Source organism: Dreissena polymorpha, chromosome 1 (assembly GCF_020536995.1).
Source record: "Dreissena polymorpha isolate Duluth1 chromosome 1, UMN_Dpol_1.0, whole genome shotgun sequence".
Lineage (NCBI taxonomy): Eukaryota > Metazoa > Mollusca > Bivalvia > Myida > Dreissenidae > Dreissena > Dreissena polymorpha.
In genome coordinates this window covers 198837508-198909596 of record NC_068355.1, presented here as the reverse complement: position 1 = coordinate 198909596, position 72089 = coordinate 198837508, and the positions used below count along the sequence as shown (strand labels likewise).

General features: G+C 36.7%; 1 protein-coding gene and 1 long non-coding RNA gene across 10 annotated transcripts; both read left to right on the top strand.

Annotated features, from left to right (window-relative positions):
* The first annotated feature begins 19512 nt into the window (after positions 1–19512).
* LOC127864548 (calmodulin-regulated spectrin-associated protein 1-like) lies at positions 19513–49588 on the top strand. Of its 9 annotated transcripts, XM_052404271.1 has the most exons (21): positions 19513–19944; positions 22624–22719; positions 24244–24349; positions 24710–24819; positions 25329–25541; positions 26033–26171; positions 26532–26774; positions 28523–28599; positions 29293–29369; positions 29524–29801; positions 30278–30404; positions 32231–34559; positions 34778–35728; positions 37756–37883; positions 38496–38671; positions 39430–39516; positions 42504–42569; positions 43584–43751; positions 45174–45292; positions 46463–46626; positions 47611–49588. In XM_052404271.1, exons 1-21 carry the CDS (start codon positions 19858–19860, stop codon positions 47735–47737), a joined length of 5868 nt encoding a protein of 1955 aa, XP_052260231.1. In that variant the 5' UTR covers positions 19513–19857; the 3' UTR covers positions 47738–49588. The 9 variants fall into 9 exon arrangements, with proteins under 9 accessions (XP_052260231.1, XP_052260230.1, XP_052260232.1 ...); XM_052404270.1 differs by lacking the exons at positions 28523–28599; positions 29293–29369 and adding an exon at positions 28831–28984; XM_052404272.1 differs by lacking the exons at positions 28523–28599; positions 29293–29369 and having other exon boundaries at positions 29601–29801.
* A 5882-nt stretch (positions 49589–55470) lies between these two features.
* On the top strand, positions 55471–58227 carry LOC127864570 (uncharacterized). The gene is made up of 2 exons (XR_008042090.1): positions 55471–57316; positions 57873–58227. It is a non-coding gene; the product is annotated as an uncharacterized LOC127864570 (long non-coding RNA).
* Positions 58228–72089: the final 13862 nt, after the last annotated feature.

The window sequence follows — 72089 nt, the reverse complement described above, 5'->3', positions numbered from 1 at the left end:
TACTTGTGTTTTTTTTGTACATGTGATATAAATATCGTACGTGTCACGATATATTTTCCAAAGATTTGTAACGCATTAACTGGATCGGCGCGATCCGTTTCATACCTATTGACGAGACAGTAAAAATGTTAGAAATAATAATTCCGCCCATGAGTTTTCGAGTACAGACAATGTTTTGTATTGCACCGATTGTATTGTACTCCAATAAAGCACGTATTAGTTATATTTGTATTTGTACGACTCTTGCTTAAACAAGTTACCGACTTTGTACATTTGCTTTTTTGATGAACATGTACACTTTCCTAAATTATATGGAAAGGCGGTGACCACTTCGACCAACGCCAAAATGGCCAGAACAAACACGTGCCTCATTTAAGATTTCGGAACACAAACAGTAATGAAATTTACGCAAAAGATAAATATGTGTTTATTTAGACTCAGGTCACATAAAAATGTTGCAAAAGCCAATGTTTACTTAAATACGCAGCGTAAAATAAATGGCTGAGGGCTAAGAATCGGGTGGGTTAGGCAATGATATGAACAAGTTATTGAATAACGACACAATAAGTGTTTTCACAATTACAATCTTTCCAATTGGTGTCAAAATTATGCTGTTTCGTTTTTTCAGAATATTTTTCGTTTTAATTTTTTTTTCATCATAGCTTATTTTAACCATTTTGAACAGGTCGTTATTGAAATATATTCCTAGCATTTTAAAGCTTCGTTGCATCCAATTTAATTTCCATTTTGTTTTTATGGTATAACAACTATATTTGTGCTTGCCGATCCATAAACATTTGCATTGTGTGTTTTTTTCTAGATTGCAGAAACATTTAAATGGCTTTTCACCTTGTTAGGTCCACTGAAATTTGGATCTTATCATACTTCCTTTTAAAGTTGCTCTATGAATATTATTTATTTCAAATTTGTAATTTTCTAGTTCGTCAATGTCGTTTTCTTCAAACTATTTAATTCTTATCATTAATTTGCTTTCTCTAAGTTTTGCTTCGTGTTTTATATAAGACCCATATGAAATGAATTTGCCCCTTAATTCCATATGCAGAGTTTCTAAACAAAGTTGATCACTTATTGTTCACTGTTAAGATTTCCTTTTTTTTTTTTTACTTATCATGCCTATACTATTAAGTATGTCCGTTTACAGATTGGATGATTTACTTGGTCAATTTGTCTCTAGTAATAAAAGTAAGAGATACATTTGCTAAATACAATGTACCGTCCTTTTGCTAATCTATACCGTTTTGTAACCTATTTATCTTGGTCTTCACTTCATTATCCAGTTTTACTGAACTTTGTTTGATAACTAAAAATACTGATTTAAATAGACAAAATCTGTGCTATAACAATTAATTAATTTTAATTAGTAATACTTAAGCTTATACACACTATCAAACAGCATTTTAACATTTAAACAAATTTCGTTTTCGTTTAAGTTTAGATGTAAAAAAAATGCCAATGATCACTATCTAGATTAAGCATTGGTCATTACCAATTTCCTGTTGAACATTATTTTAAGTAAGACAACTCAGGATAATAACCCGCTCACAGCTAACGGTTAATAGGGAATATGCATTTTTTTATGTGAGGTTGAATGCTAACGGTTGATAATGTGAAAGTGACAGTTATTTACGGCAGTTTGATAACATAGAAAATCCAGTCAGCTCCTACCCGGATCTAGACAAACCCATTTCCGCAGAAGAAATAATAAAAGCTACAAGGCGTTTAAATAATAATAAGACAGGCTCAAACGATAATATAATTTATGAATACTTTAAAGAAACAGTGCAAATTATAGTCAAACCATTAGAAATACTTTTTAACTATATCTTAGATACGAAACAATTTCCAAAGAGCTGGTCAACGGGAGTTATTATTCCAGTATATAAACGGGGCGATAGTTCCGATCCAAACAATTTTAGAGGCATCACGTTGATAAGCTGTTTTGCGAAACTGTTTACAGGTGTGATAAACGAACGCTTAAAATCGTGGGCAGAAACATATGACATTCTTACAGATGCTTAGTTCGGATTCAAACCCAACTGCAGTACTGCTGATGCGATTTTCATTCTTAATCATTTAATAGAAAAGCAACTGCATAGTAAAAAGAAACTTTTCTGCTGTTACGTCGATTACCGGAAGGCATATGACCTTATAAATCGCGGACAGCTATGGCATAAAATGATTTTATCGGGAATCGACGGCAAGCTTATATCACTAATCCGCTCTATGTATAGCGAGGTCAAACTTCAAGTTAAACACATGGGCTCACTTTCGGACCTTTTCAGTAGCAAAGTCGGCTTATTACAAGGAGAAATAACATCGCCGATCATGTTTTCATTATTTATTAATGATATAGAATTTAATTTACAAAACGGACTAAACGCCGGCATAACGTTAGATCAATTGTCTATTTACCTCCTTCTATTTGCGGATGACGCTGTCATTTTTTCAGAAACTATAGAAGGACTCCAGGAATCATTGAATAATTTAGAATCATATTGCGATAAATGGAATCTTACTGTTAATATTGACAAAACAAAAATAATGGTTTTCCGAAAAGGGGGCGCGCTTAGTCAATCCTTAATTATAATTGCGAAGTATGGGGATTTATTACGGCAACTAATATTGAACGTATTCACAGAAAGTTCTGTAAAAGACTGTTAAATGTAAAACTGTCAACAAATTCGATGTCACTGTATGCTGAAGTTGGCCGATTCCCTTTATACATTGGTAGATACCTAAGAATTATAAAATATTTTTTAAAACTGCATCAAAAGAAACAAGGAAATTGTATTCTTACTACTGTCATCAATATGCAAAGATTAGAAATTGAAACACAAAATAACACTGTTAATTGGTCCTCCAAAGTTCGCAAGATATTGAACCAAACAGGATTTACAGATGTATGGTTGTTTCCTGGGTCAGTTATTATTGAAAGCTTTATTCCTTTGTTAAAGACTAGACTCAGAGACCAGTATGTATCTGAGTGGAGAGTTAATGTTGATTCATCAACTTCATTAATACTGTATAAAGAACTTAAACCTGTATTTGAAAGGTCTTTGTATCTAGATGTGATTGACAATAAAAAACATAGAAATATCATTGCTAAAATACGCCTATCATCGCATAATTTGTTAATTGAAACAGGAAGACATTATAGCATTAGCAGAAACGAGAGAAAGTGCGCTTTATGCAATCTAAACGATTTAGAAGATGAATATCACTTTATACTTAAATGTCCGTTTTATTTAGAGGAAAGAACCAAATATATATCATCATACTTCTCAGTTAGACCAAGTATGCACAAATTTTTGACACTTCTGAATAGTAATAATAAAGGAACGCTTAGGAAGTTAGCTATTTACTGTTTAATGTGCTTTAAAAAAAGAGATAATTTTATTTTTACCTGACTCAACGTCTATTTTCTCATTTGAGTATATTTTATAATGAACTGAATGCATATATTGTGTTGCCTGTTACCACTGTTTTCGGTACACATGTTGTTTATATGTCAAAATAAGAGCAGTGTTTATATTAACACAAAACACTCTCACACATACTTGTTTTCACCTATCGGATAACTAGTTAACATTTTGGTAAACTTGTATTGTATAATACAAATCTGTTATTAGTTATTTGTGCTTTGATTATTTATATATTGATTTCGAACAATATTCACGCATGCATGTATTATTCTGAATCATCACGATGAGCTGTTATATGCTTAAGTGAAATAAAATATTTGTTCTGTTGTTGTTCTGATAATATAATGGGTTATTTGTATTGATCCGTTGAGTGAATGCATTGTACGTCTGCTTATGAAAACACTTTGACAGCTGTTATGTTTTGCTTTTGTTTTTGAAATAGTCATATTTAAGTTGTGCAAACAATTTCCGTATATTTATTCTCTTCTTAATAGTGCGACTTTTTAGGAAACACAATATATTTGTATTGAAGTGTTTTTTTTATTACTATTTATTATTATGTACGGGAATTTGCTTCTATAAATGAAATAAAATTATGAACACATGCGTATGGTACAAGTGTCAGTACAAACCATTATAGCATATAAATAACGAAAACATTATAAATTAAATAATAAATACATTATAAATTATAAATAAATTAAATATTTGTATTAAAGTGTTTTTTATTACTATTTATTATTATGTGCGGGAATTTGTTTCTATAAATAAAATAAAATTATGAACACATGCGTAGAGTCCAAGTGTCAGTGCAAACCATTATAGCATATAAACAACGCAAACATTATAAATTAAATAATAAATACATTATAAATTATAAATAATTTAAACATTAAATGAATTATATGTGTATTACATAAAGTTCGAACAATCGTTATATGAACAAATATATTCAATTGGTATCTAATGGGCACTAATAAATACCTTAATTATATCTTAAGCGAATGCACTACTCAGGCTTTATGAATACATGAGTACTGTATATATGCACACATAGTTGTTGTTACGCTTTGTACGTGTTCTTACTTAATTGTTGTGATCGTATACATGAGTACTGAATTTATGTACACATTGTTGCTGTTACACCGTGTACGTGTTCTTACTTTAATTACTGTGATTGTATACATGAGTACTGCTTATATGCACACATTGTTGTTGTTACGCCTTATACGTATTATTAATTTAATTACTGTGTTTGTAAGTACACATTAATTTTTTGCGTTTGAAGATTATGTTTTATGTAGGTCTACAGTAGTCGCGTCAAATTTAATAGTATACTATGTAATGCAATACTATTAGATATATAAGTTTTCCATGAGCTGACAATATGCTATTGGGCGTTTTCATGCTATAATAAATACAGTCATACACAATTAAGAGCACACACACGCGCGCAGACACATACACGCACTGCGATTTTTGTTACATGCATACACGCATCCACTGAAAATATTTTTGTTACATACATAGACACTTCATTAAAAAAAGGCCATTATGGCTGTCTAAACTTTCGATTTTCGTGTTTTAGATTGCCATAGAGTGGCGTCTCTTAATACATACTAAATAGTTTAAAATTATATTCTAGTTTTGCTTGGTAAACCGTAGCGGCAATCTAGCGTGCACTAGGTTGCCACAATGTACGGGAACTTTTATGAATGAAATAAAATTATGAACACATGCATACACACACGAACATAATAAATACACTATGATAAATTCAATTATTAAAACTCCAAATATGACCAAAAGGAAATAAAGTAAGTATATTGTTTCTTTCAGTTGTTTGCATTAAATATTATCTTGCAATAGTGATTTATGATTATATTTACTGACTTGTATATGCTATTTTTATTTTATTCAGATCATTTTAGATGTCGAAAGGATACCCTAAAATGTTCACTTTAGTGAATGTAGTCGTTTATTATTTTTCTCTCACTTTTGTGATTATTTTTTTTATTTCTTCATTTCTATGGAATATTCATCTTTTTGTTTCCATAATTCTTGTTTTCTTTTTTTGTTGTTGTTTTTATGTAGGGATATCTTATCTCTTATAATAGAAAGCAACTGGACTTTAAAAAACATAAAAATCAACTGGACAAGCACACACACACATTATCATTACAACACCCTTCACCATTTTAAATGATTAAATTATGTACTTTGAATGTAAAAGGGCTAAACAATAAAGATAAACGCATAAAAATCTTCAAATGGTTAGACGAAAAAAAATATAGTATATGCCTATTACAAGAAAGTCACTTGACACATACCTTAGCACAAACCTTAAAAGATGAATGGGACGGAGACATCTTTCTCAGTGGACAACATACTAATAAATAAGGCATTGCCTTTCTAATAAAAAATAATATAGGGATCACAGTCGATAACTTTAACGAAATAATAATTGGCAGACAAGCAAGTATAGATATAAAAATACACGAAACACAATTAACATTAATCGACGTTTACGGCCCTAACATAGATGATTCCACTTTTTACGAAACATTACAATCCTTTATAAATAATAACCAAGATAAAAACATTATAGTCGGTGGTGATTTCAATACTGTTCTTAACCCATTATTAGATAAAAAGAAGGGAAACCTTTATACTCATCCTAAAAATAGAAACATTTTAAATAACATAATTGAAAACTACAATATGATAGACATCTGGCGTACAATATATCCAAACGAAAGCAAATTCACATGGCACTCAAACACAAAACCAACAATATTTTGTAGATTAGACTATTTTTTAATATCCGAGTCTCTTTGCAACATTATTGACACATGTAACATAAAACCAGGATTTATGACTGACCACTCTCTAGTTGAACTTAAACTACACAATATGCAACCTAAAAGAGGCCCAGGATACTTTAAAATTAACAACAGCATCTTATTAGATACACAATATCAAACACAAATAAAACAGGAAATATTAAATACAGTTCAAAATAACAAAGATGCAAACCCAAACACCTTATGGGAAGTAATTAAAGGAAATATACGTAACACAACAATTAGATACACATCATTTAAACAAAAAGAAACACACAAACTTGAAACTGAAACCATCAAAACCATTGAAACACTTGAAAAACAATTGCATCAAACAAACACAATTGATACCACCGACATTGAAAATGAAATAACATTAAAAAAACAAATATTAGATGGAATCTATCATACACAACTCAATGGAATAATACTAAGAGCGCGTGCACAGCATGTTGAACACAATGAAAAAAATACAAAATACTTCGCAAACATCGAAAAACGTAGAAGTGAACAAAAAACTGTACACAAATTAATAGTCAATGGCGAAGATATAACAAACAAAACTCAAATACTAGAAGAACAACGTTTATTTTTCGAAACCCTCTACAAACGAAAACATGTTGAAAATAACACCTTTTTTAAAAATACACATCACACTTTAAATCAAGAAGAACAACTATTGTGTGACGGATTACTAAATGAATATGAATGTGGATTAGCACTAAAAGAAATGCAAAATAACAAAAGTCCAGGATCTGATGGCATCACCATTGAGTTTTATAAAATATTTTGGAATGATATCAAAACGCATTTAATTAATTCACTAAACCATTCATATAATAATAAAAACCTAACAACGCTTCAAAAACAAGGTATTATATCACTCATTCCAAAACCTGGAAAAAACTTAGAATCCTTATCAAACTGGCGCCCAATTAGCTTACTAAATAATGACTATAAAATTGCAACTAAAAGTATAGCAAACAGAATTAAAAAAATATTACCATTAATCATTTCAAAATCTCAATCTGGTTTCATAAAAGGACGTTACATTGGTGAAAACGTTCGTCTTATCCAAGAATGCATAAACTATTTCAACAATTCAAACAATCCTGGTCTAATATTCTTTGCAGACTTTGAAAAGGCATTCGATTCACTTGATCATTCATTTATGTTCTCTTGCTTAGAAAATATGAAATTTGGTGAAAGTCTCATTCAATGGGTCAAACTATTCTATACCGATATTAACAGTATAATCATTAACAATGGTTTCTTTTCAAACAGTTTTAACATCGAACGAGGGGTTCGACAAGGATGTCCACTATCATCATCGCTATTTATTATTTGCATCGAGTATCTATCACATCACATCCAATCAAATAAACACATAAAAGGCATATCACTAGAACCTGATGAAGATATCAAACAGTCCCTATTTGCTGACGATGCAACTTACTTCTTAAACGGCAATTACGATTCTTTCCATAACCTAATAGAGTCACTTACCATTTACGGAATGACATCGGGTCTTAAACTAAACAAAAGTAAATGTACTGTGCTACGAGTAGGTAAATTAAAACAAAGTAATGTCCTATATAAAAAAGAAATGAAATTTAATTGGACATCCGATGAAGCCACAACGTTAGGAATTACTTTCACAAATAATGAAAACGATACAGTTCTTAAAAACATACTACCTAAATTACAGAACTTTAAAAACTGCTTAAAATCATGGCATCACCGTAAACTTACACTGATCGGAAAAAACACAGTATTGAAAAAGTTTGCACTTCCTAAATTAATTTATGTATTCACAGTTCTCCCAAATCCACCAAATGATATTATTAACGATATAAAATCAGCAATATTTAATTTCATATGGGACGGTAAGCCTGATAAAATAAAACGAACTCAATTAATTCAATCTGTAGAAAATGGAGGTATCCAATTAACGAACATTGACTCATTCTTGAATGCAATCAAATGCAGCTGGGTTAAAAGATACCTAGATAATACCAATACGAGTAAATGGAAATTATTCTACCAGAAAATCCTAAAAAAATATGGTGACTCCTTACTCTTTGAATGTAACATCAGCAATACTATCTTACATGAAATTGCAAAGGAAAACATATTTATAGCTGATGTTCTATCAGCATGGAGTGATGTCACTCATAACATAGAAACCAAAACCAACAGTAAAACAATTTTATGGAACAATAAAGACATAACTTCAAACAATAAGTCGTTTTTCTATAAAGATTGGTTTGAACGAAGCATTAAATATGTCGACCAATTATATGACTACATAATTAAAGATTTCTACTTGTTTGATGATATATGCTACATATACGGAATACCTTCAAATAATTTTATGAAGTACTACACACTAACCAAAAGTATACCCATACATATTAAATCTGGAATCAATACAAAAAATACACCATGCACTCAAACAACATTCGTAGAAAACATACTTGGAAGAAAAAACAAAACAAATAAAATATTTTACACACTACAAATTAAAAACCCTACAGAACACTCCAAAATCCAAAATAAATGGCAAGTCCTTTTTCGGAGAACATGAACTTAATTGGAAACACATATTTACCATGCCATATAAAGCAACTATTGAAAGCACACTAAGAAATTTTCAATATAAATACATCCATAGAATTATAGCTACAAATAAATACCTCTTTAAATGCAAATTATCTAACACAAATCTGTGTGACTTCTGCGGTGAAAACATTGAAACTATAGAACATCTTTTTTGGGAGTGCAAACACATCCAGCCTATTTGGAATCAATTAATATCTTTTCTTGAACAACAGCAACTAAACGTCAAACTATCTTTCTTAAATGTAAGTTTCGGAATTAACTCATTGAAATCAATAGACTATAATAATATAGTGAATTTTATTCTTATATTGATGAAATATTTTATCTTTAACATGAAGTACAAAAAACAAGTACCAAATTTTAATTGTTTTGTCCAAAGTCTTAAACTAAAAATCCAGATTGAGAAAGAAATAGCCCTCAGTAACGACACATTACAAATCTTTGAACAAAAATGGAATCAGATTAAATTCTCATAATGTTTTGTCCAGTTATATACATTTCACTCTTATGTTAGTTTATCTTTCTAAAATAGTTTTGTTTATTTCTTTATTTCAATTTTTCAATCATACAAGATCATTATGAATATACAACAAAACACACAAGTCCAATATGCTTTCTTCCGACTTTATACAACTCATCATTTTCATAACTATTCCTCTACTGTTTTTTTTCTTTTCTCTCTAATTTTTTTATATATATATATTAGCATATCTTGTATAACATGTCTGAACTTTATTGCTTTGTACAATCACTATGTTGTATGATCATATACATGTATACATTGTATGTATAATATTGAATAAAAATAATAAAAAAAAAAAAAAAAAAAAAAAAAGATTTCCTTTATATTTTGATAATTGTAAAAGGGCAGAGCATATTGAAGTTTAATATCCTTTTTTGTTGTTGATTTCCTGTACATAAACAATGTCTGACATGAGCGAGTTTTAATGTATCCAAAGACCAGGTTTATGAGAAAAAGTGCTAAAAGTTAAATATAAAGTAATGATTGAGTGATAAGATTGAAGACTGGGTACACTTACAGTTGATTAAAAGTGTTGCAAGAAATCTGACGTGATGCCAAATAGATCCAGCCTAGCCTGTTGTATTGGATTTCTTCTACGCCAAGTCAATCTTTTTTACTGGTTTTGTTGTCGAAAGGGATCTACACGATTGTAGCCTTTAATTAGTTATGACTTTATTTCGAGCCTTAAGGTTATTAATCTTTTTATAATTAAAGTACTCGAATACAGGATCTAGAACTAAGTTAAAAAGCACCACACATATTACAACCGTCTATTTCAAGTATATCAATAACATCAAAGAAATCAGTAAAAAAAGGAAGGTGAGGCAATATGTAGCCCCTATACAAAGTAAGCATTTTCAAGCGATATCCATTCACAGAAATGTCCAGTGCCGGAAACTTACCATGCGAATCAGCAACATGGCTGTGTATATAGTCGGTGCCGTTAGATATGAAAATACCTGATCCCATAGAATTAGATGAACAATAGCATTAAAATGATTCAGATCCCCATTCTGAATAAATGGTACTGAAAATATCAGGAGTGGAATGTGTGTCCTGCAGACAATATATATTCATATTTAATTCTTTAAAGCAATTAAAACATTGAGCCTCTTAAATTTCCGATTTAATCCTCTGCAGTTTAAAGAGACAGATTAATAGTCATATGGTTATAGAAAGTTTAATAGTGCAAAATTCATTTCCCTTTAAATTATAAATTAAAAAAATGTGATGCTACTGGAAAGATATCTACAAATACACACAAATTTACACACTACATCATATCTTCATACAAACAAACAAAAAAGCATGTAAACAGAACAACTATAAAATACAACATTTGAACAAAACACAAGCTAATGTGCTTATGCAAGATAAACTGTCCTAGATATATTAGACATTAATTATTGGTATCCCCGGTTCTCAAAATGTATGTTTTATAATAATAATAATAATGGTTTCACTTGAGTATGTATAATCTAAGTTTTAGTAAGATAATTTTCCCTAAATATTAGACATTACTTTTCGGGTTTTCAGGTTAAAATATATGCTTGAGGTTTATGTATAATCATAATAAAGGTGACACTGCAATATGTATATTCTATGTTTTAACAATAGAGCGCACTTTAGGATTAATACATTAATTGCATATACATATTTATACTATTTCCATTACAGAGAATTTGAAAAGCGATACAATGACATTTTGTGATAAGCCGGGTCCTGATTAACAAGTATTGATAAACAACATATCAATGTTAGCTTTGTATACATAAAAACTTTAAAATATGAAAACAATACAAATACATTTGCTGATATACCGGATTATGTTGAACATGTGCTGGTGAAAAAAGCATAATATCAATGAAAGTGTTGTATACAACAAACACTTTAGACAATAAAGCAATACAATTACATTTCTGGTATGTCGGATACTGTTTTACAAATACTGATACAACACAATTATGTTTCTAAACTGTGTATATATCATAAACTGTAAGCATGGATTAATTGTGTCTTGTTCTGAGAAAACTGGGCATAACGAATGTGCGTAAAGTGTCGTCGCAGATTAGCCTGTGCAGTCCGCATAGGCTAATCAGGGACGACACTTTCCGCTTTTATGGTATTTTTCGTTTATAGGAAGTCCCTTCTTACCGAAAATCTTGTTTAAGCGGAAAGTGTCGTCCCTGATTAGCCTGTGCGGACTGCACAGGCTAATCTGGGACGACACTTTACGCACATGCATTATGCCCAGTTTTCTCAGAACGCGACTCAATTTGTTTAAAAAGTGCTTAGTTTTAACAAAGAGTAACTATCACTTCGCTTTTTTGATGAATTAATTATTTCACTCTATTTTGGCTAACATTATTAAAAATAGCTTTAAGTCAGTTATACAGCCTTTGAGTAAACATCAAGAATACATATTAGCTCAGATAAATTGAATGCTAAGGTACGCAAAAGACTAACGACAGAGAAAAACATGTATTAAATCAGTACTGAGCTATACAAGAAGAAAAAACATGTATACACGTACCGCAATTTGTTAAGACATACGATAAATAAGTGTGATTTTTAACTAATTGGAAAGGCTTTACTATAGAGGTAGGCATGTATTTTTGACCTGGAATAAGGACACTTATACGTCGCACAGATCTCGAGACTATTTTCTGAGATTACAAATAGGTATTCATATAGAAACCAGTTAGTAATCTTTCAACCATCCATCTAATTTTAATAATTATCGATAGTAAAGCATTTTCAGAATGGATGCTATATAATTCAAATACTTAATGAGAACATTTTTTCTGACGAAATAAACATAGAGGACGTCAAAAAATATCATAACAACACTCTAACAGTAAACCGAGAAAACAAATATAAATATAAATAACTTAGATACGGATGAAATGGTCGACCGATTCACAGTGTTTTTAAATAATAACGGAAATAAATATTTTAAGAAGGCTAAACAACGGCATAAATACTCACAGTTTTCAAACACAAGTAATAAATGGTTTGATATTGTATGTAAACAAAAACGAAATATATATGTTGAGAAGTTAAACAGGTACAACTTGTACAAAGATGGTCATACTGGATATGATATGCTTACAGCGAAAAAAGATTATAAGTATCAGTGCAGACAATCTAAGCGAAATTTTAACAGGAATCAATATTTTAAAATGAATGAAATGCGATTTAAAAAGCCAAAAGGATTTTGGAAACTTTTTAAAAAGAAATCATTTAATAATGCGGGTGATAATATTGACATAGATGCCTTTTTTGAACATTTAAAAAAATTATCTTCTTTAAATAGAAGTGATGATGATGAAGATATTATCGAATACGTAACACGTCACAATACAGATAACATGACGTCAGGGACATTTGAAGAGTTGGATATTTTATTTACAAAGGAAGAAATACGAAAGGCAATACAATTATTAAGAATAAATAAATCTCATTCAATTGATATAATTATATACGAATATTTTAAGGCGGGAAAGGATGTGCTTGATACACCACTGGAAATATTATTTAATTATATTCTTGAAAAAGGGTCATTTCCCAAATCTTGGTCAAAGGGAGTAATTATACCTATTTCCAAAAAAGGAGATTCATTCGATCTTAACAACTATCGAGGCATAACGTTAGTGAGCTGTTTCGCCAAACTGTTCACAGTCGTAATAAATGAACGGCTTAAAAAGTGGGCTAGTGTAAATGATACGCTCACAGACGCTCAGTTTGGATTCAAAACCAATTATAGCACTGTAGATGCTATTTTCCTACTAAAGGCTTTTATAGATAAACAACTCGGAACTAAAAAGAAACTATACTGTTGCTATATCGACCTTATGAAATGTTATGATTCAATATATCGAAATGGACTATGGTACAAGCTTATTATGAGCGGAATAAACAGTAGATTGTTTAAAATTATTCGGTCTATGTATGATGAAGTGAAATTATGTGTAAGACATATGGGGACGTTGTCGGATTTCTTTATCTGCGAAGTTGGATTATTGCAGGGGGAGACAATCTCACCTATAATATTTTCTCTTTTCGCTAACGACATCGAACTCTTTTTGAGTAATAACAATGAAAACATGATCACGTTGGACCAGCTATCTATTTATTTGTTATTGTTTGCGGATGATGCTGTAATTTTTTCAGAAACACCAAAAGGATTGCAAAAATCTTTAGATAATCTATACGAATATTGTGAACGATGGAAGTTGAAAGTCAATGTAGAAAAAACAAAAGTGGTCATATATAAAAAGGGAGGAAATAATTCTCAGAACAAGCCAATTTTTTATAACAATGAGCAAATAGAAATGGTTCAATCATTTAGCTATCTCGGCATTGTACTTTCAAGTGGTGGATCATTTTTACAAACTACTCAAGCTTTATCCGATAAAGGCTTAAAGGATATTGGGTCGCTTTTTGCAATCACCAAAGACATGCATGTTCCTGTTAAAATAATGTTAAATTTGTTCGATTCTTATGTTACTTCAATACTGTGTTATGAATGTGAGGTTTGGGGGTTTGTAAATGCTGATGATATTGAAAGAGTTCACAGAAGATTTTTGCAACGAATACTGGGTGTCAAAATGAGTACCGCTAATTCAGCTGTGTACGGGGAACTAGGGCGATACCCATTATATATAAATAGCTATGTGCGAATTATAAAATATTTCATAAAATTGTATACTGTTAAACAAACTAATTGTATATTATATAGTACATTATGTTATATGAGAAATGGTGCTGAAAATATAATACGATGTAACAATTGGATTACCAAAGTACGAGACTTACTTCAAAACACTGGTTTTGTAGATGTTTGGATGTACCCAGAATCAATAAATGCAAATGTATTTATTCCAATATTTAAAAATAGACTAATTGATATGTACATAGGTTTGTGGCTAAATGATTTAAACGTTAAAAGTTCATTAACTTTATACAAAGAATTGAAACATCGATTTGAACTATCTGATTACCTTAACATAATCCAAAACTTTAATTTAAGAAAATACATATCAAAATTAAGACTTTCGTCCCACATGTTAAAAATTGAATCTGGGAGACATACAAATATTCATAAAAACGAACGCAAATGTAATATATGTAACTCAAATGATATTGAAGACGAATACCACTTTGTAATTGTATGTCCTCTTTATACAGATATAAGAAAAATGTATATTGAATAATTCTATTATAACCGACCTAGTATGCATTAATTTATTCTTTTGTTAACAAATAATAAAACCAAAGTCCTAAATAAACTCGCGATATATTGTAAAAATGCTTTTAAAATGAGAACTGATACATTGAATGCAAACGTTGAGTAATTCGATGGCCTAAGTGCAATTTTAACACCTTTTTGACGATGCTGGAACAGCAGCGTCCAAGGTTTGATTCTTCACAATGGCGCCCTATGTAAAAGACCGAGCCAGTCCGATTGAGATAACTCGATTTTTCAGTTACTTCCCTTGGCATTCGCCACTGCGTAGGAGATTTCTCGTTGATTTTCATTGATAACATTCTCCTAGCAGAGTTGTCGTTCGTGTTGATAAAGGTAAATATTAATAGAACAGCATATCCTGGGGAAACAGATTCAATAAGTGTATCAGATGGTTAATTTCAAATTAGTAATTTTGCATCCATTTTATTTTTATGGACCAAAGAAACAACTATATATTTTCTCTATTTTGTTTTATATTTGTTCTCGATTTAGTAAATAAATTGCGAATAAAAACATGTAAAATTAACTTTTTACGTGATCACAAAACTAAAGAATGCGAACGATTTCGAACCTGCAAATTGTAAACGCTGCACTGCTATGATATATATAGATAAAACAGCATTTATTTGCGTAATTGTCCGTCCCGCTAGCGCAGTGGTAAGGACGTTCGCTTTTTTCACCTTTACGACACCGGTTCGATTCCCGCTCCCGGCGCAATGTTATATTTTGTATGTTTTGTGGTCACCATTCCGGACAGGTGTTTTTTTCCGGAAAATCTCACCCCCCCCCCCCCGCAGCATTTGACCATATAAAAAATTAAAAAGTATTTCAGTACAAAACAAATAGCTGGAAATTGCAGCTATCATTCAAAATTCGTCCCAACTGTCATCAATCTAATCTTATTAGGTAGGAGTGCTGGACACACTCCGGGTCCCAACATTATGCAGCCTCAGCGCGGAGGTAACTCATTACCTTGGAAAAACACAAATACACACACTGGGTGCAGCCTAGGCGCGTATAGACTTAAACAAGGCAACAAACTCAAGTGCGGGCACAATCATTTAAAATTTACATATTGAATACGATATTCCAACAGAAATTACACAACCACCTAAGTGTACATACCATGTTTGATATTTCGTTCGATTGTTAGATTTCAGCACATATACATGTATAAAGTCATTTCGCTATTAGTTAACTTATCCATATGTTCGTGGGCGAACTCGGATAGTCAAGTGCTCATACGATTGAGCTCACATAGTCCGGCTATGTGCTCATACCTACTTTCGATAATCATCATGAATGTATTGCCGTACTTAATGAACAAGAATGTGACCCGCCTCCCAGTTTCGCTCAATGGGTCAAGTTACCCACGGGTACTACTTCCCCGTACCCCTAAACTTTTTTTCGTACCAAAAATGTTTCGTACGCAAATTTTTTTCGTACCAAATTTTTTTTCGTACCCAAAATTTTCGTACCCAAATTTTTTATCGTACCCAAATGTTCGTATCAACATACACAATTGACATGACGCCTTATCAGTGATCGCTCCGCCCACTTAATCACGTGGCTCAGCGGGAAGAAAACCTAGACAAGCTAACACCAAAATGGCTTCTTTGCCTATAGACTGCATATAGATTTACGCGATATTCCGGATGATTTTATGGACTTGTTTAAAACCATATTACACTTGTAAAGGGGTTGATGCCATTTAGTTATTCTGCGAATGCAAAAAAAATATACGATTAACGAGAACATCAGCTATTTATAACGGGTAAATCGGTACATTAATTACGCTCTCAAACGCTTGCGCGCTTACCGAAATCGAACCCGTTATTACGTGTAATGGTGGTATTTGCAATGAATTAACACTTCACCGGTATTTACCCGCGTTATTAACAAAATGATTACCGAAATATTCCCCCCTTCCCGTGTATTTGACACGAAATAGCACTTTATAACAGGGAATTCGGTGAAGTTTTACGCGCTTTCTGACGCCGGGTGAGTACCTCAATCCCACATGTTATTGCGTATAAAAGTGATATTAATCATATTAAACATTGCTTATGGGACATTTATCAACCACTATAATTTAAAGCGCAAAAACAACACAGTAAGTTTGGACTTTGTCTGATATAAAATTAGCGTTGTACGAAATGGAATACGGTCAGGCTATTATAAATTAATAAGGCTACCAATATCAGACGCTCGCGCAGGTACCGACTTCCCCGAAGTTACCGCATTTATTGGTTAACTAATATCAGTAATAATAACTCTTTTACAATAGCATTTATCGATACGTCTTTATTAAAATAATAACAAAATGGTTTTCACTTGTTTCTGACACACACAGAAACGCGATTTTTAACGGGGATTTCATAAAGTTACACGAATTGGGTACCAAAATTCTCAATTATTTTACATGCACACGTGACATAATACATACTTAATAATGCTTAGTTATTGCTTATATGACATTTCAAGTTTGTTAAATAAATTAATGTTCTATAAAGGAGATCTCGGTAATTCTTGAAGCTTCCACTCGCTCTTGTCAATCTTTTTTAGGCTTTGGAAACGAAATAAATTCAATTTCACCAACTAATCTGTCAGGATATCGATTGTCCGAGTTACATAATCCCCATTGACACCGTTTAACCATTTTTAATCGTTTTTTTAAAGAGGAAAACAAAAGAAACTCGTTGGAATAAAAGTGAACCTAAACATGTAGCTTGTCTAGAAAATGGCGGACAGGTCGGTGCTAACGAGTGCGCCCGATTAATCGATCGCTGATTGGTGGATCAATTCTAGTGGGCGCTAGATGAGGCGTCATATCAATTGTGGTGATATAGATAAACTTAAATTGATGTTTTATATCCATCCTCTTCAAAAGCATCGTCACACCAGTACTGCCAGTACTTCGATTATGTACTAGTTTGGTCACTTTCGCATTACTATGCATGTGCTTGTTGCTTATATATTGTCAGTTTTGTATATGTAACGATGAACTGTTGATGTTCAAGTTATATGAATAAACTTTCTGTTCTGTTCTGTTCTGTTCTATAAATATTTTCATTGAATCTTACAAGGCAATTAATTATCATGCGCGGTATACAACACCTTTCACACTCTCCGTGTATTGACAAACATTAAACTAAAACTGATTTATTAGAAAATCAATTAACTTTTATTGAATAATTAATTAAAAAGAATTAATTGCTTGGAAAACGAATGAATAAACGTCCGTTGTATATAACAAATTTTACACCCTAAAACCATATTACCCGTGAAATACACAGACCACAGGTGTGAAAGAGACGTTCATTTCATTTCTGCGAATTATATTTATAAACTGATTATTCTATTCCACCTAAAATCGATTTCTATATATTTTTTCTTCTGGTTCGAGTTTACTACAATACGTACGAGTTTACAAAAAAAACCAACAACATTTGATCTTGCCAAAATAGGTACGTGTTAACCAAGGTATACGAGTTGACTAAGTTACGAGTTGACAGGCATCCCTCTAACCTGCATCCTCTGAAAAGACAGTAAAAGAATGGTTAAACAAAGGAGCATATCAAAATAAGGTCAACACGTCATGATTATATTACATTAATGTGCATATTGCTGAAAAGCGCTGATAAATATTCTATTATCTCGTACATCAGCCACCCCACAATCCGTCCTCTTTAAAATAGGTGAATTTATTCAGTTGGTCGGCAGGTTTTTCGTACAACATTATTATAATTCTACAGTAAGTGACGTGGCTAAGAAAACACCACATAACATGCTTTAAAACAAAAAATATTGAAGTGCACATATAAACCTAAATTAAAGACGGATAGGTATTTCGTGTCAAGCTATTTTACATTGAAAAGAGCTGTATGTCATTTGGAAGTCAGGTCCCCAAATGTGCTTAAAAGGAAGTCAGTTCCAAAAAGGGGCTGAAATTCTGCGAGTTGGAACTGAATGCGCAATTATAATTGTGCAAAATGTTATATCGATGCTTATGAGCATGCATAGAATGGTCCGGATTTCCTTACACTGAACAGTGTTAATAACATCCTAAACGCTGTAGAAAAACGCAGCGATGTGTCCAATGTTTTAGGGGATTTCTCTCAAATCAGCCACTGAAATATTCTGTTTTATACATTCGGGTCTACTGGCGGGAAATTTCCCCAACATTGTATAAATTTTGATAAAGGTTATTTAATGTAAAAAGCTGGGTTAGAGAGCTACGCCGAAAAATGAACTGATTTGAAGAAAGTGCGCACGTAACAAAGCACTACCGTGCAATTAACATTGTAAATTTAATGCTTAAAATATATATTTGTGTGTGTGTGTTATGTTTAATGGAATGTTTAAAAGATAAAATGAAAGACGACAAAGTTAATTTTCGTTCAAATACTAGTCTCATTTATAAGACGCTCAAAGAATTTAGAGATACTTTTTATATGGGCTAAATTCTTTGGAACCAAATATAACCCATATAAAAAGAAGCTTAATATTTAAGAGCGTCAAAAATTTGGACTAGTTCAAATACCAGCTGTCACTTTTCCCCAAACTTCATTGTTAACGTTTTCTTCAGGCTTCTTTTTTACTGTCTGGTTTATGACAAGGCATTTTAATCAAATCTTTTTATTAAGCAACTTAATATAGAAATAGTTATACTGCAGTGTAACTAAAATTTTACATTAAAAATATGCTGAAATTTGTGTATTCAAATACAAATATTCTAGTCGTCGTTTCGTCAAAGCATTGACATTAAACTGTGTGTAGCCAGCAAGTTGCAAGTGTTACAAATGAAATAATTTCCAAGCGGATGTTTGCTCATGCGCGACCGGAAATATTTTTGGTTGCTGATGAAAATGACTCAGAAATACAAATTATCTGGGTTCTACGAACACATATAAGTTGACATGCCCAATTTACTTGATAAAAATATTGTCTTTTTAAATCGATACATGATAATCAATCAAATCTCTGATTAATAATGTTCAAAACGAATGTAAACAACAACTCAAACATCTGCATAATTGTCACAATGTCAGAATTGTGTAACATTTTATTAAGTTAGATGCTATGCAAGCTCTGTAAATATCAAAGTCACTTATTATCTAATGAGTAAGCAAGGTGGCTTCTATATGTAACATTCTCAAATCTTGCCAAGTCAATATGGACACTTGGCAGAGTGATGGCGCGGAGGATTCTGATGGCGAGATAGTCGAGATCATGTCTGTTGAAGAATACGATGGAGAAAAGGTCAGGTTGTCGTTTGAAAACTTTATGTACAATACAGTATTTATGGTTGTCTTTTTTTCTCAAAGTAAACACTGTACCAGCGATTTTTTTTCCTAATTGGGGAAAGAACCTGTACCAGCCCAATCGGGAAAATTGTGCGCGAAACCCCCTGAAATTGGGAAAATTCGTGTTGTGAAGTCTTCATATTGGGAAATTGGTGTATTTGATTTTTGCTACAAAATGCTTTAAAATTGATAACTAAATGTTTTCAAGTTGTCAATATAATATTATATTTACTTTGGTTCAACTTCAAGCCATAGAGCTGGAAATAAGGAAACTAACAAAAACTTTTTATTTTAGAAACCTTCAGTTGGAAATTTTTTAACAGCAATTGGAAAATTTGAAGATTTTTCCTCAATGGAAAAGTGCCGTTTTCTGGTACTTTATAAAGAAGGAAAAAAATCGCTGTATAAACATATACTTTAATTACCAATACAATTAAATGTGTATTACTATATTGATCATCCTCGATTACTGTGAATTGGCGACCGTAACATTTAAAATTAATGTCATAATTTTAATCATATTAAATAATTAATAGCAATAACAAAAATAGCCTTTTAAATGAAATACATCCCTTTCTGTTTGGTTTTAATATATATTATATTATCACGACAATGTTTGTAAATATGTTAAAAGTCAATTTTGTTTACATAAGAGCCAAGCTTCGACCATTTTGTTTTGCTACCCTTGATGACGTTATACAACAGTTAGAGCAATTAGGCCAAATTGACTTAACATTTTACATTGGTATCTGGTGAAAATGTGAAATAAAAGAAAGTGGAACACAACCACAACCTACGAGTGTCACAGTTTGGCCTTTACCCAAGGTCATTGCAGGTCGAAAAGGGTCAGCTCTGGAATGAATACTTGGGGGCTCATGTTAAAAAGTTATACCTTTTTTATTGTTTTAGACTAAATGGGGTTTATCAAGAAGGTAGTGCTTCTATAGACATGACCCACAAAAGTGCATAACCACAGACTGTATTATCATTTGAGCTCTCTCCAACTCCAAAGACCTAGAGTTAATCTTCTTCATTTCAGGCCATCTACTTCTTAAAAAAAAAAAAAATCAGCTTAATTGTCAAGTTCTTAGAAACGCAAAATAAAACGTGTAAAGGCCTCATTCATGATCAGGGTGTAACACTACCATATATGGGAGTCTTCTTGCAACAGCAGACATTCAAAAAAATTCTTGAAATATGATTTTCACACAGAATATATTAAATTCAATTATCGGTATTAAAAAACTATTAATTGGTGTTAAGAAAATATGGTGTTAAGGCTAATCGATTTTAATTCACACTTTGAAACGCATTATTAAAAAAAAATGTTCAATTGAGTAAATATTCATTTGCATTTCCCTGCGATCATACATACCCAAAAATAAATGGCAAAAACAAAATTTGTGAATCTAAGGTAGCGGGGAATAAAGTTGTGTCAACGATAATATATCCTGGTATGCTGGTAACCTTGTTTTACTTGGTATAACCTTGTATCTTCAATCTATCGCCTCTTAATGCTCTGAAGCGATTGTAACATTATATGATATATGATATATAAAAATAATAGTTTAAAATATCCGTCATTTTGCATCTTTGTAAGTTATATTGCAAATTTTGAAGCAGCATAATGGGACACTCGTCTATTCGTGCAACATTAATAAATGAATTATAAAGTATATATATATATATATATATATATATATATGTATACAAGTTCATATGAAAGTTAATACCAAGAAAACAAGTTGTCATCCTCACAGAAACCGTTCATTTAAACCATTTTTAACCAGGTTATCCAAAGGAAAAAACTAGTTATGGTGAATGTTGGCGGGCGGGTGAAACAATTCTTCCGATCGCAACTCCTCCTTCATTTCTCAAGGGATTTCAATGAAACTTTCACAAAATGATTGTCACCAAGTGCCCTGGCGCATATTGTTTTAGGATTTGGTCGAAATCAATATCGCCACGACTAAAAATATATTGAATTTGACATTTCCTTCCGAGCGCAACTCCTCCTTTATTTCTCAAAGGATTTGAATGACACTTTCACAAAGTGTTTATCATCAAATACCCTGGGGAATATTGAACAGGATTTTTTTCTGGTCAAGGCCAATCTGGCTAAAAATACATTTGTATACGTTTCTTCATAGAGCCCTTATTTTTGGATCAATTCCTTCAATATTTAGTATGTTTATACCTCACATTAACATCTAAACTTAAATGTGGTCAAAGGTCATGTTGATCAAGGTCAGGGTTACTTTTGCTAATCCTGTTAAATGTGTCCTTAGCAAAGGAAAATAATTAGCATACTTGGATTAATTCTTTGGTTGTTACCTCCCTTTTTATTATAAATATTTTTTTTTGAAAACCTGGTTTTGTGACAATTTTGTCCCTTGTTTTTATTCATATTGCCTACCGGGATTGGTTGACATTACTTTTAGTAATGTTTAAATGTTTTTATAATAAAAAATGTAAACAATGTTATATTTAAATTTGTGAGAGTTGTATGGCAAATAATAGGCAAAGAAAGGAACCTGTACAATTGATTGCCTGTTACTTTAAAATGCAGTAAAATGTAGAAAGCTGTTCACAAAAATTGAAACTAATATTGTAGTAAATTGTTTTGACATTTCAGGCCAAAGCGTTGGCCTCTCTGTCCTGGGTCCTCTGCAAGGCCTACCAAGACAAAGTTCCCACTGAGTTCCATGACCCCTTCTACATCAACGGAGAGGTGTGTCTTTCAGTTCCATTCATGCCCCAGTCAGCCTAAAAATATTCAGTGAATTTTAACAGGGAATTGGGTCTTAATCTTAGTGGATTAATTATATACACTAAAAAAGAATCTGAGAAATGTTTACCTTTATTTCATATGTCTTTTTAATTTGCTTCTGTCTGTGCCCTTAAATTATATAAGTAGGAGATCAAATTTGATTGTTTTATGTTTTACTGTTATTTTACCTTAAAATTTTGATACAGTAGACACTACTTATGTGTGTAAGATAGTTCCAACAACCCATTGAAATAAAATGTACTGTTTATTTTGATAAAAGATACATTGAACTTTCATGTGAAAAAGTACTTTTAATTTTAATTTTCTAATTCCTATTTTAAGTTTTATTTCAATATGTTTGTAAAGTTCAAAATGCTTATTTGTAGACAAATAATTCAACAAAATCTATGCAACAAACTGGTGAAAATTTGTTTGTGTTGCAAAGGAAGACAATTTCATCATACCAAGTTACTAGTACATATCCATTCCAATGTTCTGTCTTGAGGAAGACCCACATGGCATGCACATTATACAAAAGGCAAAGGAAATGCTGTATAATAATGAGCTTGATATTACGTACAAGCCTGGGAAAACCAGGCTGAATGCATGTATGTAAAGTTTTGTCCCAGATTAGCTTGGGCAGTCGGTTTATCAGGGATGATCTTGTATTTTTCATTTAAAGGAAGTCTCTTCTTATCGAAAAGCATGTTCAGGCAGAAAGTGCAGACTTCACAGGCTAACCTGGGATGACACTTAACACACATGCATTAAACTCCATTTTCTCAGAGCAAGGCTCATATGTAACCACATCAGTGTACAGTGTCTGTGTGTTGTACAGTGTCTGTGTGTTGTACAGTGTATGTGTGTTGTACAGTGTCTGTGTGTTGTACAGTGTCTGTGTGTTGTACAGTGTATGTGTGTTGTACAGTGTATGTGTGTTGTACAGTGTATGTGTGTTGTACAGTGTATGTGTGTTGTACAGTGTCTGTGTGTTGTACAGTGTCTGTGTGTTGTACAGTGTCTGTGTGTTGTACAGTGTCTGTGTGTTGTACAGTGTCTGTGTGTTGTACAGTGTCTGTGTGTTGTACAGTGTCTGTGTGTTGTACAGTGTATGTGTGTTGTACAGTGTATGTGTGTTGTACAGTGTCTGTGTGTTGTACAGTGTCTGTGTGTTGCAGGGCTCATATGTAACCACATCAGTGTACAGTGTCTGTATGTTGCAGGGCTCATATGTAACCACATCAGTGTACAGTGTCTGTGTGTTGCAGTGTAACCACATCAGTGTACAGTGTCTGTGTGTTGCAGGGCTCATATGTAACCACATCAGTGTACAGTGTCTGTGTGTTGCAGGGCTCATATGTAACCACATCAGTGTACAGTGTCTGTGTGTTGCAGGGCTCATATGTAACCACATCAGTGTACAGTGTCTGTGTGTTGCAGGGCTCATATGTAACCACATCAGTGAACTGTGTCTGTGTGTTGCAGGGCTCATGGACTATCAAGCCCCGACTTGCCAATCTTCTAGCCAGTAGTGAGCTGTACTGTCTGGCCTGTAAGAACATGTTTGGAGACAATGCCTCACAGTGGGCAGGTGAGTCAAAGCACTGAAAATTCAGTCTTTAGTGAGATTTTTTTTAATTAAAGACTGCTTAACTGTTGTTTTTTTGTAGGCCCTGTTCCCTATCTCAAAAATTGTACTTTTTGCCAAATTACTGACCAAAATCCTGAATTGGAGGTTTCCAAAAATAAAAATAAAATATTTTTATGTAAAGATTGAAACATAAAATTCATTACACTATTGCGCCCTACTAGATTAACCTTATTAAATATAATATTCCCAACAATTTTATTCTCAATTTTATGTATTCAATTTAGCACGGGTCAATTAAGGATGACACTTCATGCCCAATTTGTTTGCCAGATCAAGGCTCATTATGTTTGACTGTTCCAGGGCACTGGAGCATAATTCAGGTCCTGTCTAGGAAAGGCATCTACGCTGTCGGCTCGGACTCCAATGACGTCACAGAGACCATTCTCATGCAGTCGGCACCATTTAAACTGGTAAAAAATTATAAACTGGTAAAATGTAAATATCAGTGGTGTGGAAATATAAACATTTCTACTTGTCCATGAACAAGTTAATCTAATATTTCAGCTTGTCAACATTAAAAACTCACTTGTCCAAAAAAAAATTTTTGTTATAACTAAATAATACAAAAAAAATTCAGGTATTAAACTCTATTAGTACTTAAAGGGTTTAATAACTGAATATTTTTTTTTTAACTTACTAAAGTTTACTATTGTTTACTTGTCCATTTATAAAAGTGAAGTTTGGATATTCGAATGTGAACAGTCCACCTAGGCTTATCAGGGAAGATCCTTTACACCTAAAGAGGATTTTGGCTAAGAAGAGACTTCCTTTAAACAAAAAATACCAAAATATCAGAGAGTGTCCTTGATTAGCCTGTGCACACTGCACAGGCTAATATGGGACAACTTTTCACATATGCATTAAGCCCTGTTTTCCCAGAGCGAGACTCATATATTTTCGTTATGTGTTGTGTTTGTAGAAAGCCCATCTGGCCTTGATCGACGCCCTGATGAAAGCCTTCTGTGGGGAGATCATGAGTGTAGAGCGCGTGACTCAGACCGTGAGGAGGTTCTCCTCCTTCAACGCCTCCAGCGAGCTTCCCAACGACTCAGAAGAAGCTGTTCTGTTCTGGGTCAACAAAGTGTGTGCAACTGTCCAAGTGAGTCTACAGGATAGGGCAGCGCAACTAGAGGTACTGGACCATTTTCTTATGTTTTAATAATCATGTAGCAGTTGTAGCCAACAAGTAAATTTCCAGTCATGTGACTATGTACATTACTGTATTTTTACCAGCCCAATTGTATTGATTGCTAGGCTATTGGTACTTGAAGACAGCTGTGGACCATTTAAGTGCTTTTGAAGAAGATTATTGCATGTCATAATTTGTGTCATCTGTTAATTAACAACGTTTGAATGCATTTGAGCCTAGCTCTGGGATAACAAGGCTTAATGCATGTGCGTTAAGTGTCGTCTCGGATTAGCTTGTACAGTTTGGATAGGAATCCGCCCAGACTGAATTTTTGTGTAAAAGAAACTTAACTTTAAACGTAGAATTCGAAAACAAGAAAAATGTCTCCCTAATAAGCATGTGTTTACTGCACAGGCTAATCTGGGATGACACTTTATGCACATGTGATAAGCCCAGTTTTCCCCAAACACAGCTCAATTGTGTCCTGTGTGTAGGCTGCAGATGATCCCCAGGAGACCAGCAATGAGCCCCCGGCTGTACCCATGCTACTGAGACTGGTGGAGGACGTAGGAGACGGGTGCTCTATAGCTGCCCTCATCAGCTTCTACTGTCCCAGCATACTTAGGATCCAAGGTAAACATTGAAACAACAAAGAAGCAAAGCTCCAATGTGTCTCAAAATTGTCTTTAACCATATTTACCATATACCCAAATTAACCATTTATTCAAATGTACCTCACTGCTTAGAAATTCTTTTCCTTTTTGCTTTTTCAGGGGCTTACTTAAAGATTTGACTACTATATGTTCAAAGGTCAAGTTACTTTGTCTACCTTCTTGCCCCCAGTTAAGAAAGATTGTCTCATCTTTAAGACACTCGCATTGCAAAATGATATTTAGGAAACAATACAATGTATAAAACTATAGCAATTTACAGAAACATTTCATTGGTTTTTAATGCCAAAGGCATTTTCTTTTTTCATCAAACTATTTCCAGACGTATGTTTGAAGTCCAATGTGGGCATAGCTGACTCGCTGTACAACCTGCGACTGATCAAGTCCTTCTGTGAGCGTCATCTTCCCTACAAGACGTGGCACTTTACGTTCGAGGACCTGTTGTACAGCCATGTGAAGTTGAAGGTGAACATTCTGATGCTGATAGCCGAGATCTTCTACTGGTTTGAGATCCGCACGGTCCCTGTGGTCACTGGTGCAGGCATCACTGGGACACCAGATGCAGGTATGCTGTAGTGTACTGTGTATTACGCGCAACAATATATAACATGCTACTGTAGTTTTTATGCTCCCCCAAAACATTTTGGGGCGGGAGCATATAGTCGCCGCTTCGTCTGTCCGTCCGTCCGTGCACAATTTTTGTCCCGGCTATTTCTCAGCAACTAATGACGTGCATATTATCAGGGGGTTTTGGTCGGATGATTTTTCACAGAGTTATTGCCCTTTCAAATTTTCCATTAACTTTACATATAGTGCAATTCTTGTCCGGGCTATTTCTCAGCAACTAATGACCTGAATTCAATGAAACTTTATGGGAAGCTTCACTACCAAGAGGAGATGTGCATATTATCAGCTGGTTCTGGTCGGATTATTTTTCACATAATTATGGCCCTTTGAAATTTTCCATTAGCTGTACATATAGTGCAATTCTTGTCCGGGCTATTTTTCAGCAACTAATGACCGGAATTCAATGAAACTTTATGGGAAGCTTCACTACCAAGAGGAGATGTGCATATTATCAGCGGGTTCTGGTTGGATGATTTTTCACAGAGTTATGGCCCTTTGAAATTTACTATAAACTGTACATATAGTTCTTGTCTGAGCTATTTCTCCTCAACTACTGACTGGAATACAATGAAGCTTTATGGAAAGCTTAACTACCTTGAGGAGATGCACATGTTATTTGTGGGTTCTGGTTAGATGATTTATTGAGAGAGTTATGGCCCTTTGAAATTTTTAAGTTGCTAAACCATCCATCGTATTATTTTGTCCAAAGTTATGCCCCTCAAGACGTTACCTTTTATCTGAATATAAAGTGCAATATTGTGACAAAAAACCTTTGTGGAGCATCACCCGTCCCGACGGTTTCTTGTTTAATGCTGAAATGGAAAAAAATATTTCAAGACCAAAAAAAAGGCAAATCAGACTGAAATTGGCCACCATTTTACTATCAATCAAACAGCATCATCAGAAAGCTTTATTTTGTATTCAACGAAGGATGCATTTTTATGATAAGTAGCTTCCATTGCAAAGCACTATATTTAAAAATTTGGTCAGACTATTCACGAGAATATTGGGGCCCTAAGTATGTGTGACTCAACACTGAAAACTCTTGGAAACAAGCAAAACACACTTAAAAATTTACTTCAAATACAAATACAACTGCTTCAAAATCAAAGCTTAACTGTAAATCATCCATTTGTTCATTGTCACAACTATATACACCTTCGTACATGCTGCTTTCGGGTGCAGTATTTGTCACTGCTGTGACAAGCACTTGTTTCAACAGTTTTTGTAAGCTGACCTGAGTACATTTTGCTGATGTAAGTCAGTGTGCCTCAACTTGTTCATTGACCCTCGCCATTCTGTTATATTTAGCCACACCTTATATATAACACAACATGAGAGCAGTGACCTGTTGTTTTCTATATGTATCTATGTGCAGGTCATCACACATCAGGTGCAGTCTCCCTTGTTCCCTGTGCCCCCATCAGCAATGTTCAGTGTTATATCTATATTCAGGTCGTCACACATCAGGTGTAGTCTCTCGTGGTCCCAGTGTTCCTATCATCAATGTTCAGTGTTATATCTATGTACAGGTTGTCACACATCAGGTTCAGTCTCTCGTGTTCCCAGTGTTCCTATCATCAATGCTCAGTGTTATATCTATATAAAGGTCATCAAACATCAGGTTCAGTCTCTCGTGTTCCCAGTGTTCCTATCATCAATGTTCAGTGTAATATCTATGTACAGGTCGTCACACATCAGCTGCAGTCTCTCGTGTTCCCAGTGTTCCTATCATCAATGTTCAGTGTTATATCTATGTACAGGTCGGCACACATCAGCTGCAGTCTCTCGTGTTCCCAGTGTTCCTATCATCAATGCTCGGTGTTATATCTATGTACAGGTCGTCACACATCAGGTTCAGTCTCTCGTGTTCCCAGTGTTCCTATTATCAATGTTCAGTGTTATATCTATGTACAGGTCGTCACACATCAGCTGCAGTCTCTCGTGTTCCCAGTGTTTCTATCATCAATGTTCAGTGTTATATCTATATACAGGTCGTCACACATCAGCTGCAGTCTCTCGTGTTCCCAGTGTTCCTATCATCATTGTTCAGTGTTATATCTATATACAGGTTGTCACACATCAGCTGCAGTCTCTCGTGTTCCCAGTGTTCCTATCATCAATGTTCAGTGTTATATCTATGTACAGGTCGTCACACATCAGCTGCAGTCTCTCGTGTTCCCTGTGCCCCCATCAGCAATGTTCAGTGTTATATCTATATACAGGTCATCAAACATCAGGTGCAGTCTCTCGTGTTCCCAGTGTTCCTATCATCAATGTTCAGTGTTATATCTATGTACAGGTCGTCACACATCAGCTGCAGTCTCTCGTGTTCCCAGTGTTCCCATCATCAATGTTCAGTGTTATATCTATGTGCAGGTCGTCACACATCAGGTTCAGTCTCTTGTGTTCCCAGTGTTCCTATCATCAATGCTCAGTGTTATATCTATGTACAGGTCGTCACACATCAGCTGCAGTCTCTCGTGTTCCCAGTGTTCCTATCATCAATGCTCAGTGTTATATCTATGTACAGGTTGTCACACATCAGGTTCAGTCTCTCGTGTTCCCAGTGTTCCTATCATCAATGCTCAGTGTTATATCTATATACAGGTCATCAAACATCAGGTTCAGTCTCTCGTGTTCCCAGTGTTCCTATCATCAATGTTCAGTGTTATATCTATGTACAGGTCGTCACACATCAGCTGCAGTCTCTCGTGTTCCCAGTGTTCCTATCATCAATGTTCAGTGTTATATCTATGTACAGGTCGTCACACATCAGGTACAGTCTCTCGTGTTCCCAGTGTTCCCATCAGCAATGTGACCAAGCAGAGCTTTCAGCGCCACCGTGTGGACAGTGAGCTACGCTGCAGTAGCGCCCCCGACCCTCACAAAGGCAGTCCCACCCTGCCCCACCGCGCCCAACCACTTCTGCACAGGCGTCAACAGAACAATGGGGCTCATGACGGTAAGTGAAACTGCAAGAGTCTGGCTTTAATATTTAGTGTGTGACTTTGTATGATGGTTCTGTACTTAGATTGTTCAAATCATTCTCCAGGGATGAACATTTGCCCCATTATAGTATAACTCAAATCTGTTTGAATACTGTCCGCATTAAGACCACATTAAATGTGTCTGTCATAAATAGAAAAAAAAACTAGATAATTACACAAAAATCCCAAAATCTACACAAAACATTTATGATTCTACAAGTCTAAGGTGATTGACTTTAATTTTCTTGATTGATTGTTTTAATTTTCTTATTGCGTTATGATTATTTTATTGTTCTTTGTGGTCTCGTCACTTTGCATGGATTTCACTTGTAATATTTAGAAGAAAGCATTTACATGTCAGGAATTCAGTATTGAAACATTAGTGAATTTTTTTGGATTTCTAGGGGCCACTGTTATGAATTGCCATCCAATATAAATACTCTCGCTACAGATGTGCGCCAGTCCCTCAATGTGGTTGGTGGTCCGGCAGGGAGCCAGTCTCTCAATGTGGTTGGTGGTCCGGCCGGGAGGCAGAGAGGGCCGCCCAGGGAGTCTGTGGTCGCATGGCCAGAGAAATGGTACCTGTCTTCATGAGCAAAGACTCGCCATTAGTAGAGATACTGAGCTCAATGCTTGTGTGTAAAGGGTCATCTCAGAATAGCCTGTGCAATCCGCACTGCCCATTCAGGGATGACATTTTACACCTATTTTGGTTCAAAAAGACATATTTTAAACAAAAAATTGCATTAAAGCAGAAAGTGTCGCCTTGAATAAGCCTATGCTGATTGTGCAGGCTAATCTGGGATGGCACTTTATGCACATGTATTAAGCCCCATTTTCCCAGAACAAGGCTCATTACATGGTCTGAATAAGTGAATGAAAACATTTTTACTTGACAGCAGTTAATATTTTGTTTGGTCTTCAATATTTTAAAAATTAAGAAATGTTTACCTTTTTTTTGCAAACAGGCAGTTGAAATTATAGCATAATTTGAATTTGAATAAAGGAAAGAAAATATTAATTTTTTACAACATTCATTTACTGTTTACATTGACATATGTCAATTTGGTCGACCAATTTTGTGGCTACATAGAATTCTGTGTGTGTTGATAATCCATACACATATCAGAGTGTATAACTTTAGATTGCCATCAAGAATTTCATTTAATTTTGAAGGCGTGTACCTTATGCAGATAATATGTTGCTAGCTTGCCCAATGCCTTTTTGAACTTTTAATCTTTCTAGTGATGTCTCTAGTTTTCACAGACATTAATTAGCAATGTAAGGCCCATGCGTCTGAATAATAATTATTGATGCACAAGACCATTTAAGCAAGTTAAGGATGATACAAAATACTATCAAGTAATCAATTAATCTTAATTAATGCACAGGCATATCAGTACAGTTAAACCTATTTGTTGAATCTGGATTGAATTGAAGACCATAGGCTTATAGTGGCTTCTCCATTCCATTTCCTTAGAAGAAGCAGAACTTTGATCTTTAAGTACTAAGGATACCAGGATCATCGTAATGATTCAAACCTTATTCAGGTTGATTTTTTTGCCCCCAAAGGAGGGCATATAGTGATCACACTGTCTGTCTGTCTGTCTTTCCATCACACTTTGCATTTAGATTTCCAAAAATGCTCATAACTTCTATGTCGCTTCAGATGTAACCTTCATACTTGGATGTAACCTTCATACTTGGATGTAACCTTCATACTTGGTATGCATGTGCATATTGACAAGGCCTTTCAATACGCACACAAATTTTGACCCCTTTGACCTTTAACTTAGGGTCCGCGTTTAGGTTTCGAAATCTTGGTTTACTTCTGTTTAGGTTTCGAAAAATGCTCATAACTTCTATCAAAGCGTTTTTCAAAGGCATATGTCATCCTATCATTATGGAGACAGCTCTTGTTTCTTGTCTAGAATGGCACATGTGACATCTCATTTCTTCAAAATCATTTTTTCCCCACAACTGATTTCACCAAAGTATTTTCCATTCCACTGCTATGCTATGAAAACTGTTCTAAACAAAAAAATATGACCCTTGCTCAAGGAAAGCAGTGCTTAATGGATATGCATGAAGCGTTGTCGCAGAATAGCCTGTGCATAGACAACACGTTCCTTTAGACTGGGGATTTCGTTTAGAAGAGACCTTTAACCAAGAAAAAGTGACTGCACCTGCTAATCTGTGACCACAGTTTAGGCACATGCATTAATCCCCATTTTCCCAAAGCAAGGCTAAAATTTGCCCTTTAAATGAGATAAAAGCACTGTCTGCAAAAGAGTTGAAAAAATAACGAGCTTATAAGCATTAGCATATTAAAGATGTCATCATCAGTAGCAATGTTTCACAATCTAAGGTATGTAAGTATTGACAAGAGTGTTTGTGTTTTCAGCCAGCAGTCTGCCCTGATGGCAGAGAGTGGCAGTGGTGATAGCAGGAATCTGCTGGCCAACGTGAGCATAGACTCTGACATGAACGCCAGCTTCTCCAGTGGTAGTATTGACCTCGGTGACCTTGACACCTCCCCCAGGGATGTCCTGGACCCCACTCCGAGGTTGCAAGGAGGGGCTGACACAGGTCATGTCATCAGCTTCAGTCTGCAGAACCAGAAGGGCACGCCATTTTCCACTGATATAAAACGTCATGATCTGGAAAGTGTTAACTCTGTGAACTTGCGTGTTGATGAAGGTTTTGATTCAAAGCAATGTGCAGCTGGTTTGAATAGTGAAAGTATAACTGCAGGGAACTTTGAACGGTTGTTTCCTGCTAAGCTGAAGCAAGCAAAGGAAAAGACAAGTGTTCATAGTAAGGAAGAAGAGCAAGGTGAAGTGCTTAAGTGGAAGACTGCTAACCCAACTAGTAAAGTAAAGAAGGGTGTAACTATTGACCCGCAGTCTACAGTAATTAACAGCCAGTCGGCCTCTGTGGGACATGATATGAAACTACCTTTTGAATCTCAAGTGTCAGCTGATCAATGTTCTCCTTCCCATATGGACAAGTCTGATCCCATCCCTAGGAAGTTTGAGGCCTTCTTTGTAGGTGGAAGTGTCGACGGCTCAGTGGACCTGCCAACTCACAGGAGTGACGTTACAGTGGCTGAGAGTTACATTATTGATCACGTGCATACGCCAGAGGCTGCAAGGGCTGCTGGGATACCAGTCATAGAAACAGCCAATCAGAGCCCTCGCTCACTTGAGTTAGCCAATCAGAGCCCTCGCTCACTTGAGTTAGCCAATCAGAGCCCTCGAGCATTGGCAATGGCCAATCAGATACCCCGAAGTCTTTCACGTGAAGGAAGTGTGGCCAGCAGTAAGAGTTCAGGAGAATTTTCTGATCACGAGTCCCAAAAAATCCACGCTGATCACAAAACACAGGAAAGTGTCCAGAAACATGCTTTGAGTGGAAAAGAGAACTTCTTGGATACGAATGATCCAGCTAATTTTATTATACGCAAGCCAGTTCTTGTTTCAAAACCTCCAAAAACTGTTGATTTTGAAAACAAAATTCCCTCAACTACTTTTTCTCAAATAAAACAGCTTCGCAATGTGGGTAACACGGACAATTCTGGTTTTGTGTACATGCAGCAAGGACAGGACGACAACTCCAAACCTTCATCATTAAAGGACACTTTCCACAAAAAGCAGCAAGAGAAGAAATCTCTCTTTAATTCCTCTCCTTCTCGACAGCCCGTTCCCAACTCTACCCAACCTATGGCTGTTGAGAATGAGGCCACTTCTGAGGTCCCTGCAGCCAACGCGGCTGCCGGTCAGGAGTTACTGAAAATTAAAATGAAATTGGAAGAGAAGCGGAAAGCTATTGAGCGTAAGAAGCATACACAGGAAATCCAGCAGCAGAAAATAAGGCAGAGACTTGGTAAAGCTGCCTTCTTGCATGTTGTAGGTAAGCCAAAGGATGGTCCTAGTGACACCACGGAGCTGCAGGCTGAGAATGGAACAGCGCAGATGACAAGTACTGCAAACAATGCAAGAACGGCTGCCCAGTCTCCGAGGTCCCTCAATGCCAGAGATGGCATACAGCAAACCATTGAGAACGTGCGTAACAACTGGTTCAACAAGGAAGACCACATGTCACAGGGGGATGGTGAGAACAGTGAGGGGGAGGGCCAGGGGGCCGGGTTGACTGACAGCGAAATGAGCAGCTCCCAGGAGAGCCAAGGCAGTCAGCAGGGGAGACGACTCCTGTTTGACCGGCGCAGTGCCTCTGTTGAGAGAGTGGCCTCCCTTGCTGAACAAAGAATTGCGCAACCAGATACTGCTTCATATCCCAGAAGTGAGGGAAATGGATCAAATATTGATGAACTATCTGCTGGTATGTCTACCTCCCCAGTGTTCAGTCAGCAAAGTATTCCCAGTCCCCCAAGACTGTCAGTTGGTCAAAGTGGTTCATTTGTTGAAAGGCAGTCAAGATCTGACCTTGGAAGGAAATCCGATGTTAAACCAGAGCGACAGGAATCTTATGATGAGTACAGCAACTCTCTGGATAAGTTAAACCAGAGTTTGACAGATCTGCAGGGCGAGATCATGAAACTGTCCCTGAAGAAAGGTCAACAATTACAAGTGTCACGGTCCAGGTCAAAGTCTCCAACCCAGGTGGAGGCAAAGCTGATTGAGAAGCAACCAGCTCTAGTGGACAGTAATGTTGAGAGGACTTCAGCCCAGCACAAGTCACGGAGCTCCTCTGAGCCACGACAGCTGGCACAGGTGAAAGTATTGCTCTGCACCCTTTGACTAGAATATATGATAAATTGTTGAATTTATCCAATTATAAAAGATAAATTCCATGTTTAGCTTTGTGAAATATTAAATAATTTTAGAAGTTACATTACAACACAATAATAAAATATGTAATCTTCAATTCTGTGTGGATCAATAAGTTTGTTAAGATAAAAATAATTATGGACTATTATCTTTTGGTACAGGAAGGTCAGCAGCCAGGAAACTACGCCTCGTTGCCTAGACAACCACCAGCCTACGCACAACATGGTCAGCAGCATCAGCTTCAGCAGTACGCAATGAGTCCCACATCAATGGTTGGTCAGATAGGCCCTATATACGGCACCCACGGCCACTACATGCAGAGCCCTGGTCATGGGTTCCCCAGCTATGTGCTAGGCCCAGGCCAGGGTCAGATGACCTACCCCCAGATGCAGCCCCCCTTTCATCAGAGTCCCCCTGGTTTCCCCCACACCGGCGGTCCAGGCATGTACCCTGGTCAGCCGTACCCTGGGCCCCACAGTCTTGTCTCCCCTCCATCGGCAGCCCAGCCAGGCCCCTACTCTACCATGTACACCTCCCCCGGTGTTCCCAGTAACCAGTTCCAGCCCTTACAGCCCCTGCCTGGCCCCTATACCAACCCCTCACACATGGGGCAATACCTGCCACAGGGTCATCAGCCTCAGCCACACATGTTTGACATGCAACAGGCCTATAATCAGCATTCCAGTGTTCAGAATCCAGTGAGTTCCACCCCAGAAGCAGTTCAGTTGCGTTCTAGTCAGATACGTGAAAATAGAGGGGTCACTAATGACAATACGAGACAATTCAAGGGTGACAATAGTGACTCAAATGTACAATCTAGTAGATCCAGTAACAGTGATATCAACAAATCCAATAATGTCAGTGATAAAAGTGACTCTGGTGTTACCAGGATTACGGGTAAAACCTCCAGTTCAAATAGTTACGTGTCTTCTGTGATATCGGATTTCGCTGCTCAGGTGACTCAGCCTGGTGGCCAGGTGCCGGGCACTCACTCGGACGACTTGCAGGGTTCGAGCCTTGGTACCGGCGCTGATTTGGATACCAGCACCTCTGGGCTAGACGTCACTCCTGTAGGCTTCGTGGTCGGTCAGGATGACACCAGTCTAGATCAGGTAAAATAGCCACTTGCCTGGTTGCTCAAAACTTTAACTGCCAATTAAGTTAACAGTCTGTAAGCTTCATACCTATATAAGATTTGTTTAACCCTTTGCATGCTGGGAAATTTGTCGTCTGCTAAAATGTTGTCTGCTAAATTTCTAAAATTAGCATTTTCTTCGATTTTTTTCAAAGAATACTATCAGAATAGCAAACAGTTTAGATCCTGATGAGACACCTTCAAAATTCGGTTCCAGCACTGAAAGAGTTCAAAAGCAATGTTATTATCAAACATTATCAAACAAATGTGTTTACAATTAAAACATATATTAAAGGGTAAAGGATTGAGTGATATAAATAACTTGATCCCAAAATTAACAGCTGTTTGCTTATCTTGCCGTTAAAGTTTTGAGCAACAAGTCACTGTAATCTAGCCTGCAAGCATAATCTATCATGCCCTCAATGTGATAATTAAGGGTTTATGCTGCTACCCTTGTGTGTGTGCTTGCTTGCGTTTGTATTTCCGTGCTTGCAAGCATGCACTGGTGTGTTTTTTTTTATGTCTATAGCTCAAAATCTTGTAGTGGACTGGACTATCATGAAATTACATAATTTCTTTTTGCACAATAGGATTTTTAAAATGTTGTCTTAATGAAGATCAATTTAGAGAATACTATGTTAGTGTTATTGTGTACTTGAATTTGTCAGACGAGTTAAAGAAAGGTTCACACAGCGTTTCTTGTTAAAAGCAATAGCCAAAACAGATTAAATTAACTGTAGTGAACATTGTGTAGTAATATCAAAATTATGTGTGATCTTTCCTGGCTCTGCCACACAAAATAGTCCCCAATAATTCAATAAAAAAGCAAAGTAACAAGACAAAATATAGCTTAACGCCTGGATTCAAATTTAATCATCATTCCAAATGTTAAACACTCAAGTACAACACAAGAGGCTTTGTTCAAACTAAAAAATTATTGTTTCACCTGAGCGAAAGAACAGAAACAAAGATGGCTGCCATTTTCAACTTTAAACATGTTTACCCCTACGTCAAGCATGATACAGCATAAATGCCCGCCAATATTGTTAATTTTAGTCAATGAAAGAAACTCTTCTTTTGACTCACTTTTTACCAACTGGCATATAAAAGTCAAACATCTACCATCTGAAGATTTTACACTCATTTAAGTCACTGACACTGTTCTCAATCACTAAATTGTTAAAAAAACACTGAGAACATTCTACATTATTAAAGAAATCTAAAATGCAATTTCACTGGTTTCATTTGAGTCATATATTCTAACACTTGTGTAGTTGTGTTCACATTTTATCATGAAAAAAATGTATGATCCTCCTAAACCCACAAATATGTCATTTATGAAGGCAACTGCATTTCAAATTTCCTAGACACTTGCGTCCTTGAACTAAATGAATGATACAATCAAGTGACGTTATGTCAGCAGGCAAGCGCGTGCAGTTTGACGATGTGTTTTCAGTTTAAAAATCAATAGTAACGCTGTATTGGATTAAAAAGCTTTTATTGTTATATTGATTTGTAATTCATTCATTCAATGCATGTATATATTGAAATTTAAGAACAAGTTAATTAGGATCTTCCATGACAGCTGCTTTGGAAGTATACAAACATTAATTGCTTCAATTTTAGAGGTCCTGTGACAAGAAACTATGATAAATTTATTCAAAAACGTCCATTAATACAAGCCCTATTTCAAATCACTTTTGACAATCTGGGGAAAAATATCTGCAAAATCATAATTATTCATGTGTCATAAATTTCTGTTGAATTGGTGGGTTGACCCCTCCACAAATTCAACACAAACACATTGGAAAATGACAAATGCGAATTCCTCTCTTTTTTTCCAAAATCAGAAATCCAAAATGTATGTGCCCACAAAAAATTCATTGAATAAAAAACCAAGAAATTTCTTGCCAACAAAAATAAATGTTTTTTTTTAGTAGTTGATAATACACTAACTATGTTGACCATGATGATGGTACATTAACTATGTTGCCTTGGTTTCAGAGTGCAGAGGAGGAGATGCATAGGAAGAAGGAGAAGTTGGAGAAAATGAGGCTGAAACGTGTTGAGGAGCAGGAGAGGAAGAGGCTGAAACTGGAGCAGGACATGAACCGGCGGAGGGAGATGGAGAGGTGAGGGGAGAGTGAGGGGAGTGGAGAGTAAGGGTTCCAGATAGAAGTTAGTGGTGATAGAGGGGAGGGGAGAATGAGGGATTCCGGATAGAAGTTAGTGGAGATAGTGGTGAGGGGAGATTAAGGGATTCCAGATAGAAGTTAGTGGAGATAGAGGTGAGGAGAGAGAGGTGAGGGGAGAGTGAGGGATTCCAGATAGAAGTTAGTGGAGATAGCTGTCAGTGGAGATAGCTGTCAGTGGAGAGAAAGTAATTCCAAATGGAACTTGGTGAAGAGTGAGGTGAGTGGAAATAAAGGCATGTGGATTTAAAAAAAGTGTAGATAGAGGTGATGTGATAGAATGAGCAGGAGATTAAAAAACAGTTGGATGAATTGGATGTGGATATATTTGGGGAGAGTATCTAGTAAGGAGTGGAGACAAAAAAGAGTTGCTTGTGAATCGAGATATTGAGAGAAATGAAGATAGTGGATGTGGTGTTAAGAAAAGAGAGAAATGTAGACTGTGTATGGGGTGTGTACCAGTATATAGTAGGGATAGAAAGATGGATGAGTAATACAGCTGTTTACAGTCTACAACACATCCGATAGTGATTTCTGATACTTGATTTTCAGGTTGAAGCAAGAAGAAAGTGATCGTAGAAAATCAGAAGAAAAAGCGCGGCGTGAAGCTATTTTTAAGCAGTACATCACAAAGAAGGATGATGATGAGGAAGGCCCGCCGAAGAAAGAGAAGCCCAAACAGAGAACTAGGCCAAAGTCAATGTTTGTCAAGCCTGAATTGGTAGAAGGTGAGTGTGTGTATAGCGCTTTGATATGCAGTCGTAGTGGAGATAACATGTGGTTTTAAATAATAAAATCTTAGGGTGGTATTAGTGCTTTGGTAATGAAGTGGTGTCATAATATATCAAATGAGCCTTCCTCTGGTAAAATGGGGTTTAATGCATGTGCCGAAAGTGTTTTCTGCAAAGGCTAATCAGGGATGACACTCCACTTATTCTTTTAAAGGAAGTCTGTCCTAGCAAAAATCGAGTTAAGACTGAAAGTGTCATCCCTGATAAGCCTGTGCAGAATGATATTTACACACATGGATCAAGCCCTTTTTCCCAAAAGCGAGGCTGAAGTGTATTTTGAATGTTAATGTATTTATGCTTATAAAATACAAACTAATCACTTTATGTTAATATTATTGTATCTGTTTAAAACCCTTGTAATGTTTTCTATGTATAAGGTCTCAAAACTGTTGTTGATGCATCGTAATCCATTAATCCTGTCCCGATCAGAAGTTCAGAGAAAATGGCTGTATGCAATCTGCATAAAACCAGAAAATTATGTTTGCTGCTCATAAATATCTAAGAATTGCAAATGAAGTCCTTAAAACTTGTATCTTTTAAGAAGGTCTTTCCTTTAAATTAATTTTCACAGGATTTCAAACTGGTCAAAATGTGTATCTAAGTGGTAAAGGCTTTAACAGTGCTAACTTTGAAAACTATAAGTATCTAACAAAACCAATGTCATCTGTTTGATCCTGTGCTATGTTTGTGTGCAGGGTTTGAGGGCGCTGGTTCTGTGGACGACTTGACCAGCCGAGTGATGTCAGCCTCTGTTGGACCGGAACCTTCCAATGGGGCCCAGTGTAAGTCTGTCAGAGAAAATGGGGCTTAATGCATGGCGTTAAAGTGTCAGCCAATATTATCCTATGCAGTCTGCAAAGGCATATCGGGGAAGACACTTTCCCCTTTCTTGGAACTTTCTGTTTATGGTAAGTTTCTTCTAAATGAAAATCTAGTTAAGGCAGAAAGTGTCCCCCTCTGATTTGCGTGTGCAGACTGCGCAGCCTAATTTCGTCGACACTACACACCTTCATTTAGCCTAGTCTTCCCAGAATAAGGCTTCATTGTTCTCATCGGTACTGCACTAAAGGTCTGTGTGCACTATCTATCTGATGGAGTACCTCTCAAGTTTGTGAATAAGTTATATTTGTTGTCATTTATGTTAGCAGAAAACTAAATAACATCTCTATATTTTTGGTTGCAAATGTTGCTTGTTGAAATATATATATCTAAGCCTTTCACTTGATATTCGCTCCATAGTATACGTAAGTCCATACTATTTCCAGTACAGACAAATAGCTACAAATATATAATATCTATTTCCAGCTGTCATTTCATGTCATATTTTATAAAATCAGTTGGGCAAGTTGTTCAATGGCAAATTTTTAAGAGCTTTTTTAGAATTTTTGTGAACAAAAATAAAGAAATAACTTTAAATTGAACTAATAATAAATGTTAGATTTAATCACATGCTCTAAAATCAAACAAAAAATCTTTATAAAAATAGAGTAACAAAACCTTAAATTTGTGCACCGTTGTGTAAAATATTTCTTAATAAAAACATCATTTTACCAAAATAATTTCTTGTGATTACTCATTTCAAGAATATGTCGCCAGTTGGAAAACTCAAAATGCAATCTTAACGTCTGGTTGTTGTACACAATCCACAAGTTGCTGCATGTAATAAAGTGCCCTTTTGACAAAATAAAAAAAAACTCATTTTCATATCCCAGCTGGAGCACTGCTTTGAGCTACCAAACATAGGCAACACTAGGGCCCTGTTTGACTATTATGCTGCTTACGGATTTTTTTCTCCGACCCACACATTTTTAGCTCACCTGTCACCAAATGTTTATCTTGATGAAATCTGGGTTGGGATTGTATTTGGGTCATCTGGGGTCAAAAACTAGGTCACTAGGTCAATAATAGAAAGACCTTGTGTAGACAATAGAGGTCACAGTTTTCATCCAATCTTTATGAAATTTAGTCAGAATGTTTATCTTGATGAAATCTGGGTTGGGATTGTATTTTAGTCATCTGGGGTCAAAAACTAGGTCACTAGGTCAAATAATAGAAAGACCTTGTGTAGACAATAGAGGTCACAGTTTATTTATCCAATCCCTATGAAATTTGGTCAGATTGTTTATCTTGATGAAATCTGGGTTGGGATTGTATTTGGGTCATCTGGGGTCAAAAACTAGGTCACTAGGTCAAATAATAGAAAAACCTTGTGTAGACAATAGAGGTCACAGTTTTCATCCAATCTTAATGAAATTTGGATAGAATGTTTATCTTGATGAAATCTGGGTTGGGATTGTATTTGGTCATCTGGGGTCAAAAACTAGGTCACCAGGACAAATAATAGAAAAACCTTGTGTAGACTATAGAGGTCACAGTTTTCATCCAATCTTTATTAAATTTGGTCGGAATGTTTTTCTTGATAAAATCTGGATTGGGATTGTATTTGGGTCATCTGGGGTCAGAAACTAGGTCACGGGGTCACTTAGTGCATTTCATTCTTTCCTAAAACTTTAACCTTGGTTAAAGTTTTATCATAACTTTTTTAATATTGAACACAGCAACTTCATATTTGGCATGCATGTGTATCTCGTGGAGCTGCACATTTTGAGTGGTGCAAGGTCAAGGTCATCCTTCAAGGTCAAAGGTCAAAAATTAAAAAAATAATTTTCATTTCTCCATTCAATCTCTTACTTACTTCTTGTGGAGCTGCACATTTTGAGTGGTGAACGGTCAAGGTCATCCTTCAAGGTCAAAGGTAAAGAAAATCAAAGCGGCGCATTAGGGGGCATTGTGATTCTGACAAACACATCTCTTGTTGTAAGCAAAGTTTGATGTTTGGTAAGAGGGGTCAACTCAAAATATTTTTCACCAGGTCAAATCTTACAAAAACAAAAACACTCCATACACCAGAGTTTTGGTTCAATAATGATGAAACTTGACCAGAATGTTTGTCTGGACAATATCTAGGTCAAGTTTGACGTTAGGTAAAGATTGAATGAACCGGCTCCTCTCAGATGAGCGAACTAGGGCCATCATGGCCCTCTTGTTAATTCATGGACTAATAGTATAACTAACGGGACTTGACGACTGTTAATGTTATTGGGACTAGAAATGCTGCTCATGTTTCATGCCATGTACAGCACCACCTTTGCATTTTCGCTCACCTTGCTTTTTGCTTGAGTTTGCTGCATTACTCTTCTACATATGCGCTACACTTATAGAATTTTTAAATTTGTACAATATTATTGAATGAGGCAAAAAAGTCTATATTTTTAAGTTTTGCAATTTTCTGTATAAAAAATTAAAGCATTTAAACTTTAAGCCGTTTGTATTCATGGATTAATTAGAGAATAACTTTTTTCCTAAACTCAACTTGTAATATCTAAATGCATAATTTCTGTTGAAGCAATCAAGTTGTTTAAACATTCACTAAACTTTGTTAAAACAAAAAGAGCATTTTAAATCATACAATCCTGGCATTCTCATGAAACATCATGTGTTTTTCAAACAATTTAATTGCATGCTGTTTTTCTTTTTTTTTTTTTTTTTTTTTTTTTTTTTTCTTATGCAGTGTATTTATGTTCGCCTTTTTGTGTTTGTGTTTATGTATATGACTTTGAGCTGTATATGCTTTTGTTGTAAATCCAACTTTTTGTTCTGTTCTGTTCTGGATTGGCCTTGATCACTGTGAGATTGTATTTTAGTTTTTGTTTCAGTTCGTGTTTGCTGTTTTAGTTTGGGTTTGCTTAGTTGTTTGGTTTGATTTCAGTAAAGGGTACTAGAAACACTAGATCATCCAAGTCACCTCAGCACAAACAAGTTATGAGAAAAGCAGGTAATATGACTGGTCCACTAACCAGAAGGACCCCCCCCCCAAAAAAAAAAATATTTAAAAAAAATTATATTTCTCAATCAACTTAAAAAGTTTCCCAAGAAGATTATTACTGTTGCCCTAGGGGCACTTACAGCTGATATTTGTTGATCTCAATGTCTCATGAATTGTAATTGGCCTCTTGACATAATTTCAGAACTCTTTTTGTTCACATTGCACATCTTTTTTCTTTTGTTTGCAACTTTTGGTATGGCTTATAACCAAGTGTGCCATGTGACTATCAATTATGAAGACCATGGGTGGTTTCTTGTATAATTACTGCATGTAAGTAACACAAAATAATGTATATTGTAAATACATTAATAGAGTAGTTCCAACTGTACGTTGTGTTTGACCTGCTTTGCACATATTTGCAATTAAATGTGTTAATTATGTTAATAAACATAAAACTTATGGGTTGACTATGTTAATAATACAAAACTTTATTATCTATATATAAGATTCGTTTTAAAAATGGATATATTATGGGAACATCTGAGTGGGCTTGCTTGATTGCAGGAAGCGGCAAATGTTTGTATGGAGCATATCTATGTCCACCATGGTTAGATTTTCAAAAAACTTAGCCTAAGTGAACAGCATGATGAGAATGATGAAAACAAATCTAGTTTTGGGTAAACAGGGTTTAATGCATGTGTGTAAAGTGTCATCCCAGATTAGCCTGTGTAGTCTGTATGTGTCATCCTAGATTAGCCTGTGCAGTCTGTACAGGCTTATCAGGCATGACACTTAATGTCTAGACTGGTTTTTTTGCTCGGAAAATACTTCCTTTAATAAAAAAAATCCATAAAAGCGGATTGTGTTGTGCCTGAAAAGCCTGTACAGACTGCACATCTATGCTTATCTTGGACAATGCTTTATGCTTTAAGGCTTGTTTTCACAGAGCATGACTCTTTTGTAATAAAACCAATAAATCTCACAGACATAGTTGTTCTATATTTGTCTATATCACTTCCCCAGTTTCCATGAACACCCTTCACAATGGCAGTGGTGACGGGCGGTCCCTGGCGTATGGCGGTCTCACCCACCGGCGACCGCTCTCACCAGACCCCAACAGGACACGCAAGGGTCAGAGGTCAAATGAGAGCTCGGAGTCGGGATCCTCACAGGGCGGTGTGGACTATGCAGGTAGGCATTGCTTACAGGTGTGGACTATGCAGGTAGGCATTGCTTACAGGTGTGGACTATGCAGGTAGGCATTGCATACAGGTGTCGACTATGCAGGTAGGCATTGCTTACAGGTGTGGACTATGCAGGTAGGCATTGCTTACAGGTGTGAATAAGCAGGTAGGCATTGCGTACAGGTGTGGACTATGCAGGTAGGCATTGCATACAGGTGTGGACTATGCAGGTAGGCATTGCGTACAGGTGTGGACTATGCAGGTTGGCATTGCATACAGGTGTGGACTATGCAGGTAGGCATTGCTTACAGGTGTGGACTATGCAGGTGGGCATTGCATACAGGTGTGGACTATGCAGGTAGGCATTGCGTACAGGTGTGGACTATGCAGGTAGGAATTGCTTACAGGTGTGGACTATGCAGGTAGGCATTGCGTACAGGTGTGAACTGTGCAGGTAGGCATTGCTTATAGGTGTGGACTATGCAGGTCTGCATTGCGTACAGGTGTGGACTATGCAGGTAGGAATTGCTTACAGGTGTGGACTATGCAGGTAGGCATTGCGTACAGGTGTGGACTATGCAGGTTGGCATTGCGTACAGGTGTGGACTATGCAGGTAGGCATTGCTTACAGGTGTGGACTATGCAGGTAGGCATTGCTTACTGGTGTTGACTATGCAGGTAGGCATTGCATACATGTGTGGACTATGCAGGTAGGAATTGCTTACAGGTGTGGATTATGCAGGTAGGCATTGCGTACAGGTGTGGACTGTGCAGGTAGGCATTGCTTATAGGTGTGGACTATGCAGGTCGGCATTGCGTACAGGTGTGGACTATGCAGGTAGGCATTGCGTACAGGTGTGGACTATGCAAGTAGGCATTGCTTACAGGTGTGGACTATGCAGGTAGGCATTGCATACAAATGTGGACTATGCAGTAAGGCATTGCATACAGAACAAGGGTCTGCATTCTTCAACCAATGTAAACTGTAACGTTTAATCACTACTTAAAAGTTAAAGTTAGCATGCATTTTACAACATTTTTTATTTAGAACAGTTTGTTAAACACAAAGGTGCCTTTATTAGCCTTTATATAATCAAACTCTGAAGGATGATTTCTTTGATCCACATCTATTCTTTATTGATTGTTGGAACTTCAGATTTGTATGAATATAGTGGAGAGCTACAAATGAGTTTAAAATAAACAAAACATTCAAAGCGCAAAATACTATATGCATTCTATAACATTTGTAAGAGCCCTGTTTTGGGAAAGCTGGGCCTAATGCATGTGCGTAAAGTGTCATCCCAGATTAGCCTGTGCAGTCTGCAGAGACTTATCAGGGACAACAGATTGCATAGATTAATCTTGAACGCACATGCTTTAAACTCAGTTTTCCAAGAGTTCAACTGATAATAAAGTGACACTGTTGCAGGTCCGAAGCTGTTTGTGAAGCCGAGTGCCAAGTCTAACAGACACATCATCATCAATGCTATCAGTCACTGCTGCCTGGCTGGCTCTGTAAACACGGAGCAGAAAAACAAAGTGCTAGAAGTAGGTACCATGTGAACTGAAGAGTTTACTGAGGTTGGGAGGATGTGGTCACTTTCTATTTATGTTGTTCAGGGAATATTTGCTTTCACCAAAAAGGTGGTTCTTTACGCTGTTAACTTTATTCCTGAAGGAATACGGTGAGTGGATGGATTTGTGTGTGCGTGTAGTGTCAGTCTGTCCAGATTTCTTGTCTGCTCTTTCATAAAATGTCAATGTGTTGGGTACAACTACCATGCTGTGGACATAATTGTTTGCTGTGGACATAATTGTTTGCTTCTTCTCAATGGTTTTTACATTCTTTGGAAGATTCTAATATACTTGGCATTATATTTCCCCTTGACTTTATAATGTGTTCATACAACTTCCCTTTTTCATCATCTTTTGTCTTTTAGGTCTTAATTTATGGTCAGACATGATTAATTTTTAACCAGGTTTTCCGAAGGAAAAAACTGGTTATTAGATTGGCGAATGCGGACGGGCTGGCTGGCTGGCTGGCAGGCGGGCGGGCGGAACAAGCTTGTCCGGGCCATAACTATGTCGTTCATTGTCATATTTTAAAATCATTTGGCACATTTGTTCACCATCATTGGACGGTGTGTCGCGCGAAATAATTATGTCGATATCTCCAAGGTCAAGGTCACACTTTGAGTTCAAAGGTCAAAATTGGCAATAAATGAGCTTGTCTGGGCCATAACTATGTCATTCATTGTGAGATTTTACAATTATTTGGCACATTTGTTCACCATCATGGGACGGTGTGTCGCACGAAAGAATCACGTCAATATCTCCAATGTCAAGGTCACCACAACTTAAAATAGATTTATTTTGAAACAAACTTACAAAGGGGGTTAATTTTGTTTGTTCATTTCAAAAGTTCAGTTTGAGTTGTCTCCCTTAATCAGATTTTTTTTCACAATGAAAACCTGGTTTTGTGACAATTTTGTCCCTTGTTTTGTCTGCTCTGTAGCGTTTTATGTCTGGGAGGAAAATTCATATTTCCTATCATTATTTTTCCCTGTTGCCAGATATTGTGTTGTAACTAACATGCTCCATGGTTAAAGGTTAATGTCACTATCAAAAGTCAGAATTCATGAATTTATTGTTTCTTATTGTTTACTTGTTTTTGCCCCGGAAGATATTTATAATATTTTATCCTTTGATTACTTGCAGGAAATTGCCAAGTCCAATGCCAAACACTTCATCATTCTGTTCCGGGACAGCAGTTGTGGTTACCGGGGCCTCTATGGGTTTGACCCGGACACTGAGGACTGCTTCAAGATATTGGGCGTGGGTCCCCGGTCAATACAGCATGACATGGTGGAGAAATACTACAAGTAAGTGGCCCCTTAATGCACTGTTAATTGGTCTAGGGTAAAATATTTCCTGATACTTAATTAACTTAAAATTAAAATGTAGTTTCTGGTCAGGCTTGTAAGAAAAATATTGGAAATATTTTCCCAATAATTGTCAATATTTCATCACATCGCAATAACAAACATACAATGTTAGTGTTTAACACTTGAGGAGTAAAGCAACACTCTTTGTATTTAGAATTATGGTTTAAAAACGTGTTTTATATTTTTGTTGTGTCCCAATCTGGAACATATTTTCAGAATGTTTGTGAGTATGGGATAAAGGAGTATCGCTACTATTATTAGCTCGGCTGTTTTCGGAGAAAACCCGAGGTATTGTCATAGCCAGCTGGTCGTGTCCGCCGTCCGTGTCAAGGTTTGTTAAGGTTTTGAACATTGGCTCTAAAATCAAAGTCCTTCCACCTACAACTTCATATGTAGATGCACCTTGATGAGTTCTACACGCCACACCCATTTTTGGGTCACTCGGTCAAAGGTCAAGGTCACTGCGACCTCTAAAAAAAACAAACAAATTCTGACAAGCTTTCGCAGCAGAGCGTGGCACCCGTTATGTGGTGCTCTTGTTTATGACATATTAAAGGGTATGACAATTTGTATTCCTAATTGAAATGCATAGATCATACAAATGAGTAGGGCTGTGAGAAATGGTGCTTAATGCATGTGCGTAAAGTGTCTTCCCTAGGTAAGCTTGTTCAGTCTGCACAGGCTAATCAGGGACGACACTGTACGCCTAAACTGGATTTTTACTAAGAATATACCTCCTTGAAACTAAAACTTCCATAAGAGCAGAAAGTGTTGTCCTTGATTAGCCTGTGTTGACTGCAGGGACTAATCTGGGTGGACACTTTAAGCACATCAATATGCCTAGTGGAAAAGAGCGTGGCTGAAAACGTGTGTTCAATTCACAATGCACACTTGTAGTGAGGTGGTACATTCTGATTGCAGATACAACTCAGGGGGCAAGTCGTTCTCCGAGGTTGTCTCTACAAAGCACATCTCTGTGTCCATTGACGCTGTCAGCCTGCAGAACGCTGTGTGGAAACCAGCCAAGCCTCCTGCCAAGGCCATGTGATAACATTCCAGATTCCAGCCTGTGTAGTCAGTCTGTGTAGTCAGCCTGTAAATTCAGCCTCAGGCTTAAATGACGGGCACTCCCTCCAGCCTGCATGAGCCTACGCAAAGCCTTTTAGTGGACACAAACTTAACTAAAGCGGATGTCAGAGAATAAAATGAATCCTACATAACATGTGGCTGTTGAATATGTACTGAACATGCTGTTCATATTTAATGGTTTTGTTGGGTTAAATGTCTACTTAATGTTCGTATTTAACCATATATCAATGATAAAATGGATTTTCCTAGGGGTAGTAGGGATTGGCTGAAGATGTCCAATGATAAATGATCCTACATAAAGAAGTTCTATAATTACAAGGCAAACATTACAATGGATTACACAGCCACCTAATCCACTGACTGAGTTAGGTGAATGGTAAAAGTTCAAACACATGCCAGTCCCTCTGAGTTTGTAATGTGTTGTTAGCTTTATTTATTATCCCGGGCTTGGACGGTAACACATTTGAGCCAAGTTTATTGGTTATTGTTCAGCTGCATACAAATAGTTAAAAGTTGCGCTTGTAGCCAAACTCATTTTTATACACTGATTAAAAAAAACACTGGGCGTATTATGGGAGCACCTGAGGTGGTCAGGCAGGCGAAGTCTAGGAGAACGATATCTGCTCAATTACTCAAACAGTTTAAATCTGATCCTCATGAAACTTGGTAAAAATGTTTAATGGCATAATATCGCAACCAAGTGAGATAACCAGCTTGGTTGCATGTAGCACTTCTGCATAATGGGCCTTGAATTTTTAAAACAATAGACAAATTTACCTTGTCAGATCTCTAACTCTGATAGCTTTCATTGGATCATAATTGTTGTTGTGGTCCGTATAATTTCCACCAAGTTAAATAATCAGCCACCGACAAGCATTACAGAGATATTTGTTGTAAACATAATGGACTTGCTTTGCATAATAAGGTAGCATTGGTACTATTTAGGTAATCTTTTTTCAGCTTGCCTTTTTTGCATTTTATATAAATGCATTGTTGTGATTGATATATTGTTTTTCGCACATTCTTATTTGATGTCACTTGGTTGGGAACATCTGAGTGGTGTAAAAACTCTCTGTGTAAGTCCTAAGGTAGTTGATCCTGTTGTATGCCTTGAATGATAATTATTGTTAATCATGAATATGTTTCTCAGATTAAGTGTTAAAGTTTTACATTTAAAACGGTTGTGCTATGCATAGAAAACAGTTGGACAGCGTGACATTGTGATCATCGGGATTGACATTGTATCCTCGCTCTGGGACAAGTGGACTTAATGCATGTGCATATAGAGGACTTCAAATGCTTATCTGGGACTGCAATTTCCTCTTTCACAGATTTTTTTGTTTAAGTGAAGTCTCTACTCAGCGGATATCCAGTCTAGGCTGAAAGTGTTGGCTGACGACACTTAACGCATGTTGCCCAGAACAAGGCTCATTTTTAGCTCGACTATTATATATGAAATATATATAGTGGAGCTATTCTACTCACCCCGGCGTCGGCGTTTTTTTTTTTAGTGTGCAAATGTTAAAGTTTGGGTACTACCCCAAATATTTCCTGTGTCCCATGACATATTGCTTTCATATTTTGCATACTTGTTTACCATCATGACCCCAACCTATAAACAAGAGCACACAACTGTATCAAGCATTTTGACAGAATTATTGCCCCTTTTATACTTAGAATATGCATATTATTGATAAATCTATGTTTAAGTTTGACAAAACAACACTTACTTGACGCCCCCCCCCCCCCCCAAAAAAAAAATCTTATTTTTGAAAGATTATCTATTAAATGATCATACACCCACATTATACCCCCCCCCCCCCCCTCTCCCCCACCCCCCAACCTCCCCCCAAAAAATAAATAAATTTTGTTTTCTTATTTTTGAAAGATCATCTATTAAATGATCACACACCCACATTATACCCCCCCCCCCCCCTCTCCATGATGGCTTATGTTATACTGTCAAGCACTCGAATAGTCGAGCGCGCTGTCCTCTGACAGCTCTTGTTGTTGACACTTGTTCTATAAACATTGTCTAGCTGTATCATTTCTGCTTCCAAACATGCTGTTTTTGTGATTGCTGGCTTATTTATGGTGAAAGTATGCATTTTTATGCTCCCTAAAAGGGGTAGCATATAATTGCAACTTTGTTGGTAAGTCCGCATTCTAATTTAGATGATATTCCTGTTAACATGCATTCAAAACATGTTTATTCAATCTTGTGTTTGGGCATGTTTGTTATGTTGTGATCTTTACTTAAGCTTCTGTATTTAAGTTTACATTTGCTCAATTATTTATGCCCTACAGGGTGGCCTTTGTGTTGATTATATTTCCATTAAGCATGAAGGTTGGTGTGGTCTGTGTGTCAAGTCATTTTCATAGAATGTGTGTCAAGTCATATTCAGGAGTTTTGTGCCAAGTAATGCCCAAAGGTTGTGCGTGAAGTCATCAGCTTAGGTTGTGTGTCAAATCGTGTTCAAAGGTTCTGTATCAAGTTTTATGGATAGTGTGCTCGTGTCGAGTTATGTTAAAGGTTGTGTCATGTTAATATGTTGTGTTTATAGGTTGTGTGTCAAGTCATTTTCACTGGCCATGTATCAAGCCATGTTACAGGTTACTGTACTGAACAACTTGTGATAGCAAACTTAATATTGTATGCAAACTATGGATGTATGGTCACCACCAGAATATGTTTTGGTTTTACAAATAAGTTATCATTAAAAAAATTCGAGTATGTAAGTTAATATAGAATCTCAAACTCAGTCAGATTTTTTTGTACTTCAAACTTATCTGTTTATTTTATTGCTGGCTAGTCCATTTTAGTCCTTATTTTAATGAGCTGAATTGGGCAAGCTGCTTAAGTGAAGAAATGCAGTTTTTTATCATCACAGTTTTTTTTACTTCAATAAAAGTGTGGAAAATATTAAAAAAATCAGCCACAGGCTAAAGTAGCACTTTTAGGTGTTTGTATGAATATAATTGAGGACTATAATAAAGTTGCATGGGGATGAACCCTGTAATGTTGTCTATACTTGTATTAGTGCTATTCAGCAAGGCTGTACTAAAAAACTACTATCTGTGATATTAGACAAGCATGGTCTCCCCTGTGCTAACATTGTAGCAACCGAGACCGTTATTTGTAGCAACCAAGACTTTACTTGTCAGCTCTGTTTTTAGTGCTTAGCAATTTATTGATTTATCTTTAAAAATCTGTCAATATGTTGTAATAATGTCAAGTTGCTGTGATTTTGACAACTTTGGTGTTACTTATTGGGTATAGATAGGTATAAATGTAATAAAAAGTTTACTTTTAGGTTACAAAACAATAGTTAGGTTACATACAACTTGTTTATAGTGATAACTGATCTGAGAAAACAGTTTTGTTCATGCATAATGCAAATCGCTTTCTGTTGTATGTATAGAATATCCATGTTTCTAATTTATGTGAAAGAAAATAGATAGTTACATTAAGTAAAGTTTAACATTACATTTGTTACTTAGTATGTGATTACAATTTGATATTGTTATTGTAGGCCATAAAATAACCAGCATGTTCTTAAAATCCTTATCTTTTATAGAATATATACCTAGGTTTTGGATTAAGTATCTTTTCTTTAGGTGCTTAACTATATATAACACAGGTTTACCATTATACAGTTTTACCGTTATACCAGTTATAGACTAGTAAGCAGGATGTTAAGAACTATTGAGTGTTAAACTGACCTATCTCGTTAAGCGTATACAACAGTTTCACTGATGATACTAATTAGACATACAAATGAACGCTTTGATGTTTTAGCTATAATATATTATCAATATTGTGAAAATAGAATTTACTTTATACTCTAAATTTATGTCATACACAATTTTACTTTATACTCTAAATTTATGTCATACACAAAGAAGTAAACTAAAAGCAAAGTTGTGGACTGAGAAAACAACAGATTCACCGGATATTCTTTATGTCTGCTGTTTAATTGTTTGCTTCCTGGCTTCATTTCTTTATATGCAGGTAGTTTTGTCAATATTTGTCAATAGAACGGTTAAAAGATTAATGTTGTTTTAATATTTCTCTATTATATTATTACGGCTAGATGTAAATGGACATGCTATTTATTTGTAAATAAATTTATATAATCTGATCCATTTTGTTTCAATGTCCAAAGATCTATCAATTAACTTGTTTATTGAGAGATCTTTGCATTTTCACAAAATATATCCTAGTGGTGCACTGTACACATGAGGAAAAAATCGTATTCTCCAAATATCTATCAATAATTTACTTATGATATATTTTTTTGTCTTTTGAAACATTTATATATTTTCTAAAGTACTTTAATTAAGTGCAGCACAATAAACAGCAGTAGGGTGATTATTGTATCATCTTAAACCATCGTAAACGCTGATGGACACCTCATGAATATTCGCCATATAAGCAAATACTCCATTTATCATGTATTATTCTTGTTCAGTCTTCCTTCAAACGGCCTAGTGTTGCATTGTAAACTGTGCAGACTTTATGCAGGCTTGATTTGTTTTCATTATACCGGAAGTCAGCAGTGCCCAAATGCGGTATGGGTAATTTGATAAGGCGAATAGCGTTCTGTGGGTCACCATCATAAGTTCTTGAATATGTTTGTAAAATATCATCAGTCTAGTAGCATTATTTGTAAGGCCCATCTGCCTAACCCGACAGTATATAAAAGCCGTGCTATCAGGAAACTTTTATTTCAGTCTGAACACTCGATCAGTATAATGCCACCAAGAAAGCGCCGAACAAAGGCTCCCCGCGCTGCAAAGGACGCTCAAATTGAGGAGCAACTTGAGAAAGTTGTTGATATCTTCGTTGCGGAGTTCCCTGCCTAAAAAATGCATCAAAGTGCCCTTGTTGCTGCCTTCTAGATTTCGATAGCCATGGACGAACCCACAGGGACCTTGGCCTCCTTCTTCGTCTTTTCCCGGACTTTTGTGCTTCTTTCAGCTCTTTACAACGCAAAGATTTTATTAATGCTGCAAATAAGCAGGCAAAAAACTAAATCATACTGGTCGTTCACATCCATGTCACTAGAATTATTTTCTTATAATAAATACTGTTGCTTGAGAGTTTTCTTTTACACCGGGAACACAATCGTGCCCGAAACCTCTCGGATGTCCACGTTTGATCCGCACGGTACCTTGACAGAACGTGACAAATGAATGACACATGTGTACAACGTATCAGACCTGCATGACAACGTGCGGGAACGTAACAGAACGCATCGTACCTTGAAGCAACATTTAAGCATCCGTGGCAGACGGTGGATGAAAACTTAGCGCACCGTCGAAGGGCCGCGTTTTCGCTTCGACGGCACGTCAAGGATACCTTGATAAACCGTGAGGAAACTTAGCACAAGCCTAGCAAACCTTGGATTAAAGGTCAAAACTTTCAACAGTCAAACAGACAAACGGGACTGCCGTGACTGCCGGGAACATAATGTAAACGCAGCAGAAAGGAAATTCATTTCTGCGTTGAATAAGACCGGGTTCATGAAAATCGTTGCAAAATTGATGAAGTAATGGGTGTTCAAAGCGATGCATCCTGTTTTCGGGTGATTTCGAGTTGGTTACCTTGTTATATATATATTTGATAGTGATTTTTTTTCAGAAAAGTTGATATTTCGTTATAATATGATTATTTATTATTCAAAATGATATTTTCACTAATTAATATCATAGCCACACGCTAACCACCTGTGGCGCGCGCGAGAAACAAAACTAAAACTAGGCAAGTCTTCATGCACATGTTTGATACGCTAGGATTCATTCGGAAGCAGTCAAGTAAACAGAACTCAAAACATACTTTGTTTCCAAGACACAAGGATGTCCATCAACTAAAAAATACCAGGTTATAACAGCAACAAATTATCTTTTTTAATTTTTTGAAAACTCTGACTTACAAATCAATTGACATTCAAGCTAGATCAGCGCGAAACAACCTTATATTTGGAGGCCTTAAGGAAAACGTTAGTTAAAATGTCAAACAGCTACAAGTGTAACAAGTACATCGCTTATGCTCACCGACTCGGGCAAATAAACTCGAACAAAGTAAAGCAAGTTATACCTGTTATCATCAGGTTTCACGAATACGGTAATATTGAACCAATTATGAGGATCGTGCGTCGATACTTGATTTTCAGTTTATCATGACTTTCCACGTAAAATTCAAGAGGCACGTCGGCGCTTATGCCCAAAATCTTCTCTGATACCTAATCTTTACTATTCAGAAGTAACCGGTTTAACACTGAATGCCTGACAAATCGCATGCGTGTGTTGGGATAGAACGGTCATAAACACTTGTTCATAGTTTGGCAAAATGATAAGTTTCGAAGAAATGTGTCATTCAATAAAAAATAGCGTATGCATTATATTAAAATAAGCGAATTAACGCCGCTCTTATTAAATCTCTGTTTTTATTCTTCAATGCTTAACATAATTATTTCTCTCCTTGTGCATGTTTGCAATTTCCGCTCTCTCGACCTACCTATACTCGCAAGGATACAATGCTATTTTCGGAGAACGATACATACGTATATGATTATTATATAGCATTAACAACTGAAATTTACCGGCTTCTTTTGATTGGGCAATTAAAAGTGTGTGTGCGTGCGTGCGTGCGTGCGCGCGCGCGTGCGTGCGTGCGCGCGCGTGCGTGCGTGCATACGTGCGTGCGTGCGTGCGTGCGTGCGTGTGTGTGTGTGTGTGTGTGTGTGTGTGTGTGTGTGTGTGTGTGTGTGTGTGTGTGTGTGTGTGTGTGTGTGTTTATCCAGGGCGATACATCCGCCATCCAAACCCTTAATTTGCTCGTTTGTTAAAATAAACGACCGCATGTATTTAAGTGTTAATTTTTAATAAATGTGGATTTTTAATGATGTTGCGTTTTTGTTTATGTTCACTTCCGTTTCTAGTTATTGTCAGCTGGGACCCTAATCAATAAGGCATACGAATCTAGGCCCTTATGCCTAATTGAAATGACAGAATAATATTGTACATACTATATGATACCTTATTTAACGTTCCAAATTGCACGATTTTAATTAAGATACAGTAACATGTATTGATAATAATGCGTGTCATTATAAAGTAAAATGATTTTGCAACTATCTGTATTGTAATGTCATTGTACAAGTATGCACGTTAAAAGTAAAAGTGTTTATAATTCGATTGCGCATATCCTTCAGATTTCATGAGCAGCTACTGCGTAAAATTTAAATAACGCAAACAAAAACCAACACATATCTGCATACCTGATCAAATGTTGAAGCTGCACGCCAAATAGGCATACCAAAATAACATTTAATTAAACAGTCTTCTTCTCGACCTATTAACATGTCCTCAGTTAGCGATTACAATATCTAATTCATGCGTATTACGTGTACCGTCCTAAAACAAAGTCCATGTACTTGACTAAAGATTTCAGTGCATACATACACCATATCCCCATTGCATGATACAAATCTTATTAGATGAATTTAATAATACAGGTATAAATTATAATCACTGATATAATTATCCAGTTCTTGTTAGTCTAGGAACACATCGAGGACGAGAGGTAGGCGATACTTGTGGGTTTTTTATCGTGACTTAAAAGTTGTAATTCTTTTCCCTGCTTTTTATTGAGTAGTTTTAAATCGTAATTAAATCGAAATAAATTACATATTGTATTGCTATTTCATTTCAGATGCGATTCTATGGGTTTAATAATAATTTACTCTTAATGAAGATAGTGTTTTAATTTAATAAAGAACTCGTGTGTAAAGAGGCAGCTTGTAGCTCGCAAAAACCAGATCCCAAAGCCGCTGTATTAACCGTATTATATGTTTTGCGTGTGTGCAGTGTGTTGTGTCTTGTCTAGTAGTAGAGATGTGTTTTGTACCTCACGCTTTTGCAATATATACCTTACCAAAACTAAAAGGCCACATTCTATGTTACGGTTTCTTTCCTGATAATGTGGCTGAAGGTTCATTAGTGTAAACATGAAAAAACAGATATGTTAATAGATATGTTATTGCAATATGCTGCAGTATTTTGCCAATTCTATCCAATGTTCGTGGGCCAGTGATCGCTTCAATAATCTGATGTTAACAACTTGATATTTCCTTTGCTCACATTTTTTAATATGATAAGAGTTTATGTGCATTTTCGTTACAACTTCACAACCTTTCATTGTGCACACTTGTATTATGGGGCTATGATTGTTCAATCATTTGGCTGACGTTTTGACAAGTCTTCTACGTATGGTACTAATTACATGTAAAAAGGTAAGACACACACACCTCTGAAATAGGTCAGCAAAGAACGCCTGACCAATCAGGAAGTACAAAATCCAAACGGCTGAATGTCAGTTATCGCGCAGATAATTTATTTACAGCGTATTTGTTTTAAAATACATAATGTGTTTGATTATACTTGTGCACCTTAACATTTACAGGGGCCTTTTCACAGATTTTGGTATATTTTGTCATTAAATGCTTTATATAAATAAATGTAAACATTGGATCCAAAAAGCGCCAGTACAAAATCAAGAACAAAATTTAAAAAAGAAAAAAAGGTAACCCTCAGCAGGGCTCGAACAACTGACCCCTGGTGTCCTGGAGTATAAAGACTACAACTTATCCACTCGGCCATCCTTCCAGATACTATGTCCGTTGTATGTTATGCTTTATATAAGCAATCCTCGTAGTTTCACAAAATATAACGACAACAATAGAACTCTCCAAATTATTTATTCGTTTCGCGTTGCAACGCTTTATAATTTTCAGGTTTTAAAATCGTCAAAATATGCATAGAATGGATATTTAAGAGCATGGTAAGTGTTCAGTATTACGTTTTCCTCACACATATAATAATTAAAACGAAAATTTGCGAAACTGAAACAACTTTTTTTAATATTGTCAATTTACCAAAACGTTAAAAGGCCCCTATAAAAAAAATTCTGTCAACTGTCCCAAAAATAGACATTATCTCGACGAATAAAATTCCGTTGCAAACACATGAGGATCACATGCTAAACCATGTCTTGTTTTGCAAAGCGTTAACTCATAGTTAAGGTCATCTATTATCTCGGTGTACAGGTAACTGAAATCTAAAGAATTGAGCAAAGGAAAAATCGTTATCTATGGGCATGTTTAAAATGGATTAATGCATTAAGTTAAAACAATGATTATGTTATAAACTATATTAAATGTATTATATAATAGTAGATTATTCAAAGTTTCGCGGTCTGTGCTCTGTGGACCTTGATTTAATTGGAGATCTTAAAGCCTGTTCATAGTCTCTAGTTGGTACTATAACATTTCGCGGTCTGTTCTCTGTTAAACTTGATGTGGGTGGAGATGTGACAGTCTGTGAACAGTCCAACATTTTCAAAGTCGTTATTCACGCTGTATGGCTTGACTTACTTCGTTCCGAAAGAGTCCGGAGCAGCTGGTTTCAGCGATGTTTTATGGTCATTCCTTGTATTCAAGATTCCGCTCAGCCACTAATTGCTCAGAGACTTACAGTTGCCAGTTGTGTATCCAGCCTGCCAGTTGTGTACCCAGCCTGCCAGTTGTGTATCCAGCCTGCCAGTTGTGTACCCAGCCTGCCAGTTGTGTATCCAGCCTGCCAGTTGTGTACCCAGCCTGCCAGTTGTGTACCCAGCCTGCCAGTTGTGTATCCAGCCTGCCAGTTGTATACCCAGCCTGCCAGTTGTGTACCCAGCCTGCCAGTTGTGTACCCAGCCTGCCAGTTGTGTATCCAGCCTGCCAGTTGTGTACCCAGCCTGCCAGTTGTGTATCCAGCCTGCCAGTTGTGTATCCAGCCTGCCAGTTGTGTATCCTGCCAGTTGTGTATCCAGCATGCCAGTTGTGTACCCAGCCTGCCAGTTGTGTATCCAGCCTGCCAGTTGTGTATCCAGCCTGCCAGTTGTGTATCCAGCCTGCCAGTTGTGTATCCAGCCTGCCAGTTGTGTATCCAGCCTGCCAGTTGTGTAACCAGCCTGCCAGTTGTGTATCCAGCCTGCCAGTTGTGTACCCAGCCTGCCAGTTGTGTACCCAGCCTGCCAGTTGTGTATCCAGCCTGCCAGTTGTGTACCCAGCCTGCCAGTTGTGTATCCAGCCTGCCAGTTGTGTACCCAGCCTGCCAGTTGTGTACCCAGCCTGCCAGTTGTGTACCTAGCCTGCCAGTTGTGTACCCAGCCTGCCAGTTGTGTACCCAGCCTGCCAGTTGTGTACCAAGCCTGCCAGTTGTGTACCCAGCCTGCCAGTTGTGTACCCAGCCAAACGCCAAGGCATCGGCCGTTCTTTGGAAGGCAGTGTAGGACAATACGTATCAACATCAAGTCTGAAGATGCTCTTCATGAAAAGTTACTTATCATGTTAAAAGAGGTCTAATTTAAATTGTTTGTTTTTTCGATGATAAACTTGTCATTTATTCTATCTCTTATTGTTTGACTATGGACCCCGTATTGAATTGAAGCTTTGTACTTTGTAAGCTTTGTACGAGTACTTATTTTGCTTTCTTTGGTATGATGACATGCCTTTAACATGATTTAATATTTATACTTTTTAATATTTCGAATAGTACTGTTTTCGTTTTGGCTTAAATAAAAAATAAGACAAAATTAAAGAAAAGGAAAAACTTTTAGTAGGGACCGAAACGAATCCGTCGCAATTCACCCAAGACGGGAATCTTAATAATGATAACCATATGTACGGGTTACTTTTCTTTTTCGTCACGACAGCTCAATATGAAAGTGTATTTTGCAACGAATACAAGTTATCAACTGACATTTAAAACAAAAAATAAGTATCTTAAGTAATATAGACAGGACATTTTTGTAAACGTTTGACACTATAGTTGTGCTGTTTAATTCAACGAAAATTAAATAACATTCATATTTCTCGTTTCCTGCTTTTCGACGGAAACAAAAACACTTGGGAGATAAAGATAATTCGGAGAAATATGTGCCATTCTGTTGGATACTGTGATACATTAATTCACGAAACCATAGAGGTGTCCGAAATTACAGGATCGCAGGATAATTAAAAAGAATATTTCACGATGCGGTGGGAGGGGCGGAATGACTATTGAGAAAAAGGCGCACTGCATTTAATAAATAAGTAATATAATTATTGTGTTAATTTTTAATGGTAAATAAAAAAGCATTCAAAATGTATCATGAAGTAGTACTATTTTAATTTTGATATCATATTACTTGTATAATAAGGTAAGCCATAATTAATTATCGAAGTCCAATACATTATATGAAAATGTTGTAAACTAGTATATTTTTATTCAAATAAATTAAAATACCAACATTAGGTTCACAACATCAAAGATGTTTAAGAAGCTAGATTAATAATTGAAACAAACATGCAGGTATATCACTTACGTTTGTTTTTATAAATAGTTTATACTTAATATAAAACAGGAGGACAAGCAAGACACGTGTCACAGACTTCCGGACAGAATTTCAGACGGACCAATGGACGTACAGTGCAGAAGAACCGATTGAAAGGCTATGATAAACTGAAAAACAGACGAGACGGACTATCACACTTACACGACACACTGTTTTGTTTTATTAAATTTGTTGAATGCAAAAATCACTCAACTGGAACAAATCATGATAAAATAATAGACTTTAACAAATTGCCTTTAAATCATATCGGTTTTATCTCTATCTGCGCCTTTATGGATATATCAATATGCGTGTACATTGTTACCGACTAAACATATTTTTATATAAGCCATGAAAATATTTAATCCAAATACTGGAAATAAACTTGGTATTAATAACTACACGAGCTGTATTTTTTTTTTACAGAACTATCAAATAGATGCAATAGTAAAGATTGATAAAAATACATAAGATCATATTTATTTCAATTTAGGCAAATAAACTAAACACGTGTATACCCATGTTATGTAACATTGTAGAATCTATAGGTTCCAACATGATTATGCAAGATAAAAAAATAATCACCACTAATAAAAAGTGAAATAAAATATTATTTGTATATCTAGACTCCACACCACTTCACAGAATTGTCTATCCGGATGTTTGAAGTACTTGTTGACAGTGGAGCCGGGAAGGAAACTGTAATGGAGCGGAGAGATATTTACATGTATAGGGAGAGCTTGGAGTTGATAGCAAGGGCTCTAAGAGGAGATTATTATGAGGCTTTTCATTTTGGGAGCCAATCGGAGGGTACCACAACGCCCGGTCTCCAGTCTGATATTGATATCCTATACAGTAGCCACCGTGTGAATATCATGACAGACTTGGGAGACTGGAAGGCTAGAATGTCAAACTATCTAATGCTCTACGACGACATGACTCCACCTCAACAATATTTGTTACAAGTATTCAGAGAGGACATACAAGAACCGGAGACTAGTCTGTGTGATGACATTTTTGTAAGGAGCGATTCTGGGCAAGTGCTGTTTAGCGCTGATCTCTGGAAACAGGATATAAAGTATTCACTTAAATATGTAGGACCGGCAACCAAAAAAGGACCTTCTGTGAGCTGGAAGCATAACTGGGATGTAGTACATGCATTTCATGTCTGCAAACCTCTTCCTGAAATACACAACTGGATCGACAGATGTTCAGGTAGACCATGGCCACCTGATCAGCTACTTGAGGCTGCAAGGGTAGCTCCGTGTTTCCTGGTACCTGCAGGACATCCAGACAGTGATTACAAACGCGAAGAATGGCGACTGTCTCCAAACCTGATAGAACGAATGTTAATGTTTAGCTTTAACATGACACAAATTAAATATTACATTGTTTTAAAATTCATTAACAAATCCTTATTTGCAAAAATTGTGGGGGATTCTATAACAAGTTTTCATTGTAAAACGTGAATGTTCTACACCATAGAAAGAACACACCCTTCTCTGTGGAAGGAACATAACCTCATGTTTCTACTTTTACTATGTTTACAAGTATTAAGGAAATGGCTGCGATTGGGGTGCTTACCTCATTATATTATAGCTGGAGTGAATTTATTCGATAGAAAACTGTAAATTGTGACACATAAACTACTTTTACAGTACGTTAACTACTTGATAAAGATTGACTTGCAAGACTTATTTCATATCGATATAGATAACTTAGGATGTCGGTTGCAAGCGTGTTGTATACGGAGGATCGGACAAACTGGAGAGGGAGAACTGGGAGGTGTATCTTTACGTTACAGTATCAGTTAATTTCTGAAGTATGGGTACTTGAAACTGTTAATTGGGGAATTGACAAAGATACTATATCGGATACAGTGTTCGAATTCGACATGCCAGCAAGGTATACAAAATACATTACGCACTGCTGCTCAAGGCTCCACGAATGAACAATTGAAAACCGTTGCTTTCGACCTTATTAATCACCTGTATGTCGTACACAATTCAGTGCAATCATGTAAGTGTTGGCGACTTCCAAACCCTGCTTTCAGCGAAATTATAAGCCGTTTTCAATTTTGTTTAAACACAGATATTGCCTCTTATCGTTTAAAGTTTGCTTCTTTGCTATACTGCTTTGGTCATTTTCACGCGGCAATTAGGGTGTTGGATGACGTGGAGAAGACGTATCACAGCAAGGTCAAGGCTGTGTGTGGAGTTAGAGATATAGAAGGAGAAGAAGATCTCCAGGTTTTTGCTAACATGATCTCAGATAACAGTGACAACGTACGCAGGGAACCACCATTCGCATTCTGTGTCAGGTTTATGAGACAAGAAGCGCACTGTGCCCCATACATATTGTGGTTTGAAATGAATCGCGCTATGACTGAAGAGGAAGTTGCACAGGGACATGCCGCAGACAAACAATGGATGGACAACGCTGAGGTGGATGCTCGACCGTTCCTTCACTATCTACAGTATCTCACGTACGGAGGTCTAGGGGAGCGCAAAAAAAACAGCTACATGCGTTTGGAATACTCGAGTCTTATTTGATCCCAGAGTCAACATGCATCATAAAGAGACAATGCTCAATTTGCTTGGTCACTGTTATGAAATGGAAGGCGACTATGAAATGGCGTTATACATCTACGAGGCATCGTTGCGTTGGTACGATACGAACAATGCTGCAAATTGGCACGTACAGCGTGTGCAGCGCCTTATAAGTAATTTATAATGAATTTAAAAACATTTTTATGTGTACAATCATATTAATGTATTTGTTAAGGTACATAATGTGATATCAGTTAGTTATAAGAATGTAACATTTGAATTTTATGTAACATTCAGCAGCAAATTTACCAAGCATATGCTAAGTTAATGATTATTGTCAACTATAAAAATCGCAAACCTTATACTATAGTGTTTGTATTAGAATTTTAATTTGACATAAAGTGATGTTGATATTGATAAAGTTAATTTATTTTTAGTTTATTTAGCGAGTAAATAGTAGTTTATGTAGCGAATTTATTTAGCAATAAAACATGAACCCCAAGTCTTCGCGTTTTCGTTTAGAGAAATTAATAATTTCTGTATTCAACGATTACCTTGAACTCTAGTCGCCAACTAATTTTCTTAAGATGTTCGATCTTTTTTTATAAGGGAAAATGTTTGAATTTGTAACAAGCAATATCTTAAAAATGAAAACCGGTTGATATCTTGACTATGAAATTAATTAAGAAAATTTACGTTTCTAAATAATTAAATTGAAAACAAGGATTTTATTGTTGTTGTTTTTCACTTGTTAGTCGAATATCCACAACAGGAAATGTGTGTTATTAAATGCGCGTATATTTGAACCACACAATAGTGTTCGTAGATAAACATTATACCACGTCATGCGAAAATGCGTCTTATGACGTTTTGGTAAGCGTAGCTTAAGCCCAGCCAGAACAATTGCGCAGTCTTGTAAGGACCTACGCTGTCCGCTACAAAATCACGCAAGGTTTAGTGGTCTCATAATTGATCTCCTGACCAGAATGCGATATGCGCATGCTGGGCTATAGCAACGCAGCAGTTACGCTGGCAGCATATCCCATAATATCCATTTTCGAATGACGCTGGTCTTTAAAAATCTCATTGCGTCTTGTAAATCTAACTTCTAAGCACGATGCTGCTCTATAGAAAATTTAAGTAAAACTGTGTATTTTGTTTCAAATAAGCAAATTGCGTTATCCTATTTAGACTTTCAGAAACGATTTTCAGACGGACTGACCGAGTACGGCCAACATTTGTAGCTACATATTCATATAACATATTTACATTTTAATATCCAAATTAACCACACAGTCCGAGCATCACTACTCACCCGAATGTCTCCGTCGGCTTCTGCGTAATGTTCTATTAAAGGTAAAGGTACAACGTCTCTGATCTAGCGGAATTATGTTTTATCAATTTATTTGAAATGTGTGTTGTGAAATTGTATATGTGTGCATCAACTTAAATACTATACTGTTTGTTATATAATGGGCTGTTTTGATTGGTATACATGTTGTTATTGTTTGTTGTATTAAACACATATGTTGTACATAAATTTGTTTTTCTAAACGGTTTTTAATGATACATGCTGCTAAATATGTTACCTTTTGGAAATAGATATTATTATTAGTATTATTATTATCATTACTATTATTATCATTATTATTATTCTTAAGTTATCGTGTTCAAACATGGCTTTTATAAGAATTAATAGAGGTGGTATGCTTGTCTGGAAACTATTTTCTTCTCCCGCGGACTATGTCTAAGTGTATGCACCATCCGTCGAACAGTGAGTGAAGTTATAAATATAATATTGAAGTAAGACGAAATTTGTGATGTCTCACATCTAGGAAAGGAATGCATCAAATATTGTTTGACACACGTTCTGATGACGCCACAAAACACAAACTTAAGTCTCTTACTCGTGTATTTTTGTTTATTGAGTGTATTGAAGCATAACATACACAGACATAATGATGCTTTAAATGTTCAAATATTCAAAGAACTCAAAGTCGAATTAAGAACAGGTTAAAAAAATTATAATTAATTGTAAAAGCCAGTTGATATACAGAGCATGTTTAATAAATTCTCAAAGTAGATGAACATTTATGTTACTAGAAATGTTACTAGAGATCTGTTGTCAGGTATGTTTTGATGTGTTATGTTACCTAAATGGACGTGTTCATAGGTTTGATTATCTTTAGAAAGTAAACGATGTACTAGCAAAAACTGAATTATTTTTAATATTAATACATTTGCATTTATTTGCATGTATTTGCATGCATGGCATTCACGTTGATATATACACAATGCGTATATCACGAGTGTATAATAGTTAAAAAGTCGCCTTTGCCAACAATTACATCGACAGATTAGCGCTAAAATTACCTGCTACAAGATTGAGGTAATTCATTCTCAATTTTTATATATATATAAATTATGGCATACGCGCATGTATTTTCAGGCTATAAAACGACAAATCGTCACTTGTTTGAAACAAAGATCCATGGGAGAGTTCAATGATATCATTTTCATGTACCTAAATTAATTCTTTTGACTCTTAAATTAGGAACGTGGACTAACAAAACCGTATTTCGAGTGTGTCATAACATACAGTCCCGGATTACCCAATAGGAAGAGTAAACAATATCCTGTGGGTCCCGTGACTTTAAGGGGCCCCATGAGACCATTATAAAAGATTTTTTACGTACTTACTACGCCCTATCTGATAACTTGGCAAAGCCTAATATTTTATGTCAATGCCATTGTTATTGCCAACATTGGTATTGAAAGGTTAATTCAAAAGAGTAAAGCCGACTGGCACTGGTGTTCTAGTAGGCACTAGGCCGACTAGGGGCCTGTGGCGTGGGCCCCAACAGTTTCCCTGGCTATAGGCCTTCACGGTGCTAATCCGGCACTGATAACATATAAATGTATTCTCAAGTGTAAGAAAAACAAAATGCACGTAGACTTGAATGTATCATCTCCGGATCAAATGTATGCCATGGTCACCACTCAATGTTATGTCTATTAATTAATCAGCTTATTTAATTATAAGGCCAAATCACAATAAATAAAATATGAACCTAATTGCGCCATCTCTTTCGTCTTGGGCGATCGGGTCTGACAACCATGCTCGTGCATACAGCTTTAAAGGATCCCTTATGACGTGCTGGTCGAATGGGCTCATAGGCCTTGGTGCGGTAAAATCTCTGGGCTGTCCTATGCATAATCATAATGCACAATCATTATTTTATATATGAAATCATTCATACACTCTTTTATATGAATAGAGATATACCGACACTGGTCCAGAAGAGCGCTTTATTAGTCTTGCTCCGGATTCTATATAATATTCTTATTTAATTAATAAAAAATTATGATTGTAGGTCCAATAGTACCAAATAAACTATTAATAATTGTGATCGTTCAACGTTAGCTTTTAAGAATATGGCATTTTTGTTTACAACATAATTTCCAAACGTAAGGTTGCAATATGAAAATTGTCAATATATAAGAACGTTGTGTTGGTAGTTGCCATCAGGAAGAAATAATGTTATGTAAATATCAAAAGCCGTCGTAGAATCTGTTGGTGTTTTATTATTATTAAGCTTTATGTTGATTGCAAATATAATTTCAAACCGGGCCGCTTAGCTTAGTTGGTGGAGCGCTGAACTATAAATCTCGATCCCCGGCCGGACCGTACATTTAAGGGGATTGATCCCCGGCCGGACCGTACATTTGAGGGGATTGATCCCCGGCCGGGCCGTACATTTGAGGGGATTGAATACAGGCCGGATCGTACATTTGAGGGGATTGAATACCGGCCGGACCGTACATTTGAGGGGATTGAATACCGGCCGGACCGTACATTTGAGGGGTTTGAATACCGGCCGGACCATACATTTGAGGGGATTGAATACCGGCCGGACCGTACATTTGAGGGTATTCATCCCCGGCCGGACTGTACATTTGAGGGGATTGAATACCGGCCGGACCGTACATTTGAGGCGATTGAATACCGGCCGGACCGTACATTTGAGGGGATTGATCCCCGGCCGGACCGTACATTTGAGGGGATTGATATCCGGCCGCACCATACATTTGAGGGGATTGATCCCCGGTCGGACCGTACATTTGAGGGGATTGAGTACCGGCCGGACCGTACATTTGACGGGATTGATCCCCGGCCGGACCGTACATTTGAGGGGTTTGATCCCCGGCCGGACCGTACATTTGAGGGGATTGATCCCCGGCCGGACAGTACATTTGAGGGGATTGATCCCCGACCGCACCGTACATTTGAGGGGATTGATATCCGGCAGGACCGTTCATTGGAGGGGATTGAATACCGGCCGGACCGTCCATTTGAGGGCATTGAATACCGGCCGGACCGTACATTTGAGGGGATTGATCTCCGGCCGGACCGTACATTTGAGGGGATTGAATACCGGCCGGACAGAAGATTTGAGGGGATTGATTCCCGGCCGGACCGTACATTTGAGGGGATTGATCCCCCGCCGGACCGTACATTTGAGGGGATTGATCACCGGCCGGACCGTACATTTGAGGGGATTGATATCCGGCCGCACCGTACTTTTGAGGGGATTGATCCCCGGTCGGACCGTACATTTGAGGGGATTGATATCCGACCGGATCGTACATTTGAGGGGATTGAATACCGGCCGGACCGTACATTTGAGGGGATTGATCCCCGGCCGGACCGTACATTTGAGGGGTTTGATCCCCGGCCGGACCGTACATTTTAGGGGATTGATCCCCGGCCGGACAGTACATTTGAGGGGATTGATCCCCGGCCGCACCGTACATTTGAGGGGATTGATATCCGGCCGGACCGTTCATGGGAGGGGATTGAATACCGGCCGGACTGTCCATTTGAGGGCATTGATCCCCGAATTGATATCCGGCCGGACCGTTCATTGGAGGGGATTGGATACCGGCCGGACCGTCCATTTGAGGGCATTGATCCCCGGCCGGACCGTTCATTTGAGGGGATTGAATACCGGCCGGACCGTCCATTTGAGGGCATTGATCCCCGGCCGGACCGTACATTTGAGAGGAATGAGTACCGGCCGCACCGTACATTTGAGGGGATTGATATCCGGCCGGACCGTTCATTGGAGGGGATTGAATACCGGCCGGACCGTCCATTTGAGGGCATTGATCCCCGGCCGGACCGTACATTTGAGGGAAATGAATACCGGCCGGACCTTCCATTTGAGGCGATTGAATACCGGCCGGACCGTACATTTGAAGGGATTGATCCCCGGCCGGACCGTACATTTGAGGGGATTGATATCCGGCCGCATCGTACATTTGAGGGGATTGATCCCCGGTCGGACCGTACATTTGAGGGGATTGATATCCGACCGGACCGTACATTTCAGGGGATTGAATACCGGCCGGACCGTACATTTGAGGGGATTGATCAACGGCCGGACTGTTCATCGGAGGAGATTGAATACCGGCCGGACCGTCCATTTGAGGGCATTGATCCCCGGCCGGACCGTACATTTGAGGGGATTGAATACCGGCCGGACCGTACATTTGAGGCGATTGAATACCGGCCGGACCGTACATTTGAGGGGATTGATCCCCGGCCGGACCGTACATTTGAGGGGATTGATATCCGGCCGCACCGTACATTTGAGGGGATTGAATACCGGCCGGACCGTACATTTGAGGGGATTGATCCCCGGCCGAACCGTACATTTGAGGGGATTGATATCCGACCGCACCGTACATTTGAGGGGATTGATCCCCGGTCGGACCGTACATTTGAGGGGATTGATATCCGACCGGACCGTACATTTAAGGGGATTGAATACCGGCCGGACCGTACATTTGAGGGGTTTTATCCCCGGCTGGACCGTACATTTGAGGGCATTGATCCCCGGCCGGACAGTACCTTTGAGGGGATTGATCCCCGGCCGCAACGTTCATTTGAGGGGATTGATATCCGGCAGGACCGTTCATTGGAGGGGATTGAATACCGGCCGGACCGTCCATTTGAGGGCATTGATCCCCGGCCGGACCGTACATTTGAGGGGATTGAAAACCGGCCGGACCGTACATTTGAGGGGATTGAATACCGACCGGACAGTAGATTTGAGGGGATTGATTCCCGGCCGGACCGTACATTTGAGGGGATTGATCCCCCGCCGGACCGTACATTTGAGGGGATTGATCCCCGGCCGGACCGTACATTTGAGGGGATTGAATACCGGCCGGACCGTACATTTGAGGGGTTTGAATATCGGCCGGACCGTACATTGGAGGGGATTGAATACCGGTCGGACCGTAAATATGAGGGGATTGAATACCGGCCGGACCGTACATGTGAGGGGATTGATCACCGGCCGGACCGTACATGGGACGGGATTGATCATCGGTCATACCATACATATGAGGAGATTGAATACTGCCCGGACCGTACGTTTTAGGGTATTGATTCCCGGCCGGACCGTACATTTGAGGGAATTGAATTCCGGCCGGACCGTACATTTGAGGCGATTGAATACTGGCCGGACCGTACATTGGAGGGGATTGATCCCCGATCGGACCGTATATTTGAGGGGATTGAATATACATTATTTATTTTGCGAATACCAAATGCATTAAAGACAGTTGAACATTGAACATGAAATGCACAAAATAGGGTTATTACTAAAATTAGCGTCGGAACTGTGTGTGGAAAAAATTAACCTAATAAAAAATTCGGGGTTCGGATTATTTGTTTTGCGTTCGTTAACGTGTTTCTGTTTTTCAGTGGGTAACTTCAATATTTTATAATAGTATTCCAGCGTAGAAAACATATAAATTATGGTAAAGTAAAATATATAATTCATTTTAAAAAAGTCTTAGTGCGGTAATCTATGCGTACAAATTTATAAATTAAACTATAAATATCAATGCAATAAATTTGTGTCACATTCAATTTCTGAGAATCAGATATATGAACTGTATCAACCGAATACTTATCCGTACATGTATATTAACACTTAAAGCAATATAGATACATAATTAATATTACAATACTGTATGTTATAGCACACGCAATGATATGATTCGCTCAAGATATTCTTATTCTTATTTATACGTTCAAATTTATGTATGTTAAACTATTAATAAACAAGCAAATTCGTTGAATTGATATCCCCCGCCAATATACTTCTGGACACAAAAGTTTCTGGACACACACAAAAAAAGCATTTTTTTTTCAAGATAAAAATGGCCATAACTCCGTTATTATCCAATGGTGTACAATGCCATTTGGCGTGCATCATCCTCTTATCCATATATATACTCATACCAAATTTCAATGAAATCTGCCAAAGCACTTCCAAGATATGGCTCCGGACATAAAAAAGCATTTTTTCAAGATACAAAGGGCAATTACTTCATTATTAACAGATGATTTACAATGCTAGTTGGCGTGCATCATCCTCTTATCCATATATATATTCATACCAAGTTTCGATGAAATCCGCCAAAGCACTTCCAAGCTATGGCTCCGGACACAAAAGTTCCGGACGGACGGAAGGACGGAAAGACGGACGGAAGGACGGAAAGACGGACGGACCGACGGAAGGACGGACAATGCCAAAACAATATCCCTTCGCCTATGGCGGGGGATAACAAGTACCGAGTATGAAAAGAGCTTAGTAAAAAGTGGTCCTCTTTCAATTAGCAAACTATTTGCATCGATCAATTCACAACTCTGTCGTTCCGGTGGGTGGCTATTCATGAACTCGAGTTAATGCAACACTGTTTAAAAATCTCTTATCATATCTTCGAATCGTTGTTGATTGGACAAACGACGGTGTATCGGATATACTTTTAAAAAATGAGGTTAAGATAGTATTAAGCTATTTTAAGACCTTTGTTTAATTCCCATGCGTTGTTGGTGCAGACATAAACCTGGAGAAATGTTTTCGACTCAACCAAACATTCCGTCAAAATTTGCAAGTGACCAGTTGCTAGGGTGACAACCGTGCTATTGGTGTCATAGTAACACCCCAATTTTGTTTTTGGTCATGAATGATTGCTGCATGCCTGAAAATAGCAAGTCCCTTAAAAGTGTTCATACATGTAAAATGGTATGTTGAAATTTATGTATTTCATAAATAGCTTGAAGTATAAATGAATACAATCATCATCAATATCATCAATATCATCAATATCATCATCTTCTTCTTCTTCTTCTTCTTCTTCTTCTTCTTCTTCTTCTTCTTCTTCTTCTTCTTCATCATCATCATCATCATCATCATCATCATCATCATCATCATCATCATCATCATCATCATCATCATCATCATCAGTATAAGTATAACTATAAGTTTTAGTAGTAGTTGTAGTATTAACGAATTAAACAACGAAACTTCTGATTAATCTTCCTGGGTTGATCACCACTTTGCGGTTTTTAACAAATTTACGGGCAATTCTGAGCAATAAAAAAACTTAATGGCGTACTTTTAACACCTTAACTTAATGAGAACAAAACGTAATAATAAAAGTGCACATTCGGGTTCAATGATAAAAGAGGACATGTGTGTACAATGATGAAATAAGACCATACCATTTCCCTCACCTATACTCCTATATAAATGACAGTCTCCAAAAGATAAACGTACGGAAATGCAATGAGCAACATGATCATAAATGGATTGGATGTGTTTGAAGACAAAATACAAACACGCTAACATAAAATTATTGGCGTATTTTGGGGGTTGTGCTATTTAGTGCTAACCACGCCCGCTCCATGTTTAAGTAGACTCCACTTTCTTCCCGCTATGGAAATCATGTTTACGGAGGATATTTATATAACAAAGGGTTATAATTGTCAATAAGAAGAGGAAGAATGAATTCGATAAATTCTTAAGTTGAATTTTCCAACTAACCATGTAATGGGAAAATAATATTTTCTGACGGATCATAATTGTGTCGTAATTCACATTTCAACGAAGAAGCGATTAGTGCTAATTAATGCTATTTTTCCCCACTAATCGATGGCCTCAATTCACAGATGTAATAGTATGAAAATATTATTCAAGTTTAAATTTACGTATAAATAGCCATAGTATGAAAGGGTTCATTGAAGTTCAACTTTATTTATTGCGATACACTTCCCTTCCAAGTATTGGTTAAATAAGCAAGCAGAATTTCGAAAGAGATAGAGACTAAACCCCATAAGAAAGTGGTTTAAATCATATTTTCAGGCTGTTAAACTCTGTATGACTTTTAAGGTGGTATTTTTTCGCATAATCGGTTATTAATTGTTTAAATACAGACCAATGGCTGACAGCTTGCTGATATGATTCTTTGTACTAAGTATGCTTATGATTAGCAAAAGTTTCTTATTTTCAGACAAACCAGGTATTTACTTCTATTAAACCGGCAAATCTCATCGTTTAACTAATCGTTTTTATACGCGGTTTGTTCGTTCCTGGTGCGAATTACTCGATCATTTATACAAAATTTCCATTTTTTCTTTAGAAATGATTGAATGAACCACATCCTCAATGGTGATTAAACAACATATGTTAATTTATCGTTAGTACATATGTTATACGTCAGATTTTGCAACAATTTTTGAATTTATTGTGTTGGTTTGCGTGGCGTCGCATCGCATTGTATCACAAAATATCGCATCGTATTGCAACGTCTTGTATCGTATCGAGACGAAGCAAAACGTGTATTATGATACATCATTTCTTTTCCGATTGAACAATTTAACGTGCCTGCCATATGGTTTTAATATGATGTGTGTTTTGAACGTAATATATCCAAGTGGGCTCTAATATTTAATATACTCCGCATTAGGGCCGAAAGTTGTAACACTAGTTTTTATAAAAATAGCTCATAATTTGTTACGGTTGCTTATAAAACATGTATTGCGATGCGCGCTTGATTTCCCAATCATATTCTGTATGCACGACTGGTTTAATCTTGTACTTTATTATTTTGCTGGTAATTAAAATAATAAACGTCATTGGCGTGTTGTGGGGTATTGTTACCATTCTCCAAGGTGTTGAATATTAACTTTACTCTTAATTGCTTGTGAATTAGTATATAACTAGTTCCAGTTTGATTTTGAACAACAAAGTGTCTGCCCGCATTCCCCCCTACATACCCAGTGACTAACAACGCAACTATGTATTAGTGTGGCAAATATTATATCTTTGACAATCTTTCAAGGATTTTTTTTGGTTATCCACTTTTAAAATCTCTAAGGACAAAGATATGCAATAGCACGAAACAATAAAAAATAACGTCAACAAATAATACAACTGACTGCGTCATTATAATACCAAGAGGTACCGAAATATACGCATGAC

Coding starts and splice junctions, on each gene's coding strand:
- LOC127864548 (XM_052404270.1), top strand. CDS start 19,858: ATGGACACTTGGCAGAGTGATGGCGCGGAGGATTCTGATGGCGAGATA. Junction 24,350..24,709: donor CAATGCCTCACAGTGGGCAG/GTGAGTCAAAGC, acceptor TGACTGTTCCAG/GGCACTGGAGCATAATTCAG. Junction 28,985..29,523: donor AGTGTTATATCTATGTACAG/GTCGTCACACAT, acceptor ATCTATGTACAG/GTCGTCACACATCAGCTGCA.